Here is a 72089-nt window from a genome sequence, read left to right as displayed (position 1 = left end):
TATGATATTATACTATACTATATTTTTGATTAGCGAGCATAATTTAAGTGTGTTTCGAGCTCGTCAGGCACATGGCCATGAAATTCAGGAAGAGGCTGTGGACGAGCAATGTGACCCTATTAGATTCATGTCCACTGATTTTCATTGCAGGTACCATGATAACCTTTTTACAATGAATGTCCTACTTGAAAAGGGGATTTTCAAGGATATATTGGCCAAGCTACTTCCAGATTTTTTTGACAATCTAGAGACAACATGTTGGACATTCTTCATGCCCACTCCATGCGACGCTAATGAGGAATGGGTTAGAAAGTTTTACGCCAACTTTAAGAGTACAAACTTCGACAACCCAAAACTTACCATAAGGGGCTAGACAGAAAGATTTGGACTGTAGCAGATAAATGATTTCTATGGGCTTCCAAGCTATCCTCTCAAGCCAATGTGGGAAAAATATACATGTCAAATGGAGGTTGTCTAGTGTCTAAGCTTTTCCCCGTAGGCAAGAACATGAGGTGGGCCAAGAAGAGGAAGGGAATAAGATCTGTTGATTTCACAACTGAGGCTAAGATGTAGATGTGCATCATTTGTAGTAGAGTTGCACCTTATGGAATGTGTATGATGTTTCATATATTAGGTCCTGATGATAGTGTGCATACTTGATGGCATTCTTGTGAATGTCGGTCATTACATCATTCAGGAGCTGAAAGCGTACTTGCTACAAGATGGTCCAAGTTTGATGTTCCCTTCTTTGATCACAGAGTTGTGCCAGAGGGCAAATGTTAATGTGCATGACACAGATCATTGGATACCGCCTGACAAGCCCTTGCATTCATTGAGAGCGACAGGAGAGGGTAGTGCAGTGAAGAGCAAGAAAAAGAAAATCACAATAGTTGCCGAACAAGAGTCCTCTCAGGATACACAGCCCGAGGGACCATTTAGGATGCTTAATTTCCATCTTGACTCCATTCATGACTTAGTATCACAGCTTCCTAGTGAACCCTCGCACTCCCACCCCATGCCTGACTACGATACCTAAGAGGGAGTAAAGACATACTTGGAAGCTCTATTAAAAATAGGCAAAGTCGCATGAGATATTAGCAACTTTTGTTAGCATGCTTAAGGCTGTATATGGGAATACAGACAAGGCACATGTTGATCTTCAGGCAGACTTCAAATCAAAGAAAGAGAAAAATAAGAAGAAGGGCAAATTCATGGTATAAATACGGAGAGGCATCAAGGCAATCTCAATGGGGCAACCGAATAAGAAGATATCGGTTGAGGACGAGGATGACTGCGAGGAGTATTCTTTCTTATTGGATGATGATGATGATGATGATAGTGCTGGTGATGATGAGGCCCAGAGTCCGAAGGAGCAGTGATGAGCCTTACTCGATGTCTGCTAATCTGATGCAGACTTCAGGGAGACCCTCAAACTTGTCATATTTCGTTTTGATATTGTACAATGAGGACAGTGCAACATTTTTAGTTGGGGTGGAACTTAGGAGTACACTTTATTTTTACATTTATGCTTGACATATGCCCTTGCCGGGATTTGAGTTTGTATTGATATTGTGTGCCCTTGCAGGGCTTGTCTTATCATTATGGATGATCATATGCCCTTGCCGGGCTTGTTTTATGATTGTTGGTGTAGTTGTGGATTAGTCACTTTTGTATTTTTTTTTAAGCAGTTTTTAGTTTATGTTATTTTTATCTCTTTAATAGTAATACAAAATTGTTTGCTGCAATTGGAGGTGGTCTAAGACTTGATAAACCTTGATTGTAGACCGGTCTAGCATAATCGCCAAGTGGTCTCCCAGGCATGAGAGCTATATTTCCGAACTGGTCTGCACCAAAAGGTTGATTTTGAGCAATTCTATGACCCCTCTCTTCTTCGTAGATAATCTATGCATCTCTAATAGCTGCTTCTTCAGCATCCCGTATAGCTTGTTCTCGTCGTTGGGCTGCTTCTCTCATAGCCAAATCTACATTATCCTCACCGTTTCCAACCATAAGTTCTTTGGTTGAGGATTGCCCAACCTTTTCTGATGTCTCAGTGAGTTTTCTTTCCTTTCTCAGTTGTCGTAGTTGTTTTTCTATCTCTGGCTCGTATGGTAGCACTTCTTTCACAGAGGCTCGAGTCATGCACCAATCTAAACATGTAACCTGTGCACAGTCAACAACACCAAACATAAAAAGACAAAAATAAAATAAATGTCACGCCCCAAACTCGAGGAGCGCGACCGGCGCTCAACCGAGAGAGCACAGCCGAGCAAGACTGTTAGATTTTCTTCTACCCAAACTCATCCATGAATAAATATGAGATGTACTCCACTAATCAAACACTGAAAAAATTTTATTAACAACTTCCATTTCATTCCCATTAGAAGCTTGATTCATAATTTCCAAAATATTACGAGTTTATAGAAGTAATAAAAAAATACATGATTTCCAAATACCAACATTTCTAGTTCAATTACCAACATCAACCACAACCCATAACTTGTCTACGGAGCCTCTAAGTACAATAGAAGAGTAATATGGAAATGCCGGCAATAAGGCCCCAGCTATACCTCAAAACACAGTACATGAGAAATAAAAGATACATGACTCCGAAATGAAATGGGGTTCACCAAATCAGCTGAAAAGAGTGTACTGCTATCACCGATCAATGCCGCTTGCTGTAGAACCACCTGCATCCATTAAAGATGCAACGCCCCTAGCAAAAGGGATGTTAGTACTGTCGAATAGCACTAGTATGTATAGCTAAAAGTCCTCTTTCAAAATAGAATGCCCATATAAGAAAAGGCAACACATAGAAACAGCAAGTCACAGTCAACAATATCCAAATGTCCAGTTAAAACATAATAATTTTTAAAATACGAACTTCATATACAATTTTTGGTTGGGAGATCATTAGCACTGATATACCACCTTTGTTAGCACGAAGTCCGATCACGCCCGATCGGCTAGGCCATCTCCCCACGGACAATGTGGTTTGACAGGTGATGCGAAAGAAAGTTGTTACCAAGAGTAGTACCACCATGTGCGTAACATGGCGTCCGATCTCCACCTGATCAGCTAGGCCATATTCCCACATATGCAGTGTGGGTTGAAGTTTCCAATCCACAATTGTTACCACTTTCATCCCAATTAAGGGGAATAATATCACAATCCACCCCTACACTGGGACGTGTAGTTTCAGGTGTGGGCCTTATGACCCACCCTTCCTCGGCTTTGCTAGTGATGCTCCCAAAAATATTTTTTTTGATTTGATTTGTACACAAAGGTAACATAAATACAACTGTACTCACCTCAATATTTTTCACATTGTATAAGTTCTTATTAGTATTTCCAGACACTCACAACAACAATATTTCCTTGGCTCATTTGGCCATTCATAAGATTCTTTATTTCTGGCACGGTGGCCATATTTCATATTTCACACTTTCAACTCTTTCCATTTCAAAGATCACCATCAAATATCAACATATAGAATATTTAAGCAATCATATAACTCAAATTTATTAGTAATGGTAACTTTAAACACAAAAGGTTTCTTCCCAAATAATGGGGCATACCGACCAGCAATACAAGCACACATCAAAATCATAAGCAATCAATACGCCATTTATTCTTGCAATACTCTTTCCCAAAAATGACAATATACAATTTCAACACCTGAGTATGTAAGAACTCGAATCATACTGGATATATTTGTAAAGCAAAGCATTAGTTAAAGCAGCCACTTATGGACATGAATTGAGTACAAAAGCTTCTAGGCAATTCTATTTTTGAAATCATTTTTAAAAAATTGAATCGAGGCTCATTTCATATTCTTTATCGCATTCTCTCAAATTATTTGCACTACTAGCCACAATCATAACTTAAATTATTGGCATGTTGGCCACACACTATACCCCCCCCAATTCAATTATTTTATTTCCAACCATCTTTATAGATTATCAACAATAAGACATTTCCAATCAAGACTTTAGGTACACATATGAGAAATTAAGAGTCTTAAGAATATTGAGATTTTCTCACACAATTTGGCATACTAGCTTTCATTTGAAACACGATTCAAAGCCATAAAATTTTAATACGCAACCCATACTTTGAAACTCATGGGGACATTATAAAATTCGATTCTAAGAGAGAAAGTTTAGCCAACATACCTCAATTGAGCTTCCTTACACTCTAAAATATTTCGAAAAACTTAGCAACTTCAATCTATTTTGAAAATGTAACAAATTGAATCAAAATTAGGAGGATGATCATGGTTCTAGCTCATTTGAGCATTTTATCAAATACTATGTGTGTATTAAGGTTTCAAGGTCTTGTTATGGAGGATTCCTTCATCCCACAACCCATTCTTTACTATTTTTAGCAAAACAATCTTCCTACACCCTTTGATAACACATGCATGTAAGATGGACAACTCTCATGCCCAAAATTATCTTGCTAATTATCCAATTCTAGACAAAATTCGAAATTGAGGGTTAGGGTGTAGAATCTTACCTCTAGGATGAAGACCTAGTGAGTTTCCCTTCTTAGTTTTCCAAAATTTGAGCAAGAATTGAAGAACAATAATTGAGGAACACCTTCTCACTCTAGGGCACTCTCTCTCACTCTAAAATATCAGATTTTAGATTTAAAAAAATGGCCCAAAGCGTGTATTTAACGAAGTAGGGACGGGTTTTAAAAAAATAAAAAATGAAGCTTCGGAACAGGTTCTGCGGTCGCATAATGATTATGCGGTCCGCAAAATGATCGTGAAATTTGGGTGCCAAAACTAGAAAGGAACCGACTAGGTCTGCGGCCCGCAGACCTGTTCTACGGTCTCATAATGCACCGCAGAACCTCCCTCCGAAAAATACCAAAGTGGGATAGGCGACAAGAGTGCGGCTCGTGAAATGGTTATGCGGTCACATAATGGGCTGCAAAAATGGCCCAAAAGAATGCTCCACTTTGCGGTCATTCTACGGTCCGCAGAGTGCTTCTGTGGTTGTAGAACGGACCGCAGAAATGCCTACTTCTGCCCAACATTTTCCTTCAACTCTCCAGCGCACTGTTCAATCCAAAGAATTTCTACTATTATTAACCTCTACGCCTACTTCGGCATCATGGAATCGGAGATTTTAGGAAAAGGTTTACGGGGCCTTACAATAAAATAAAAGAAAAATTCCTAAATTAGCACTATAAACTATTTAAAACACTATTGATTGCCAATCCTTGGCAACGATGCCAAAATTTGACGAGCTCGAAACGCACTTAAATTATGCTCGCTAATCAAATATAGTATAGTATAATATCATATCCACAAGGATTGGATTTAAACAGTATTCTCATAGTTTCTAGCTTGATTGCTATCCAAGATGATCAACAATTTAGATTTAGATGATTTTTAACTAAAATTAACTAAGAGTCTAAAGCTATTGACTAAAGACAATCAAAAAAAGGAATAAGCAAAGAAAGTTATCAGTGGGAGAATATAGGGTTTTGATATGATAGGTACAAGATAATTATTTGGGATCTAACTCTAGATAATTCACTTCTAATGTTCAAGTGAGTCTCTCTAATTCACTCAATTGTTAGTTCAAACGTTCAGCAAAAACTCCTCTCTCGATTAAGTTTTAACCTTACAAGATGAACCAATTTAAGCACGTGAAGATATGCAAGAATGCGTAGTGGATTGGTCTTTAGGAGAACCTCTCTCGATTATCCTCCTAACTAGGTTTAATCAATGATTCAACTAGCCTCTTTCGATTACTAAGAAGAATTAATGAACTCAACCAACAATATAATGCAAAGATATCACAAGTTATGCCTCTCTCGATTAAATGAACTAGTGAATATAGATGCAACAATTAAATCATCCAAAAATGATTCAATACATAAAACTAGAGTTATAATCCACTAACAATCATCAATATACCAAATCCATCAAACCCTAAAGAGAACTACTCCATACATATGGAGCAATTCATCACAAATAAAATTAAAGTATAGGAAAATATAAATTCAATCCAAACTCGGGTCTTGAGTGAGGAGGGAATAATGAAATCCTTGTGCTTTTGCTTCTCCAACTCCTCCTTGGCTTCTTTAGGTCTAAAGTATGTCAAAAGTCCAGAAAATAATATTTTCCATGTATTTATGCCAAGTAGGGTCGGACCTAAATGAAATCACCCTTTCCTAGCCGAAATAGGAAAACCTGCAAACTTATTGCTTTTCATGCGTCACACTGTGCGTAGCATTAGTACTTTTTCTTGTTAGACCACAGAAACCCATCCTCTGAACTTTGTCAATTTCTGACACAAAATTACACTGCTCCGTCGCCCAGTGCGTCACACTAGTTCATTTCTTGAGCTATTGCTTCTTCCTTGATTTTTGACATCCATAATTGATCCTCGACCCCTGAACACGATCCCGACTTAATCCTTTGGGCTTTTACTCAGACTTCAAAGCTCCAAATAGCTCGAATTAGTTCCACAACATCTACATAACTCGAAATCACTCCTACAAGGCATAAAACACACAATAAGTACAAAATACTACCAATTAAAGCTCAAACACAATTAAACTGCAGTGAATTAGGGTGCAATAAGCGATTAAAATACGAGATCATAGCCTACTATTAATGCCGCATTTTCTTTCATGTTAGGATCCATTTTAAAGGCTCAAAGTACCTAAAAAATCAAAACCAAATTAGTCGGGCATTAAATTCATGTTAAGCAATTTAAAATACTACAATTTAGCCAAAGAATAAAGCTAAACGGGTTCCGGAAGCTTCAGTTTCAAAGCTACTTTCTTGGAGAAAATAATACAGTCATCGCTCCTGCGAAAAAACCATCGTAGGTGTGGCACCGCTTCTACAGAAAATGTTTTGCTTCTGTGATGCTTCACTATTCAACAGAACATCGTAACTGCAGGAGTTTCACTGCAGGCGTGGTTCCGCATCTGTGACATAGAAAACTGTTGACTTTTTCTTAACTTAAATCAAGATTTTGGTACAAATTTATACTCAAGACTTCTAAGTTAGTGCAATACATAAACAAGAGAGTTGGTTACACATGATTTTAAGACAACTAGAATCTAAATGTATCTCAAACAATTCATCAAAAACTTAGCAATCAACGATAGAGCTTTGATCCTTTAATCCAATGGAGTAATCAGACTTCTCCAATTTTTTAGTGTTACAACAACACACAGTACACAATTACACTCTCAACCAATTTCCTCATCCCTAAAACTAACACTGATCGAGAGGGGAAGAGGGGTTTACAAGTATAGTTATGGTGAAGATAGAGAAGAAGAAGAGATAATGAAGAAAATAGAAGTAGAAGAGAGAGAGAGAGAGAGAGAAAGAGGAAGAGTGTACCTGAGTTGCCTGTGTATGACCAGTAGGGTATGAGGAGCAGTTGTACGAGAGATGAGAAGGGCTATGGATGGGAGTTGAGAGTGAAAGTGGGATGGTATTACCTGATGGAAGAAGGGACTGGTTCATTACACAAACCCGAAAAGCTGCACATGCGTGCATTTAACCGCTTCTGTAGTTCTATTTCTGCTTCGGCGCAAAATGTGCATCTGCGATAGGCTGAATGCTTCTGCGGTTCCGCATCTGCCCATTGTTTTCGCATGTTCGGTTGCACTAGATGTCAGATAGGTAGAACTGGGCAGCCACTATTTTGGCTTGTCTCCAACACCTCAACCTGCTCAATTCAACTTCAAAAAATGTGAAACTTCGTAGATTAGTCAAAAATAATATAATAAACTATTATAAAAAGGAAAATTTTAAAAATGAATTGAAATGGGCTGCCTCCCGCCAAGCGCCGCATTTAGTGTCGTGGCACGACAACTACCAACTTCACCACTTGGAAGATATGAATTGGTCACCAAACATGGACTCAAGTTTTTGAACACGAGCGGCGGGGAGTAGTATGAAGATGAACAGGCCGAACGGCATTTGCTTCATTTTGCATTTCTTGGGTTTCATTTGAGACATGTCATTTTGTCATCTTGAACTTTCAAATTGCAAGATGTATGTCTCTTATCTTTCTTCTTTGAACTCCCACATGGATTCACATGGCTCAATTTCCATATCACCAAAAAATTCCCAAATTTGAAAAATTCTTGGAATGATACATCAACTTCCCAAATTGCAAAAAAAATCGGATTTTGACATCCTCTTCTTCCCCCGAACTAGAGACGATTGCAACCAATGTTTCAATTACACCGGTTGACCCTAATTCTATTTTATTTTCTGCAACAAGCATAGAGTCGGTTGGCAGATGTTCAATTCATCGTTCAAGCTCCAAACCATTTTGGAGACTATTTTCCAAGATCTCCTCTAATTGATTTCAATTCTCAATTCCACTTCAATTGATTTCAATTCTCTTCATGACTCATTGTACCTGTAATACTAGCAATGCATATTATAGTTATAGGATAAAAAAACTAAAGCAAAGCGACTAAAATGAGTGGTAAAATCACCACTTATCATATCTCAAGAGCCATCTAGCTCAAATAATGCCACAAGGCCTAAACAATACCGCATCATGCATGTGAATAGTCAAATAGTGTCACAACCCATCGTAACCTAAGAGAGTAAGACAGGGAACAAATCAGGGCGTGAATAAGATCAACTCTAGCCGATGACACACCCTAGCAATTGTTGTGCTGAGTAAGCAAATCCAATCTAATGTATACACATTAACAATAGGCCTGCCAATAGGCCTCCGAATCAATTCAGATCATTCCAAAATGGATGGATAGCCATCCAAAAGTCCACAATGACTCTATCCATGATAGATACAACTGGCTCTCAAATCCCGAACACACTTCCAAAGTCTACAATCAATGGGATTGTCTGCCTCTATGAGAATCCAATCTCTAAGCCTCAAGAATACAAAAACGTCATACCTTATCTCTAACTCCCCCACTTAGGTGACTGCCACGTCAAGCATACATAATCACATCACGAGAAATACTTCCATAAATCTCCCACATCAAGTAGCAAACCTGGACATCAATGATTACCGACCATGTGATTTCTGTGGTACTAGTCAAGCATCCGTAAATCAACACACGATGCATCTTTTTCAACACACACTCTTCTCAGGTGATACAAGATAGTTCTAGCACTCTCTTTAACATGTGAAATTTCCCATGCTATCTAGAACTCATGACATTTATTTCAAAACTAAACCGCAACCTTATCCATTCAATCTTAGTTCCACGCGGCTCACCGCAACTATCATGCTATTGTTTGAAAATATGAGAATCTCATTATCAACTCTGTATCATGAATAAGATACATACCCCATCGACCAAAAATTTTCCACTTAACTCAATTCAAGAGAAAATCATAACACGCAACAAACTCTCAATGGCCATAGAAGACATGAACCGCAAGTCGTGGTCAAAACCATAGTAAACTCTTCGAATTTTGTTTACACATAACCAAGCATCAGAACTGAATCTCTCTAAATCAACCAAGTCACGTAGATTTCCAAACCCAAAAGGTGTTGCCATAAAAGCACCTGCAAAGCTCTATCATGCCGAAGGAACCAATTATGCCAGTTACCATGCTGACCCAAACCACTGCTAAACTAACCCAACTTCTTCGAATTCCTCTTGACTTTCCTTCAAGATAACACTTCCCTTTTCTAGTAGACTATGGACCTCAATCAAAACTCATCTCACGTGACCCCAACATGAAACCACATCGTTCTAAGACCCATAAACCACTTCATTCCCTCCTATGCATCCCAATAGTACCTCAAACCGTAATAACTGCTCTGAAGAGACCTTTTATGAACATAAAGTTGTTTCTTCCATCTCTTACACATTGCATGCAGAACCAATAATGATAAATAAATACTCCAAGTCTCTCTCACAATCTAACGCAAACCTCAAATCCTTAGCCGTACAACGAATTCGAAAATTTTTAGGTTCCACATCTTGGATCTTGAACTCACTAGAACCATCCTCGTGAGTCACTCACTCTAACCTAGTCCCGAATGTACAATAAAACATGCCGAACAACCAGTGCTCCATTAGAACATGAATACCCGAAGAGAAGCGACCGAGTAAATGCTTTCCCTTGCAGACCACATCCGCAGAAGAATATAAAACCTGAGTCATTCCACAACCTCAATATATCAATAAGGTGAATACAACACACATCCATCAATTCCTTTATCAAATCATCCTTAAAGTCATCCTTCTCAAGTCATAACTAATCCACTCTTAGTCCATAATCTATAATAACACATGACCATGCGATCTGATTATCGATTGTAGACTTCCCCACTTGGCTCCAAACCATACTCACATAACCCAAGAACCCACAATGACTGCCCCTCCTTAGCTATCATGATCTCACACAGTTACTTAGCTGAATTTCTCATAAGCTCATGCTACATTAACCATAATACGTCCCAAATTATCAGCCCAAATGCACCCTCAACCTCGGGACAAACATGCCATCTTCCTCATGCGATCCAGACTCACATCATAGTATATACATTCCATTGGATATAAGGTAAAACTCTTCATACAAAATCATAAGAAATCATGCACCCTCCAACCTTCTCACATGAGATAACCCACCTGTACAACCTCATATCAACATTTTTCTATGACATTGCCTTGGATATAACCACTATGACATCAATTGATCTTTCCCGACTCTACACTCGACCACATGCGGTAAGAATCTGCTGCATTATATCAATGAACAACAAAAAGATCCATTAACACCTCCAAAACTCGAGACTGTATTGCACACCAAGATGATAATCAAGCAGTCACATTCCCTTAGTAGCTCAAGCAAACCCTTCTCGTCAAGTTCTAACTCTCAAAATGTAAGAAGTCATCATAGAATGAAAAGCATAGACATAGTCAATTGTCCACAATGACCCAAATAACATCAAACTCCCTTAAGGTCCGTGGAAACTCTACCTCCAAAATCTATTATGCTGCTTCAAACCATGATACATCTCCGTAGCACTCAAATAACTAAATTACCATAAACTATGAGCCTCCTTAAGGATAATCTCCCTTAACTATTAACATTGGAAACACAAATATGGCCCTGAAGTCCCAACACACCCTCATCACTAAGGACCGCCTCCTTAGCACCACCTCAAAACACTGTGTCCCTAAGAAACAAATGGAGACCATCATACTGACGAGCCTTAGTGCGCTCAAATAAGGATAACTATACAACGACATAAGCGAGAATTCTACTAATCTCGAAAATACCAAATCTAGCAAATCTATCGGCCAACGCCTGAACATCCATAGTCCAAATGCCTCTCCTCAGCTGGAAACAAATACCAAGCTCCAAGTTATGAACCAAACAATCCTCCTCATGGGGTTGTGACTACCATGGCGCATAAGCAATTGCTATATCATTCTGCACCAACACCATGCCAAGACCAATGCGTGAAGTATTACCATGTACTATGTAAGGTCCTGTACCCATGGGCAACACCAACACTAGGACTACAATTTATTGAAGCCCCTACACAAAGTGACAATAGTAGACTACACTCATAACACGGGGAAAACGATCCTACACCACATATGTAGCATCATCACACTCGCCGGTGCCTAATTAATATTGAGTACTCATCATCAAGTACGAACGAATATGAAGGAATGAAAATATATGATTTAAGCCTAAATAAAGCCGCACGATAGGAAGTGCAGAAAGTGAAAGGTTCTAAAGCCTTATAGCCTCTCGCAGATAGATGTTAACATCTTGTAAGGCCCCGTAAAATTTTACCAAGAACCCAGGGTTTCGTGGTGCCGAGGTATGCTAACGTGTTCAAAGGTTGTAGTTGTGCAATGAGTTGGGGAGTTGGAAGGAAAATTGTTGCAGAACATGGCATTTCTGTGGTCCCTTATGAACCCGCAGAACTACTCCGCGGACTGCAGATCTGACGCGGAGTGGAGTAAAAGAAAAAGGCAATTTTTGGAGGTCATTTTGTAGTCAACTATGGGACCGCATAATCATTTTGCGGGACGCACATCCATCGCAGATTCAACATAAAACATTCCGGAGGGAGATTTTGCGGTGCGTTATGCGACCGCATAACTGGTTTGCAGACCGCAAACCTACCGCAGACCTAACCCGATCAGCCTAGTTTTGAAGGATGAATTTGCTGTCCCTTATGCGGACCGCATACCTGTTCTACAGTCCACTTTGCGACCACATAGTCCAGTTCGGAGGGTCCATTTTCTATTTTTATAACCCGACCCCATTTTGATTAAAAGTCATTGGGGCTCGTTTAGAAGGCAAAAATCTGGTATTTTAGAGAGAGAGGAAGGGAGCTAGAGAGAGAAGGAAGGGAACTAACATCTCCATACTTCAAATTCTTGCTCAAGATTTTGGAATTTAAGGGAGGAACTCACAAGGACTTCATCTAAGAGGTAAGATTCTACTCTCTAGCCCTCAATTTCGGGATTGGACTGAAAGTAGGTAATGAGAAGTATGATTCTTGGGTGTGGGAGTTGTTCCCTATGCATGCATGTACCAACAAGGGTTGTGGGGAGGTTGTTGAACTAAAATGGGTGAACAATGGGTTGTGGGATGAAGGAAATCCGCCATAGGAACCTTGTAGTCGAATTGCACACCTAGTGCTTGGTAAAATACCTAGGTGAGCAGAACTCATGAATCTCTTCCTAATTAGGGTTCGATTTTGTCATGTCTCTAATAGATTGAAGTCGCTAGGATTTTTGGAATGTTGCAGTAGTTTAAGGAAAGCTCAAGCGAGGTATGTTGGCCAAACTTCTCTCTCATAATCGATTTCCATGATGTCCTCGTATGTTTCAAGCGTGGTTGGCCTAATTTTTTATTTTCTCATGATCCAGGCCATTCGTAATATATTCAGTTATTCCAAATAAGCATTGTGTCAGAAATTATGTGCTCAAAATGTGTTTCAATTGCTCTTATCACATTTTGCTCTCCTTCGAGAATGTATTCAAGTATGGTTTATATATCAAAATGTTATGACTTCAATTCATGTTTCAAATGCAAGTTTATTATGCTTAATTTTGGAAAAAAACTCATTGTGCTTAAGACTCCTATTGCTCATATACATATTTAATGTCTTAATCCCGAATGCTCTTATTGTTGATAACCTGTGATGATGCTTGAAAGTGAAAGAAATGAGTATGAGATATAAAATAAGGTCATCATGCCAAGTATGAAAACTACACTTGTGGTCAATAGTGCCAATGAAATGAAAGGATGTGTGAAAGATTATGAAATAAGTTTTAACTCCTTTATATAATAACTTTTTTGGGAGTATCGTTAGTCACCGAGGAAGGGTAGGTCAAAATAACCTAACCTCGAAACTACATGTGCTGGTGTAGGAGTGATTGAGGGGTAAATCCCCGTATTGATGTGTTGAGATTAATCTCCTTAATTGGGATGAGATGATTGCTAGCGGAAGGTGATATTGACCCACACGACATTGTGGTGAGACGTCTTAGCCGATCGGGCCTAGATCAGATGCCATGCCGCGCAGATGGTGGTGTTGTGATTGGATGTCTTTGGGTGAGATGCCTTAGCCGATCGGGTCGAGATCGGACTCCATGTTAAAAGTACGATGGTGTATCGTTATAAAGATCTCTCAACCTAAAAATATTGATATTTACTTGAAAACTTATCTTGATCTTAACTTGACACTTTAATATTGTTTCAGAGCCTAAGGTTTTAAAGTGTCCTAGGATGTCTCAGAGCCGTGTCTAGTAGAGTCTTTATTATCGGTGTGTTGTCGACTACATCTATAATTAGGAGGCTATTTGGGCATTTAGGAATGTCACCCTTCTTTGATGTTCTAGATCGTGCGATAGAACTAATTGTAATATTATTCCTCCTTTAACTCATGCATTGTTCTAATTTTCAGTATATGGCGCCTACAAAGAAGGCAAGAACTGGCCAAAGAGCCAATGCCACCCCAGGAGTGGCAGTTGATCATATACTTGATGATGCGGGTGAGCACCCGAGGGGTGAGGATAATCCCCCAGCCACAACACTGCCTGATTCTACTACTCCTGCTCAGGCTGCACCAATCCATACTCCTATTGAGAGTACAGTAATTCCACCTCCAATTGATATTCTAGTTCCACCTCCAACCTCAACTTCCGGTCCAGTGCTTCTGATGGGGACCTTAAGAGAGCCATACAAATGTTAGCTCAGATAATGGCTTCCTAGGCCCAGAAAACAAATGCTGCGCCTACTTCTTCCAGTTAGCAAGGGGATTCTTCTAGTTCCAGGTTGAACAGATTTCTTCAGTTAAATCCTTCAGTGTTCACTGGAACTAATCTTGAGGAGGACCCCCAGGACTTTATTGATGAGATGCATAAAACTCTCTAGGTTTTGCGTGCTATTGAGATGGAAGCAGTGGAGTTGGCCTCTTACCGCCTGAAAGAGGTGGAATATTCTTGATTTGAGTTGTGGGAGGAGTCCCTTGAGGAGGGGAGCCCTCCGGCAAGGTGGGGTGAGTTTCCCGATGCCTTCATTGATAATTTCCTGCCTGCCGAGACTAAGGCAGCCCATCCCGCCGAGTTTGAGAGCTTGAAACAAGGGTTTCATCAGGACTAGTGTGTCACCTTGGGGTGCACCAATACTATTTGTGAATAATAAAGATGGTTCTATGAGGATGTGCATTGACTATAGGTAGTTAAACAAGGTTACTGTCAAGAACAAGTACCCACTACCGCCTATTGATGATTTATTTGATCAGCTTTAGGGTGCTAGAGTATTCTTAAATATTGATTTGAGATTAGGGTACCATCAGTTGAAGATCCGCACTTCAGATTTTTCAAACACATCATTCAGGACCCGTTATGGTCACTATGAGTTTCTGGTGATGTCTTTTGGGTTGACCAATGCCCTTACAGCTTTTATGCACTTGATGAACAACGTATTTCAGCCCTATCTTGATTCCTTCGTCATAGTTTTTATTGATGATATATTGGTATATTCTCACAGTCGGGAGGATCATGAGCATCACTTGAGGATCGTGCTCCAGACTTTGAGGGAGAAGAAGTTATATGCTAAATTCTCCAAGTGTGAGTTTTGGCTTGATTTGGTGGAATTCTTGGTTCATGTAGTATCCACTGAGGGGATTAATGTGGATCCGAAGAAGATTGAGGTAGTTCAGAGTTGGCCCACACCGTCTTTTGCTACTAAGCCCCATAGTATCTTTGGGTTGGCTGGGTATTATTGCCGTTTTGTTTAGGGATTTTCATCTATAGCATCCTCATTGACTATATTGATGCAGAAAAGTGCCCCATTCAGGTGGTCTGACGAGTGTGAGGAGAGCTTTCAGAAGCTCAAGACTGCCTTGACTACAGCTCCAGTTTTGGTTTTGCCTTCGGGATCAGGTTTTTATACAATCTATTATGATGCATTGGGTGTGTGTTGATGAAGGAGGGTAGAGTTATTGCTTATACTTCACGTCAATTAAAGCCCCATGAGAAGAACTACCATGTACATCATTTGGAGTTGGCAGCCATTGTTCATGCACTAAAGATTTGGAGGCACTATCTTTACGACGTGTCATTTGAGGTGTTAACAGATCAGAGGAGTCTCCTGCACTTATTCAAGTAAAAGGATATGAACTTGAGGTAGCAGAGGTGGTTAGAGCTACTAAAGGACTATGATATCGCCATTCTTTATCATCCGGGGAAGGCCAATGTGGTAGCCGATGCCTTGAATAGGACGGCTGAGGGCATGGGGAGTCTTGCTTATATTCCAGTTAGGGAGAGACCGTTAACTTTGGATGTTCAGGCTTTGGCAAATCAGTTCATGAGGTTGGATATTTCAGAGTCCAGGAGAGTTCTTGCTTGTGTTGTATCACAGTCGTCCTTGTTTAAGTGCATAAAGGTGCGTCAGTATGATTGACGAGCGAAAAACACACACTTAAATTATGCTCGCTAATCAAATATAGTATAGTATAATATCGTATCCACATGGATTAGATTTAAACAATATTCTTGTAGTTTCTAGCTTGATTTCTATCCAGGAGGATCAACAATTAAGATTTATATGATTACTACTTAAAATTAACTCATAATCTAAAGTTATTGACTAGTGACTATTGAGACAAGGAATAAGCAAATAAGGTTATCGGTGGGAGAAGATAGGGTTTTGACTGGATAGGTGAAAGATAATTGTTTGGGATCTAACGGTAGATAATTCACTTCTAATGTTCAAGTGAGTCTCTCGAATTCTCTCAATTATTAGTTCAAACGTTCAATAGAAACTCCTCTCTCGATTAAGTCTCAACCTCACAAGATGAACCAAATTAAGTATGGCGAATATATGCGAGAATGCGCAGTGGATCGGTCCTTAGGAAAACCTCTTTCGCTTATTCTCCTAACTAGGTTTAATCAATGATTCAACTAGCCTCTTTCGATTATTTAGTAGAACCTATGAACTCAACCAACAATATAATGCAAAGATATCACAAGTTATACCTCTCTCGAACATGAACTAGTGAATATAGATGCAACAATTAAATCCTCCAAAGCGATTCAATACATAAAACTAGAGTTACAATCCACAAACAATCAGCAATACACCAAATCCATCAAACCCTAAAGGGAACCACTCTATATACATGGAGAAATTCATCAAAAATATAATTAAAGTATAGGGAAACATAGATTCGATCCAAACTCGGGTCTTGAGTGAGGAAGGAATGATGAAATCCTTGTGCTTGTGTTCTTCCAACTCTTCATTAGCCTCCTTAGGTCGAAATTATGTCAAAAGTCCAGAAAATAACGTTTTTCCATGTATTTATACCAGGTATGGTCGGGCTCGGACGAAACTACCCTTTCCTAGCCGAAATAGAAAATAGCTTTGGGAAATTTGCGGCATCGGGCAACGCGCCACGCGGGGCATTAGTGGGGATATCCAAAGAGCTCAACATTTGTTAGGCAGCAGGAATTGCACTGCTGCAGCGCACCACGTGCTGCCCCACGTGCCACAGTAGTATAAATTCCTTAGAGTATGGCTTCAACTTGATTTTTGATCTCCAGACGTGGTCCTCGACCGCCGAACACAATCCCGGCTTAATCCCTTGGGATTTTACTCAGACTTCAAAGCTCCAAATAGCTCGAATTAGATCCAAAAAATCTATATAGCTCTGAATCACTCCTACACGGCATAAAACATACAATAAGGGCAAAACACTACCAATTAAAGCTCAACACAAGTAAAGTGCAGTGAACTAGAGTGCAATAAGCGACTAAAATACGGATTATGGCCTACCATCAATACCACATACTTAAACCATTGCTCTTCCTCTAGCAATCAAACTACACTTCTTATAGACACGAACTTTCTAAACAACTCTCCTAACTCATCACACCAAGAATAATTAAAACAGATTAAGCACAATACCATAACATCCTCGCCTCAAGATTTGACTCAAAAGCACCACGCATTTTCCACAACCCGCTTACTTACTCTAACACAGAGGTCAATGACATTACCTTTCCTTCATGAATCAAGTGCCCTCACAAAAAATAGAGAGTAGTTCCACACACAATAAAATTTAAGAACAATCAGGAACTCAAGATAGAAAGAATTCACTTACTCTCAGAAGTAATATTCATAAGCCACAAAAGACGTACCATAGGCTTGCCCGTAGTGTACTACTCTACTAATTGAGCTCATTCAGTCAAGGATCAATTAGGACTTTAATTGGTTGTAATATAGGCTACGTGATGGGTAGGATACATTTGGATATAAGAGTGACTACACCTCCCTAAGCACTTTAATACATACACTTAACCGTTCAAAACCCCACACTTATGTAAAACCATAACTCCACCTTCACATCAATATACATTAACTCCCTACTTATTTAAGCACAAATACATCAAGAGTCACCACTATCAAGGAATATTTTGCACAATAATACAACTATTTTTCCTTTTCTTTTTCAATTCAAGTGGCTCTTACTTTTTCAAAACAGTGCACCTTTCTTCTTATTTCAATAGTTCCACTCAAAAGCAAAACCAACACCCCGCACTTCAACTTTTACAAAGTTCATGACAAATTCAAGTGCTCACGAGAGGTAAACGGTTCAAATAAATGGTCAATTCAAACAAATGGGCAAGGCTTGTAATGTGGTTTCCAAAGAAACAGGATTACAGGCTCAAAGGGGTTAACTAAGATACATAACAATTAGGTGGGTAAAAGTCTATAACTAGCTCAACAAAGAAATGCCTATATCACTTTCTAGACTGAATAAAACTACTATTTCGCTTTGCAAATACACGGGGCAAGTTCTAGATATCAAATGCAATGCACAGAATATACAAAACCTCACACGCACATGGCATATAACTCACTCAGTATCGGACTCATCAAGACACTCTAATCAACGCAGTTAAGCAAAGTTAAGATGATACAATTTAAGGTACTTATACAAGAGTCAAAAACTGAGCCAAAGTGTCACAACTAAAGCACTCACTATTCTCAAGGTATAATAAAGTCAAGGGATATTGCCTTCAATTCAAATTATAGCACAAGGTTTCCTATTTTCCTACTCCTAAAAAAAACTAACTACACCCGGTTCAAACAAAACCCTTGCAAAAGAACCGCGGCACAAAGAAAAATCAAGGGGGACTAGTTATACTACCTAACAAAAGAAAATCTTTTTGTCTTTTTCTTTCAACTTTCATCCCTCAAGAAACTTGTCTATGATATCCATTGTCGGGAAAATTTGAAAACATTAAATATTTTTTTTCTAAACTTTTTCTATCTCTAACTCCTATAACTAACAAAAAAAACTAATAAACATACATACATACATACATACATACAAATATCCCCCACCCCATACTTTAAGTTGTGGCATTCCCCATGGCACACAATTAAAAAGCATAAGTTAAAGGAAACTTCCCTGAACATTTAGTCGGGGTCTGAGTCGAAGTCGGGCTCCATTCCTCGCGCCCGAACTAATGCACACATCCATGCAGAAAGCTTCTTATAGGCCTTCTTAGGGTACACCCCACACTTATCTTTCTCGCTCACTGCAACCTCTTTCAAGCCCTTTACTTTTCACTCAACACTCGCAGCTGGTTTGTCTTTTTGCGCCCCCTTTACTACATCTATTTTAAAAGTCACAGTCTCCTCACCCATTCTAAGCATAAGTTTTCTCTCTTGTATATCTAATATAGCTCTGTCCATCGCTAAGAATGATCTTCCTAGGATGAGGGGAACCTCCTTGTTCTCCTCCATATTTACCAATATAAACTCCACAGGAAATACTAACTTATCCACCCGAACTAACACATCTTCCACTATCCCCTCGGGTGTTATAGTCATTTGGTCTGCCAACTGCAAAGATAACACATCTAAAGAATGCGTAGTGGATTGATCCTTAGGAAAACCTCTTTCGATTATTCTCCTAACTAGGTTTAATTAATGATTCAACTAGCCTCTTTTGATTACTTAGTAGAACCTATGAACTCAACCAACAATATAATGCAAAGATATCACAAGTTATACCTCTCTCGGTTACATGAACTAGTGAATATAGATGCAATAATTAAATCCTCCAAAATGATTCAATATATAAAACTAGAGTTACAATCCACAAATAATTAGCAATACACCAAATCCATCAAACTCTAAAGGGAACTACTCCATATACATGGAGAAATTCATCACAAATATAATTAAAGTATATGGAAAGATATATTTGATCCAAACTCGGGTCTTGAGTGAGGAATAAATGATAAAATCCTTGTGCTTGTATTCTTCCAACTCCTTCTTAGCCTCCTTAGGTCGAAAGTATGTCAAACGTCCAGAAAATAACATTTTTCCATGCATTTATATCAAGTATGGTCAGGCCTGGACGAAACCACCATTTCCTAGGCAAAATAGGAAATAGCTCTGGGAAAATTACACAGGCATGCCACATGGGGCGACGTGCCATGTGGGGCATTAGTAGGGATATCCAAAGAGCTCAACATTTGTAAGGAAGCAGGAATTACACTTCTGTGTGCATCACGCACCGCCCAATGTGCCGCAGTAGTGTAAATTTCTCAGAGTACGGCTTCAACTTGATTTTTGATGTCCAGACGTGGTCCTCGACCCCTGAACACGATCCCAGCTTAATTCCTTGGGCTTTTACTTAGTCTTCAAAGCTCCAAATAGCTCAGATTAGCTCCACAACATCTACACATCTTGGAATCACTCCTACAAGGCATAAAACACATAATAAGTGAAAAACACTACCAATTAAAGCTCAACACAAATAAAGTGCAGTGAATTATTGTGCAATAAGCGATTAAAATATGGATTATAGCCTACTATCAATGATGATCCCCATTTGCTTGTCCTAAAGTAAATGGTGCAACACGGTGATGCCAAGGAGGTTACTATTAGTGATGGTGGGGTATTGAGACTATAGAGTCAGATCTGTCTTCCGAATATGGATAGGTTGCATGAGTTGATTCTTGAGGAGGCCCATAGTTCGCGATATTCCATCCATTCGGGTGCCATGAAGATGTATCAGGATTGGACGTAGCACTACTGGTGGCGGAGGATAAAGAAGGATATTTTTGAGTATGTTGCTCGGTGTTTGAACTGTCAGCAGGTGAAGTATGAGCATCCGAGACCCGGTAGTTAGTTTTAGAGGCTTGATATTCTAGAGTGGAAGTGGGAGCATATCACTATAGATTTTGTAGTTGGGCTTCCATGGATGTTGAGGAGATTCGACAAAGTGCGGGTCATTATAGACAGACTAACCAAGTCTTCACACTTCATTCATGTCAACTATGCGACCACATAATCATTTCGCAGGTTGTACATCCGTCGCAAAACCAGCATGAAGATTTCCGGTGGGAGATTCTGCGGCCGCATAATTGATATGCAGGCCGCAGACTGGACTAGACCAGCCCAATTTTTGGGACCGTTTCTGCGGTCCATTTTGTGGGCTACAGACCTGATCTGCGGTGCACTCTGTGACCGCAGAGTTGATTTCGGAGGGTCCATTTTCTAATTTTTAAAACCCGATCCCATTTTTTTATAAAACAACCTTAGGGGTCATTTTAGAAGGTTCAAACTGATATTTTAGAAAGAGGAGAGTGGTCTAGAGTGAGAAGAGGAATTCCTAAACTATTTGTTCATCAATCTTTGCTCAAGTCTGGAAGAATTCACAAGGATAACCCACAAGGTCTTCATCCAAGAGGTAAGATTCTAGCCCTAGCCTTCAATTTCAAAATTTGGGTTGGGAATAAGTAATGGGGAAGAAGTTTTTGAGAATAAGAATTGTTATTTATGCATGCATGTACTAATAAAGGTGGTAGGGAGGTTGTGGAGTATTTGTGGGTGGCCTATTGAAGTGGGGATTGATTGTGGGGTAAAGGAATCCACCATAGGAGGACCTTGAAACCTTAATGCACACCTAGCGCTTGATAAAATGCTCAAATGAGCTGAAACCCCGAATATCTTCCTAATTGTGGTTCAAATTTGTCATGTTTCTAATAGATTAAAGTCGCTAGGATTTCCGAAAAATTGTAGTAATTCTATGAAAAAGCTCAAGTGAGGTATGTTGGCTAAACTCCTCTTGTATAATTGATTTCCATGATGTCCTTGTAAGTTGTGATTATGATTGGCTCAATTTCTTATTTCTCATGTTCCAGGTCCTTCCTAATAGATTCGATTATTCTAAAATAAGTATTGTGATGAAAGAGGTATGTAGTCAAAATGTGTTCCAAATGTTCCTATCATATCATGATTCCCTCCGAGAATATAATCTAGTATGATCAATGTACCAAAGGTATTGTGATTTAAAAATCATTTTTCAATTGCCAGATAGTATGCCTAATTGTGGAAGAGAAACTCAATGTGCTTAAGACTCTTGTTTGCTCATATGTGTACTTAAAGTCTTGATTTGTAATTCTCTTATTGATGATAATCCATGGTAACTCTTGAATGTTATAGGGGTGAATATGAAATATGAAATACGGCCGACGTGCCTAGAATGATATTACAATTGTGGCCACGAGTGCCAATGAAATGAAAAGATGTGTGAAAGATTATGAAATAAGTTGTAAATCCTTTAAATAATAAATGCTTTGGCAGTATCGTTTAGTCACCGAGGAAGGGTAGGTCGAAATAACCTAACCCCGAAACTACACGTGCTGGTGTATGAGTGATTGAGAAGTAAATCCCCGTGTTGATGTGATGAGATTATTCCCCTTATATGGGATGAGATTGATGTGTTGAGATATTTCCCCTTAAATGGGATGAGATTATTGCTAGCGAGATGTGATGTGATGTCAACCCAAACGGCATTGTGGTGAGACAGCTTAGCCGATTGGGCTGAGATCGGACGCCATGCTACGCACATTGTGGTGTTGTGATTGGATGTCTCGTGGTGAGATGGCTTAGCCGATCGGGCTGAGATCGGACTCCGTGCTAAAATCACGGTGGTATATCAGTACTAAAGATCTCCCAACTTAAAAAATATTGAAACTTACTTGAAATTTATCTTTCTCATAACTTGACACCTTGATATTGTTTGAGGCTCTCACTGATTTCATGTTTCCTTCTCATTTTACTATTATTCATTCTATTGAGAGGGTGGTTAGTTTTACATACTAGTACTATTCCATATGTACTAACATCCCCTTTACCGGGGGCGCTGCATCTTTAATAGATGTAGGTGGTTCCACAGCAAGCGGTATAGAGCAGTGATAGCAGTACACCCTCTCCTCGGCTGACTTGGTGAGCACCACTTCATTTCGGGGTCTTGTATCTTCTATCCTCTATGTATATTATTTTGAGGTATAGCCGGAGCCTTATTGCCGGCACTATCATACTACTCTTTTGTATCTATTAGAGGCTCCGTAGACATAGCGTGGGTGGTATCTTTGTTTTGGGAAGTTAAATTAGAAATGTTGTATTTGTATCATATATTTCCACTTCTAAACTATGAATGTGTAATGTAATATTTTCGGAAATCTTGAATGAAGTTCTAATGGTGATGAAATTTGGATTGTTCATGTAACCTACTCATTGTCTAATTAATGAAAAATATCTGATCTTTATTCATGGGTGAGTTTGGATAGAAGGCATTGTACAGACTTTCTTGACCGGGTTATCTTGGTTAAGCGCCGGTCGCACTCCCCGAGGTCGGGGCGTGACATATGCATGTTAACATCACTGCTTATAGGAGACTTAACTTGAGATTGCTTGAGTCTAATAGTGGGAAAGCCTGATGTTCTATGTGTTGCTATAACTAGATATCATGTCATTAGGATTAAATAAAGACTAATTTTTCCATTTAGATTGATGTTTCTAATAACCTAACTAGTTGGCATGCCCCTTTAGGAGTTCTGAATAGAGTAATCAAACTAATTGTTAACGTGATATGATGTATGCTTGCTCTTAACTATGATGAAGCTTTTAGAAGTCTGTTCGTACAATATGAACCTACTTAGAAGAATTCTGAGACATTAAACTTATAGTAGAGTCAATAAAACAAGCACATGTGCTCATCTCTGTATAATGCTTGCCTATTAACACTTCTGAGCTTAATGACATGAGTAATGAAGCATGTCTACTACCTGTGCTCTATGATCTAGTGTAATTATTTTCCATCAGTGACTTCATGCCTACTGTAATGCCCTATTATTATATCTTATGCTTTGATACTGTCACGACCCAAACCGATGGGCCGCGACGGGCACCCGGTACCTTACTCAACCGAGTACCAATATAACGTATCCTTCTTATTACATCATCATATACACATGACATATGGGCCTATAAGGCCAACATGATTATTTATAAACTCAAAACATAGGCCGACAAGGCCGTACAATATTTCACGTACACGACATATATCTACAAGCCTTTAAGAGTACATAAATGTCATAAATGTCGGGATAGAGCCCCGCCATACCAAACAATATACATCTAAATCATACTGACCAAACAAGCAACTCTGAAGCAAATGGAGTGCACCAACATCTTCCGATGAGCTGATCGCCTACTTGGAGGACTCTCGACCTGTCTATCGAGACCTGCGGGCATGAAACACAGCGTCCCCAGGCAAAAGGGACGTCAGTACAAATAATGTACCGAGTATGTAAGGAATGAAAATCAGTAAATAATAGATATGAGAGAAACATGGAGTAAAAGACTCGACATGTACGTCTGCATAGCTCTGTGAATCATTTCATTTTTATAATGTCCTGCATATGCGTATAAATGTCATACCATGCATGGGTATATGTATTCATAACATCATCAAGCCTATGAGGGCATCCCATCATATCATCTCGGCCATTATGGGCCAATCATCAACGTATACCAGCTGATCAGGTGGTGGTGCGTATATAACGCCATAACCTTTTCCCATATCCCATATACATATAATATACGCGTATATAACGCCATCTGGGCATGGGTCAATGTACATGTATAAATGCATGAAATGCATAAGAAATACGTTAATAATGTTTTCTCAGAATGTCATAAAAATAATATGCCTGTCGGATAAATTTTATCAAATACGTATTTTTCTGAGACCCATGAACAAAAGATATAATAATAATTTACATGGGGAATCAAGAATATAGACACCCCTAATATTTCTATGAATAGAGTCATTTATGGAAATTGTGCATTTGCTCGTTTCGTTCGTGTCGTATAGATCATGCCAAAAGGAAAAAAGGGATAGCCTTAACATACCTGGAGTAGGGAAAACTTTGTATGATATTCTTGAGACGGTTTGCACCGTACTCCTTTAGAATTGCAAAATCCCGTTGTTATTACGCAGTGCAATTTCGTATGAATTTCTTACAAATTTAAGAACTGTCGTCGCTATGAAGTCTCATATGAACTTCAAAAATAATTCGTCACCTTCATTCTTTGTCTTTCCTTTCTGTTTAATTCCTTACAACAAATGAATTTGATAACCTTACTTGTTGAAATCTCTGTTTGAATTAGAGTCTTTGTTTTCTTTAAATTGTTGAAAGAGACAAAAATCAGAATCTTTGCTATTCTTTTAAAATGGTTGAAAGATACATATCTATCTTTGAATTAAAAGGTCCTATGTTGAATTGATTTCCACCTAGCCCATAATAACTAAGAGTCATATGGTTTGGTAGTGGCTTGCTGCCACGTGGGGGTGGGGGTGGTTTTTAATCTTATTTTATAACTCATTAATTAATTAGGTAATGTCCCGTTACCCGATAATTAACCAATTACCCACATAATTAAGAATTATCTCAAATTACTTATAATACTACTCACTTTTACATACCCTATACACCTTACTATCATGGTCATGTGGTACCTTGTATGGCACTAGTCCATAAATATCGGGTATTTTAGCTCGGGCCGTATTTTATCCCAAAATGTCAAACTTTGACGAAATTCCTTTTCTTCGATTTGCTTACCCTTTTTCCTTCACAAATTTACTCATCATGTGTTTGAAATAGCATAATGCTTATAATTTCAAAATTACCTTATTCCCGAATTCTACGTAGATTGACTTACGATGAAACTTTAACATACAAAAATGCGGGATGTAACATCTCATTTACGAGCTTCCATCAATTTATTTATGGCGTACTTTCACGTACGAAAATATGGGGTGTAACAGATATAAATTTTCCTTAGTCAACGGTGTGCCTTGTGTTGCTCTCTATGCTCTGATGATGAACTGCAACACCCTATTTGTTCAAAGTTGTTGGGTTTCTGAGTGTTTGAACCTTAAAAAGCTTTACCATGACTCTTGTACCTACTATTTGCATTTGGGTAATATGAAATTGCTATGTTGAGCCCCTTTATTTGTGTTTAAGAGATTAGAAGTAGGTGATTAATGGTATTTGGGTATGAAACCTAGTTTGTGGATAAGGTACTCCTCCCTGACACAAGCAATGCTCGGGGTCCATGAGACCTTCGTGAACTTCGAAGTGCCAGGGGTCCATAAGGGGATTTTATCCATAAACAAGGATTTACTCTAAGACTTTAGTCACTAACTCCTATTAATCCTCACATGATTAACATAAATAAAATCCGTTTCACCACATTCTTTAGCTCTTTATTATTATTTGTCATAATATTTATCTTATTTAGTTCTATATTTGATATACAAAAATTATCCCTTTTAATTTTTGTGTGCATGTTTCGAATTGGGCCTGCTGAGTTTCATTGGAACTCAGGCCTAAATTCAAATCCATACTGCTCCCTTTTCTGCATGATGGAGTCTACCGCTTGATCCAAATCTTGTTGGGCCTGGTTAAGCTTACTAGCACAATTGTCAAGAGTCCAGGTTCTTTCCTTCTTTACTTTGAACCATATTCGTTACTATTTGTTATTTCTTATGTGTATTTCTAATGACTAACTCTGTTATTGGATAATTTTGATAATTTTGATAGATCAACTATTTGATAGATTCATGCCGGGCCATAGATTCCTCCATGCTTTAGGTCTAACAAGCAACAGGGACGAATATTAAGTTGGTGGTTGATTTCATTCTTGTACCTTTTCATTCCCTAAGGGAGAATCTATAAGCCCATGCAATCTTTCGTAAACCTTTGAGAATCATGTTGTAGCCATCAGCAACTGCCCCTATCTTGTATCAGTGATGAAACCTTATTGTAACCCACAAAATTCTATCAATGAAATTAAAGTTTGATCCGGATCAGAATGTGTCAAAATCTAATTGTTTGTCAAACGCTCACGATATAGGCCTACCTTCGGCAAAGAGAGGTCCTTACGTATCTTAGGAAATGCACTTGTCTGAATACGTGAACTAACTGCTCAATGTGCTTATATTTGTACAATACCTGAAACTAACTTTTACTTTTCTTTATTTTCTCACTTTATCGCTTTATTTATCCCCAAAACAGAGGTTGATTTGTGTTGACACCTAAAGATGACTGCAGCAGACGACCTAGCTAGAAATGCTATAGTGGTAGCCGACAACCCAGAGGGATCGGGGGGAAAGGACGATACCCGATATGATGAACATGTTGTTCAAATGGAACAAGAAATGGAGTCATTGAGAGAAGTAGTACAACAGATCTAGGAACTGGAACACCTGGCCGTGACGACACTTCTGCAACCACCCTGCTTCCCCTCCCTAGATTCAATCCCTGACCATTTCCCTTCAGCAACCCGACAAATAACTAATACCCTAATGACTATCATCACAAACCCCACAACTCAAGTCATACCGCCAGTAACCCCCGCAAATCCACCAAACCCTCCCATACACACACCCTATGCTCCAAACTATGTCCAAGCACCACAAAATCCACCAGCCACCACAAATTTAGTTCACACCCCTCCTCATGAAAATATCACTTTTACCAACAACCACACACAATATATACCTATGGCACACACTGCCACACATGAGCGGTATGTTCCACCTATATATGTAGCTTCTAAGCCCACCTTTACCGTGCCCATCACTGTCAGAGTGCCCTATGAGATAGATCAATATGCCAAAATGGAGAGAGAAGCAAAATGCAAGGAAAAGGAGTCAATGTCGGAACAACTAAGAGTATTGAGGAAACAGATGAAGAACATTCAAGTTGCTTGAGGGAGAGAGATTTTGGACTATGAGGACCTATGCATAAACCCCAATGTTGACATGCCAACAGGGTACAAACCGCCAAAGTTTGACATTTTTTATGGAATGGGTGACCCCACGCCCTTTTGAGGGCGTACTATGAAAAATTGGTCAGAGTGGGGAGAAAAGAAAAACTAAGAATGAAATTGTTTATAAGTAGTCTGGCTGGAGAAGCGCTTACATGGTATACCAGACAAGACCCCTGGAATTGGAGGGAGTGGCAGGACATGGATGAAGATTTTATGAATCACTTTAGATTTCACGCTGAGATCATCCCGGATAGATTTGCTTTGGTAAATCTACAAAAGAATCCCTCCGAATCATTTCAAGAATATGCTCGCCGCTGGAGATTAGAAGCTACTAGGGCACAACCCCCGTTGGATGACAACGAGTTAACTAAGTATTTTATTTGTGCTCAAGAAGGGATCTATTTTGAAAAGATGATGGGTATGATGGGTCAAAAATTCCTCGAGCTGGTTAAAATGGGAGACTTCTTGAAAGTAGGTATCAAGTCAGGAATGATACAGTCAATGGCCATGCTACATGCTGCTAACAAGTCTATACAATCCGGTTCCATTGGCAGTGGGAAGAAAAATAAAGAGGAAGTAACGGCGATCGTCCCCTACTATCAGTCGAGTCCTCCTCGTCAAACCAACTCCTACCCCACAAACACTCATCCTCCGCATCAACCCACTTATACCCCAGTATATAATTCCCAACCATACTACAATGCTCAACCCCACTACAACCCGTCCCAAGCCAATATACATCCAAACCCACCACGGCCATATGATCCAGTTCGAACCACCACCCACCAAAGCAGACCTACCTATGTACCCAGGCCACGCCCAAACTTTGAAGAAATGAATCCCAAAAACTTCACTCCAATTAACAAGACTTTAGGCTAATTATTCGAGAGGTTGAGAAGAGACGGACTAATATACCCGGTGGAAGGAAGAATCCCCGACCAACCCTCCAAATATATCTATGCAAGCAAGCGTTGAGTGTTCCTGGGCATGACACCGAGGATTGTTATAGATTAAAGAATGAGATCAAATTATTGCTTAAGAGTGGAGCTATCCAATGCACCCCAGCCCTACCAAATGTAAACTGTAACCCACTACCAAACCACAGAAACCAAGGAACTAACATGATCACATTGCACGAGGACTATGACTTGAAAGGGACTATCATTACTATTGGAAATGCCAAAGATGAAAGAACACCACCTCAGGCAACTCCGTTAATCACTATGTAGCTAAACCCTCTTGTGATGGTTCAGACATACCAACAGCGACCCACCGCCACCATTAGAGATGAGGCGAGTCAAGAATACAAAACAGTTCCATGGACTTATCAGTCAAAGGAAAAGAGCAAAATGACAGACACCACAACTGCTCACGGGATGACTAGGATAGGAAGATGTTACACTCCAAAAGAGGTGAACCGATGGGATCCAAATAGGGAACAGAATCAGAGGAGAAACATAACCGACGCGGAGACAGCTGAGTATTGGAGGAGGATGCCGATTAAAGAATACTCCATAGAAGAATAGTTGAGTAAGACCCCTACCCACATATCAATTATGAATTTGTTGATGAGCTCCAACAGTCATAGGGATGCTCTGGTAAAAGTGCTAAGCAGGGTAAGTGTGCCAAACAATACCACCAGTGAGGTGCTACCAGCAACCATTGGGAAGATGGTCGAGGCACACAAGATTTCCTTTCTGAGGGATGAACTTCCTATGGAGGGGATGGATCACAACAAGGCTCTACACATCACATTCAAGTGTGGAGACAAAGTTGTATATCGCGTACTTATCGACGGTGGATCCAGAGTCAACATTTGCCTATTTTCTACTCTACAAAAATTAGGCATTCATTTGAGGGAAGTGAAAGAGAGCCATATGAGAGTAAAGGATTTCGAGGGGTCGCAGAAGAATATCATCGGAGAAATCTACTTAGCCTTGCAGATTGGACCGGTTGAGTTCCTGATATTGTTCCAAGTGATGGATATTTTGTCTTCATACAATTTGCTACTGGGAAGGCCCTAGATACACATGGTGGAGGCAGTTCCTTCCACTCTCTATCAGTGTATGAAATTTGAGTGGGATTGCCAGGAGATTGTGATACATGGGGAATGGAGCCGATCAGCTTACTTGAAGCTACAATTCCTTTCATAAAAGGATTAGATGGGGGGTCTCCTTCCATTTAGTCGATATCATGAATGCAACAAAAATGGAGAAGAATGATTAGAATCACATTATGTTAGTCATCCTATAGGTCAAAGATGGCAATGCGATAAATGATGAAGTATGGGTACCAACCAGGGACTGGGCTGGGAGCCCGGTCATATGGGATAATAGAGCCAATTCAACCCAAAAGGCAGAAAGGTACCGCCGACTTAGGGTATCAGTCTACAACTGGAAGAACCTATAACGGTAACCCTGGGAAGAAGGTTTTCATACCAAAGCATGTTCCGGGCCTGGGTCAGAGCCCACCACCAGAAGATGATATCATCGACGTGATGGGAAGATTATCCGTGGCAATCATCGAGGAATGTTGCGGCGAAGCTGATATCAAGACACCGACCATTCGGGATGCCGAACCAGGAGAGACCTTGCAAAGCTGGACCGCCAGTCCATCTCTGGTTTGCCGGAAGTCTTGGTAATATGGAATTTTAGTTAATTTGAAAAAAACAAATGCATGGTCAACAGGAGTCTTAGTAGTGTGGAATTTTAGTAAATTTGAAAAACAATGCATGGTCAATTGAGGCGTGAACCATTCATGTACGTTTTTGTTAAATTGCATCTTTGAACGCTGAGACGTTCCTTTTGATGAAATAAAAGAATTATTTTCCTGAAATCACCACGAATTCATCTTTATCTTGTTCGAAGCGAATAAAAACTCGTGTTCCGTGATTATGACATGTAATGACATCCTTGAGCAAAACGATCCAAACGATAAAGAGTATGAAGAGAGTATTATGCCCGAGAACCTCCCGCAAGAGATCGAGCAACTAGAAAGCCAAAAGAAGCCCAATCATGAAGAGACGGAAAAGGTCAATTTAGGAAGTGAAGAAGATGTGAAAGAAACTTGAATTAGCATCCATCTAAAGGCGGAATAGAAGGAAGAATTGGTAGAGCTCCTAGGACAATACATCAATGTATTTGCTTGGTCATATGACGACATCGTCTCGCACCGATTAACCACTGATCCTACCAGACCACCAGTCAAGCAGAAACCTAGAAAATGCAAGCCAGATTTGAGTCTAAGGATAAAAGAAGAAGTCTCCAAGCAGATAAAAGCAAATGTGGTGAGGGTCACCAATTACCCTACATGGTTGGCAAACATCATACCGATACCAAAGATGGGAAGATCAGGATATGTGTGGACTATCGAGATCTCAACAAAGTCAGTCCTAAAGATGACTTTTCTCTGCTGAATATCCACATCCTTATCGGCAACTGCACGAAACATGAGTTACAATCGCTTGTGGATTGTTTTGCTAGATATCACTAGATTATGATGCATGAAGAAGACGCGGAAAAGATAGCATTCACCACACTATGGGGGTTTATTGCTACAGGGTCATGTCGTTCGGTCTCAAGAATGTCGGTGCTACCTATCTGAGGACCATGATGACCCTCTTTCATGACATGATCCATGAGGAGATCGAGGTATAAGTGGATGATGTCATCATCAAGCCTCGGAATAGTACAGATCATTTGAATGACTTGAAAAAGTTCTTCGAACGATTGCAGAGGTACAATTTAAAGTTAAATCCTGCGAAGTGTGCATTTGGGTTCCCGTAGGAAAATTGTTAGGTTTCATCATCAGCAAAAAAAGGATAGAGTTTGACCCCTCAAAGATAAAGGCCATTCAAGACTTGCCTCCACCCAAAATCAAGAAGGACATGATGAGCTTCCTTGGAAGATTGAATTACATCAGCAGGTTCATAGCCCTGTCAACAGTAATCTGTGAGTCGATTTTCAAGTTGTTGAAGACTGATGCCGCTACAAAATGGACAGAGGAATGTTAGAAAACCTTCGACAGAATCAAGGAGTATTTGTCAAGTCCACTAGTGTTGGTTTTTCCTGAACCTAGGAAGTCGCTACTATTATACTTGTCTATCTTGGATAATGCATTTGGATGTGTGTTGGGACAACACAATGAGACTGGAAAGAAGGAGCAAGCTATCTATTACCTGAGCAAGAAGTTCACACCATACGAAGCCAGATACACCTTGTTAGAGCGGACCTAGTGAGCTTTGACCTAGATCGCATAGAAGTTAAGATATTACCTTTCGGCATATACCACATATTTGATATCCTGACTCGATTCGCTCAAGTACATCTTCCAGAAGTTGATGCCTACAGGAAAGTTAGCCAAATGGTAGATTCTTCTCAGTGAGTTTGACATCGTGTATGTGATGCAGAAAGCCATCAAAGGACAAGCATTGGCCGATCATCTTGCAAAAAACCCGGTGGACAAGGATTATGAGCCACTTACATCATATTTCCCAGATGAAGAAGTATTGTTTGTTGGGGAGGACTCACAGTCATACCTAGGGTGGAGAATATTTTTTGATGGAGTGGAAAATTTCAAAGGAGTAGGAATTAGGGCAGTCCTAATTTCTGAGTCAGGACAGCAGTATCCGGCTTTAGCTAAGATAAGGTTCCCTTGTACAAATAATATGGCGGAGCATGAGGCTTGCATCCTCAAGATTAGGATGGCGGTCGACATGAACATCAAGGAACGTTTAGTCATAGGAGATTCTGATTTGGTGATACACCGAGTCCAGGGTGAATGGACCACCAAGATTGTCATGATCCTTCCATGCTTACATTGTGTGAAAGAGTTGTGAAAGCAATTCACCAAGATCGAGTTCAAACATGTTCCCAGAAACCAAAATGAGTTTGCCGATGCTCTTGAAACCTTGTCATCCATGATTCAGCACCCAGACAAGAATTACATCAAACCTACCGATATAGATATTTGAGATCAGCATGCATACTATTTCCAAGTGGACGAAGAGCCGGATGGCAAGCCTTAGTACCACGACATCAAAAGGTTCCTTAAAGTAAGGGAATACCCAAAAAGTGCCACTAATGGTCAGAAGCGAGCATTAAGAAGAGTGGAAAATCACTTTTTCCTTAACGGGGAAGCCCTGTATAGGAGGACCCCGGATTTGGGTCTGTTAAGATGTGTAGATGATGCAGAGGTAACAAGGTTCTTGGAAGAAATACATTTAGGAACGTGCGGGCCTCACATGAATGCCCTCACCTTAGCCAAGAAGATCCAAAGAGCTGGATGTTTTTGGATGAACATGGAAAGCGATAGCATCTGTTACGTGTACAAGCGTCACTAGTGTCAGATTCACAGGGATTTCATCCGGGTTCCGCCAAATGAGTTAAACGTAATAGGTTCTCATTGGTCATTTGCCGCCTGGAGCATGGATGTGATTGAACCTATAGTACCCACCGCATAACACGGGCATCATTTCATCTTGGTATCCATCGATTACTTCACCAAATGGGTCAAATCTTCCACATACAAGGCAATCATAAAGAAGGTGGTGGCAGATTTCGTCCATAACAACATAGTCTCTCGATTTGGGATTCCAGAGTCAATCATAACTGACAATGCATCCAATCTCAACAGTGATCTCATAAGAGAGATTTGCGAGAAGTTCATAATCGTCCACCATAATTCCACAGCCTACATGCCACAGATGAATGGAGCAGTTAAAGCAGCAACAAAAATATCAAGAGGATCTTGCGGAAGATAGTGGACAATCACAGGCAATGGCACGAGAAGCTATCATTTGCCACAATCACAGGCAATGGCACGAGAAGCTATCATTTGCCCTACTCTGTTACCGTACTACTATGAGGACATCCACTGGGGTAACGCCATACATGTTGGTATATGGCATAAAAAGTGTAATACCCATAGAAGTCGAGATACCATCTTTGAAAATTATCCAGGAAGCCAAGCTAGGTGATGCAGAATGGATACGTGTCAGACAAGAACAACTCATGCTCATTGACGAAACGAGAATGGATGCAGTGTGTCACGGTCAACTGTATCAAAATAGTATAGCCAACGCGTTCAACAGAAAAGTGAAACTTCGGTTGTTCACAACGGGGCAACTGGTTTTGAAGAAGATATTTCCCCATCAAGAAGAGGCCAAAGGGAAGTTCGCGCCAAATTGGCAAGGTCATTATGTGGTCCATCGAGTATTGTCGGGAGGAGCACTAGTCCTAGCATAAATGGACGGTAGAGTCAAGACGAAGCCTATCAACTCAGATGCAGTCAAAAGATACTACATTTGAAGACAATAGAGTTAGGGTAATGTTGTAAAAGAACTACGCCTGACCTGACTTCCCAAGGTGGGATACGTAGGCAACTCACGTAGGGTTCGGTCCCCATATTGTAATAGAAATCCAAAGGTCATTTTGCATCTATTCAGAATTACGCCATGACTTGATTTCCCTTGGTAGTAATATGTAGGCAATCCACAACAGATTTAGTCAACTCTTGTAATCGAACTACAGTTTGGCCTGATTCCATTTGGATACGTAGGTAGCCTGAGTCAGACTCAGCCATATTATTTTAGTTTTTACTACTTTGCATCTATTATAATCGAACCACGTTTTGACATGATTACATTTGGATACGTAGGTTGCCTGAGTCAAGCTCGGTCATTTCATTCCATTCCATTTCATCTCCTCATCCTTAAACTACGTTCAGACCTGATTTTGCTCAGATACATATGCAACCAGAAAAGGTTCAGTCATAACCCTAGGAAAGCCTTTGTAATGCATTCATTAGATTAGGACGTGATCACAATAGCAAGAAGCTGCGTCATCATGGTCATGTCCAGGAAATCATCATCAACAGGATAGAGCCACCCAGAAATGATACTCACGTCAGAAGGAACTTCTAAACATGTCATAATTCAGAACAATGACGTTTGCCATAAACATAAACGATTTTTCAAAATAGCTTTTAGAAATGCTACTCTTCCACCTATCAAACTTCATGGTATAACCCATAAGATCCGGGGCAAGGCCAGGTCTACGATCAACACAAATCAAAGCCCCCCGTAAGAATTTTCTTTCAGCAGGATTGACAAGAATCAAAGGAAACTAGAGCGCACCGGGATCAATGACGGACCCGCTACAATTTCATGAGCCCTTATATCACCTTTATTATTCAACACATTTCTCTCATATAGTTAAGGACTAACTTCGAACTCTTTTCAGGTATTCTGGAGCCAAGTCCTCAACGCAATTGAAGCCCCTGTATATATCAAATCGCATGCTCTGCCAATCGGAGCATCTTATACATATCAAGTCGTCTGCTCTACCGGCCCCGCCAATCGAAGCCCTGCATATAGAAAATTGCATGCTCTGCCAATCGGAGAATCTTATACATATCAAGTCATCGGCCCCGTCAATTAGAGCCTTGTATATAGCAAACTGTTCGCTTTGCCAATCAGAGCCCTGTATTACGATATATGGGTATGTGTGTATCTTCTTTTTTGCACGATCAAATAGTACAATGTGGAAATTCTTCTAAGCAGAAAACCAACTTACACCGCTATGATTGACAACAAACTCATAAGCAAATCAATGATCCAAACTCCATCTCAATCCGATCAGTAGAACTCTCGAAACCGTCAAGTATTTCAAATCTCATAATCAAGTTATAATATGTGAAGTCATTCGGGTACAAAAATCCTCCCATCTTGTAGTATCGTCATAACACGATACTGGGGTAATTTCTACAAGCGCCACTCTCTCCAAATAATCATTCCAGAACTAGATGAGGACGGATCCTCGTTAAGCCCGAGGTATGTAAGCGATTCAAATCCAGAAGTCAGCCCTAATCTCATAACTCATGATCTTTCCCAATCCCATATACCATCTCTTCAATACATGCCTAGAGTCGGGACAAAATTAGTCTTTAAGTCAATTTCTTTGCTCGCAAACTCTTTCATCGTCTCCGGTAAAAGAGGGGCAGGTGTTGACGACCAATTTGACCCGCTCTTTTAAAATTAAACTATTTATGCTTATTAATTAGCAATAAATGTGGTAAAGCATTTTTAAATCAATAACACATATTTTCTTAAAATATAAATAATATAATACTTATTGTGAACAACTAATTTTTGACCGCACCCGAAGTTGATAATATTTTGGTGCAAATATTTCTTTTAGGTTTAATCTTGATATATTAAAACTTTTATCTTACTCTAAATAGGTTTTATTTGGAAATAAAAAAGGAAATTAAAAAAACAATATTACAACAAAATAAAAAATATATTCACATACTTATAGAATATATTTCATTTCTATTTGTAAAGAGAAAAAGAAAAATTACCCCAAAAAAATTGTAATTTTTCTTTAATAAGAATTTTAATAAGTTATGGTATTTTTCTAAATATCATTTAAAGTACATGTAAATAATTAGTTTTTCTATATTGTAAGAAATGTTGGTTAATCTTCTTATCTTTATAATTTAATTTATCTTTTAAAAAAAATTAAAAAAGAAAAAGAAGGGCAAAATGAAGTTAACGTGAAAGAGATAAAGTTTGTTATCAAACTTTTAACTCAAAAAAAAAAATCTGATTTTGTTTTTACTTGCTAACAACTATCCCATAATCCTCATATAATTTCCAACCAAAAACCCACGATTGCCTCCTCCCCAGCTCCATTTTCCCAAATTCTCTCAATATTTCCTAATATATCTCTTCCTAGCTCCTTAATCCCCATCCCCTAACTCCCCCCCATCAGCTCACGTCACACACCCCTACTTCCCACTTTTCCATTTTCTCACATCAGTTAGACATCACACACATATCTATATATAATACACACTTCAAAAATAAAAGGGAAAAAAAAACAAAAAAAGGCAGTAACCAAGGCAAGATTCAAAAGACCAATTTGGTTGAGTTTTGAAGTTCCGTTTGTTGTTCGGAGTTCGTATAGTACATTTTCTGCAGATATTCACAAGGAATTTGAAGGTTCGTCTATGTTCTTTAAGTCCTACTTTAATATTTTTAAGTAAAGTTTGAATAGTATGTTAAAGATGGATTAGTTTTATGTTGGTTGTCTAAGTTCTACTTTAATTGTCAATCCCTTGATATCGTGTCTTTGGTCGAGACTTTGGATACTGTATTTTGGATATGTAATTATTTTATCTCAGTAAGTTCACTTAAATTGACGGCACCTTTTATCACCATGTTTTATTATATTTTTATTTGTTTGTGACTTTTTCTTTAAGAGATCATCAATTGACTAAGAATCAAGGATGGCGTTTCAGTTTTCATGAAACTGAGACATTGAATAATTTATTTTTAGTTAATTGTCTTGTCTTAGGAATATATTAATAGTTATGAAGATTTTCACTATTGGAAAGAGGCAAGAAGTAATATGTTCTAGTCTTCGTGTGAGTCAGATTTAGTTTTGTTTTAAAAAAAAAACTTTTCTCTCAAGTGGAAAATGATATTCAATCACGATTAAGTTCAAATCTGATAAGAATTCCGTTACTAACTAAATTTTGTTTTGAAAGTTTAAATCATGTTTCTAGTCTTAGGAATTCATTTACGTTTTAAAAGAAGTTGTCATATTCTTTCTATGTGAATCCAGTAGCACATATATATATATATATATATATATATATATATATATATATATATATATATATATGTCTTGGGTCGTAGTGATCTTCTAAAGAATGGTCACTCATTGAAAGGTAAATCAATTTTACGTTAATAGTTCATATTCATTTAGGGGTGCAAATAAATTTGTTGAGTACAGTTCTTTTCCCATAGGGTGCTGGTTCATTTCAATTTTATTTTATTTATTTATTTATTTTGTGCTTGTATTATGCCTTTTTTTGATAATTTTTATAACTGTTTAGAGTGGGGCTAGATGAGGGTAGTATTAAATAGGCCATAAACTATAATAATATTTTTCTAAGTGTAGTTAGTTTCTTTTATATTAAAAAAAAAAAATCTTCTTTGAGTATACGTTTACAATTGTTAACTACTGGCCATGAAGACTAAAAAAACAAAAATTCAAGTGTTAATATTAGTAGGAATACTTTAAAGAAAATCACGTTTTCGGTATCAAATTCTCCAAGTTTTAACTTTACTGTAAAATATTTCAGTATAACGTTAGCTATCTTAAATTAGTCTAAGAATGTAGATTCTTTCTTTTTGTCTCTTCGTTATATAAATTTCATTTGACTCTCTGTTAGCATAAATATTTTTCTTTGCAAATAAATCGGGTGTTTGAGGCTAAGCTATTAAATAGATTTCTTTCTCATTCCCACCGAGGATGGGGTTGTGGAAGAATATAACTAATTAGGTATAGACATATTTTCAAGGCATCTTAATAGAAAACAATTATAAGTAAGAGAGAGAGAGAAAGAGCGAAATGAGTAAGAACTAATTTAAGACTCCGTGTAGTAAGTAAAAATAAAATATATATAAATAAATATCTCGGATAAAAAAAAAGATAAATAAATGAATAACTTGGAATATGCTAGTATGCTTTAGGCACGTGTTAATCAATTGAATCATCGTGATTATGTATACGTTCGCGTGACATAATTACGATTCCCAAAACTAATACCAAGGTATGCGTTCGCGCAACTTTAGGCGAAACAACCTTAAAAATAATAAAGTGTTATTGATTGTGTACATGTACGTGTGACATGATCTTGATATGCCAAATAAAACGAGTACACGTACGCGTGACTCGTTTCAAGATAATTTCATAATCACACCATAATCAAGCAATTAAAAGCGGTAAAAGTTAAAATACACATAGGTTCTAAAACACGTAATAATCCGTTAATTAAGCCAAGTATATGATTGTAAAGCGACCGTCCTAAAATCACAGAATTCAGGAGTGCCTAATATCTTCTTCCGGGTTAACAGAATTCCTTACTCGGTCTTCTATGTTCGCAGACCAACAAATAGAGTCAATTTTCTCGATTTGGGATTCTAAAATAAGCCAGTGACTTGGGACACCATAAATATTCTAAGTGGCGACTCTGAAATAAATAAATAATTCCATTTCGAATAATGTCACTTAAATCCTAAAAAACTTCCTATCCCATGGGGAAAAGGAGGTGTGACAGCTCTGGCGACTCTGCTGGGGAATAAGAACCCAGAACTTCTGGTTCAGGGTTCAGAATTCGAGCTTGTAATGTGATCTATACTTGGCTTTATTGATTTGATACTATTACTGTATTTTTGGGCCTTGTGCTAATTGCCGCTTATTTACCGCTTTGATATTATTTGAACTGTATTAGATTGTCTTCTTACGCCTCCCTTCTGAGTCTTTTGAATTTATGGTGCACATGTGCGCGTGGCCCACTTTTCTGTTAGAAGTCATACCAATTAGAAGGAGGCTGGGTCAGTAACAAGGCCGGGTAGACTTTCGTGCTCCCGGTACATTGCCCCCACCTCGGCTTGAGCTGTCCACTTGGGTAAGTCAGGTCTAAAATACTCCCCCTAGGATTTAAACCTAGAATAACATAGCCTCATGCAGGATCCCTATTAGGAACGTTTGTTTGCATCATGTGCATTTGACTTTGGGGACTCAACACAGGGGTTGGGTCCGTCTAGGACAGGTGTACCAGAAAATTACATGACCATCCTGATGCATCTTATGTGCTACTTGTGCATTACGTTTGATTTGGTTTGTGCATGTTGACCGGTTTCTAAAAAATAAATATAAAAATATTGAGGGAAAACCAGAAGGAAGAAAATATGAAAGAGAAAATTTACCCAGTTTTCGAAAATCTCAGTATTTACCCCAAAAGATTATTACAAAATAAGCCTGAATTTTTTAAAAGGTGTCATCCTACTCGTGAAATATTTACGAACTACGCGGGTCTGATTCTCACCGGATGTGAGATACGTAGGCAACCTTCATAGGGTTCAACCCCATTTTTACAAAAAATAACTTTAAAAAATAAATGTGTCTAGTGTTTTTTTTATCAAAAAAAATAAATAAGAAGACTCAGCTTCGGTTAATCCCAAGTCGTTCCTGTCGGAATAGCCTTAGAACATCTTCAAAATTGTCGAAGGGTTGTTCTTGCAAGAACGGACGTGTCTGTCAATTGGGCATCACTTTTACCATAATGCCCTTCCCCCGGCCCTAAAGCTATCCTTGAAAGTAAGAAGGGGCCATAGTTGAGAAAATAACCACCCTTTCTTCGGTCACAATTGCAAAAATAGCCCCCCTTCTCGTTGATTTTTCTTTAAATTGAGTTATTTACAAAAGATTATTTTGCAAAAGGAGTGCATTGGTTCTGTCTCTTGAGACTAGTGTCAACCCTAACCTTAACCACCCACAGGTACAAAATGAGCACTGTCCAGAACACACCGTTCACGGTTGTAGACGAGGCTCCACTTCAGCTTCAGATGTGGTGGTATGATTTAGGAGAAGATGGTTAGAAATGGGTCACCAAGCACATGGGAACCCTCACAAATATTATGAAAATTAAATCACGGGACGATTTGATTGAGGCACTAGTGACTTTTTGGGACCCTGTTCACAATGTCTTTTGCTTCTCCAATTTTAAGCTAACTCCCACTTTAGAAGAGATAGCTGGATATTCCGGGTTTGGTAGGGATTTGAGAAACCAGGAGCTCATATTCCCGAGGGCTCTTTCTGTACACCGATTCTTCGATCTTCTGAACATCAGTAAGTAAATTAGAAAGACCAACGTAGTCAAAGGGTGTTGTTCTTTCTACTTCTTGTACTCTAGGTTCGGTTAGCCAAATGGGTTTGAAATGCATGAAAAAGGCCTTAACAACAAGCAGAACAAAGACACATGGCAGATTCATCGTCGCTTCGCCTTCATAGTGGCGTTTCTGGGAATTATGGTCTTCCCAAACGAGGAGCGGACAATTGATACCCGCATAGCCAGGGTTGTACAGGTCCTCACTACCAAAGAACATCACACTCTTGTCCCGATCATTCTATCAGATATTTATCGACTTTGTGCAAGTCCGGGGCAAAATTCTTCGAAGGGTGCAATATTTTGTTACAAATGTGGTTGATTGAGCATCTCTGACATCATCCCAAGTTCATGAGCTATGGTCCGAGCAAGGACAATTTCATTGAGAGTTACGAAAAAAGAGTAAAAGACTACAACTCTCTAGAAGGGGTGAAAGCCTGGATATCCCACCTAAGATCTTTAAATGCAAGTCAAATTGAGTGGACTTTGGGATGGCTCCCGGTAAGAGAGGTGATACACATGTCGGCCCTAAAAGGTTATTTGCTACTGTTGGGTTTGAGAAGTGTCCAGCCGTATGCACCACACAGAGTTCTAAGACAGCTAGGAAGGTACCAAGTAGTACCCGAGGATGAGGATTTAAGTGTGCAAGTGATTGAGCTACACCCCGAAGCCCCACTCCCTGAAGCTTTAATCCAGCAAATTTGGAATGGTTGTCGCTGCTTGAAAGATGATACTCAGGTGCCAGATCCTACGAGAGGTGAGGTAGATCCGGGTTATGCTATATGGTTTGGGACGAGGTCTCGCGTGGATGATGAGCCAGAGCCCAAAAGGCCCACAAAAAGGCCGCATGTTCAAGCCTTTGATGATAAAATCCAAGAACGGTTGGCCTGGGGTGAACGGGAAAAGGGATACAAAGCAACTATTCATGCCTTAGAAGAAAGGCTGAGAAACCTCAATTTTGAGAAAGACTTGCAAGAACAAGAAGCCGAAGGGGAAAAGAAGAGTCTGATCCGCAAAAATGAAGCCCTTCGTACCCAACTTCAACAGATGAAGAAAGCCTCTGAAGTGCCAGCGAGAAGTTGGAAAGACCAGAGAACCATTGCCAGTCTGATGGAAAAGGTGCAAGATTATGATTCCCTCTTAGCAAAGACTGAAAAGGCGTTGGACAAAGCCAAGGAAAAGATCGTACAGTTAAATGAGAAGGCCGAATCAAGTAAGGATCGCCAAGTAACAAAATTTGAAGAAGAGAGGGCTCAATTCGAGAGAGAGAAGGCCTATTGGGTACGTTCAGAAGCTCAGCTCCATGCACAGTTGGAAGAAATGAGAAGGTACAATAGAGAATACCAGCATGCAGGATTTGATAGGGAGATGGCTCAGGCAAGACTCTAGCATGCTAGACTTCAGGCTCAGTTGGAGTCAGCCTTAGATCGCGAGGGCCACATAAGGGAGATAGCCACCGCTTGCCAGCAGCAGTTACAAGATCGAGACCAGAATTTCCAGTACTTCAAAGAGCAAGTCCATAATTTGGCTGTTTATACCGCTCAAAGTTATGTGAACTGCCAAGGGATGGATTATGAGAAGTTTTTGGAGCATGCACCTACTTTTTCCCGTCATCTTGCAGCAGAGTTAGAAAGGATGTACCGTACATTAGGGGGTCAACCAGGGCAAGCCCCACCATGAACAGATGTTCCAGTGTTTGAAAGCAAGAAGATTGTGGAGTTGAAATATAGTCGTAGTTGTTAGAACTTTTCATGTAGTAGTTATGTTTTAGTTTGAGTCATTGTTGAATCTTTAAAATCGTTGTCTTTTAGTCTTGTCAGAGTATAGTAAGTCATTTTCAATGTAATGTCCTTTCTGTTATTGTATCATTTCGTTTTGTTAAAAAAAAGACTATTATTATTTTCCCCTGAACTACGTAATGGTCTGATTCATGCGGCATCATGATACGTAGGAAATCCTCATCGGATGCGACCATAACCATAATTAATCTGGAAAAAAAATGAAAAAAAAAATGGAAAAAAAAAGCGTTAAATTCAAGATGAAAATAAACCAATAAATCAATAAGCCGGGATGAAGCATGAAGCCTTCCAAGACCATTTTAGAAATGAAAATGGCATTAGGTGCATGACATATAATGTGTGATTAATATCTGCAAAATGCCTAACTCTAACACGTTTGTTGTTTGTCATTTTAAAAGATAAAGTAAAACAGAGGTGGCTGGTTTGTGGTTTAAACTGGCGACTCACCCTTACAACACGAGATCAAAAGGAAAAAGTAGAATGGCAAACAACAGTGAGAATGAGTCAGATAATGATCATGTCCATGGATAATTGGTTTAACAAGGTTCAGGACTGGTTGAAGAAGTAAGAGTGTCGAAGCAACAATTGGCAGAGATGTACCAAGCCTGGGTGAATGGACAAGCACCGCCCTCACTACCCATAGGGCCTTCGGATAATCTTCATAATGTGTCAGTTGCCACTCAAGTGTCCATCTCCATAACAAGTAACCCATTGTACCAACCTAGATTCAGTCCGAGCATTAACCTTCCCATTATCCCCAGTACCTCCATTCCACGTCCTCCAATTGCACCCCTCAGAAATGACCCACCTACTATACCCATTGTCCATACTTTCACTGTCCCTCAACCGGCTCTTGCTCAAAATTCCAATAATGATCCACAACTGGATGCTCATGATGCCCAACATTACTCTCTAGAACTGACTTTCAAGTTTCCAGATTCATACAAGCATACTCCTCATAACGTATTCCCAATTGAGATCGAAAAGCCCGAAAAGAATATGGAATAAGAGGAAATGACCAAAAAAATGAAGAGCTTGGAACAAACCATGAGAAACATACAGGTTTTGGGAGGCCACAAGAGTGTTTTGTTTAACGATCTATACAGGTTTCCCCATGTTCATTTGCCACCCGGCTTCAAGACCCCCAAGTTTGACAAGTATGATGGGCATGGTGATCCCGTTGCCCATTTAAAGAGGTATTGTAACCAATTAAGGGGAGCGGGAGGCAAAGAAGAATTGCTCATGGCTTATTTTGGGGAAATTTTTACAGGAATTGCTTCAGAGTGGTTCATAGATCAAGACATCTCTCACTGGCACGTTTGGAACGACATGGCTCAAGATTTTGCCCAACAGTTTCAGTACAATATTGATATAGTGCCAGACCGCTCCTCTCTCATCAACATAAAGAAGAAACCAACAGAAAGCTTCAGAGGATATGCAATCAAGTGGAGAGAGCAGGCTGCTAGGGTCAAACCACCAATGAAAGAGGTAGAAATGATTGACTATTTTCTCCAAGCTCAGGATCCTGATTACCTCCATTACATGTTGGCCGCCATTGGTAAACCTTTTGCTGAGGCGATTAAGATTGGTGAAATAGTTGAGAATGGCATGAAGTCGAGCAAAATTGTGAGTCAGGCAGCCCTTAAGGCGACCACACAAGCAATTCAAAGCAGGTCAGGAAGTTTCGAAAATCGAAAAAAGAAGGAGGAAGGATCCATGATGGCATCTGGGTTTGGGGGAGTTCAAAAAGGAATAGTTCCTTCTTACGTGCAATTCCAACAAGGACAATCCAATTCTCCTCAACATTATTATCCGCCTCAAGGTCCCCGATACTCAGTTCCCCTGCAACAATACACAGTGTTTAATGCTCAGGCTTATGCTAGGCCTCTCGATCACCAACAATGGCGGGCATCGATTCCACAAGGCTCCCGTCAACTCCGACCAAATTTTTAGGCACCATATAATCCTCGTCCCTGACAAGAATATGTGAGAGAACAGGAGCCAAAGAAAGAGTTCACCCCAATTGGAGAATCGTATACAAGCCTATTTCAAAAGTTGATGCAGTAGAAGTTAATTGAACCTATTATGCTACGTTATGTGAATCCAAATTCAAAAGGTTTTAACTCAAATGCAAGATGTGAGTATCACTCTAACACCCAAGGTTATAGTACCAAAAATTGTTGGACATTAAATAAAGCCATTGAAAATTTGATTGAAGTAAAGGCAATTGTGGTAACCAATAATGAGGATACTCCTAATATCACAAATAATCCGCTCCCAGCTCATGATAATACACATTTTATTGGGATGATTTGTGATGATCGGGATTATAAGCAGTCTGGCAAGACAGAGATGGATGTTGGAACCATAGAACAAGAACCAAAAGTGATAGTGAGCCCGCCGCAATTGGCACCGTTGATTGTGAAAGGTGCAAGTTCTAGTTTGAACTTGGCAGGTTCTGAAAAAATGATTTTCTATGTCCCTGGAAGCACAAAAAAGGTTGAGGTTCAATTGGGTGGGCCAAAATTTTACATCCCCATGGGCATTCAAAAGATCATTCCGAATAATGGTTTGAGAAATATAACAGAGCCAGTTGTGAGCCGACCTGTTGCCCAACTCCCAGTGACAAACACAAAAGCTATTTCTTGGAATTATAACAAGACTATCATGACATACAAAGGAAAAGAGATAGTTGAAGAAACAAATGAAATGAGGGGTTTGACCCGCTCTGGAAGGTACTACTCACCAGAGGAATTGAGAAAAGCTAAGCAAGCCAGGGAAAGTCACTTGCCAGTGAAAGAACTCGTTGCAGAAAAAGAAGTGGAGGAATTCCTTAAGAAGATGAAAATGCAAGACTACTCAATCATTGACCAACTAAGGAAAACCCCTGCTCGGATATCTTTGTTATCTCTGCTTTTGCACTCGGAAGAGCATCGCCGTGTGTTGATCAAAACTCTGAACGAGGCATATGTCTCAGAAAAGACAACAGTGAATCAACTAGAAAAAATGGTTGAAAGATTCTTTGAAGTAAATAGAATTACTATTAGCGATGATGATTTTCCTGAGGAAGGGCCTGGGCACAATAGAGCTTTGCATCTTATGGTGAAATATGAAGGGCACTACGTAAAACGAGTCATGATTGACGGAAGCTCAAGTGTAGATGTATGCCCTTTTTGTACTCTATAACAGCTGAACATTGACACTAACAGAATTTGAACTAGTAATGTCAGCATCAGAGCTTTTGATGGTTTAAGAAGAGACACTATTGGGGAAATCGAACTCACCATGACAATCGGCCTGGTTGATTTTAACATTGTCTTTCAAGTGTTAGATATGGAAACTTCCTATAATTTTCTTTTGGAAAGGTTGTGGATCCATATGGCCAGAGCTCTACCATCCACTCTACATCAAATAGTCAAATTCGAGTATGACAGGCAAGAAATTATTGTTCATGGGGAGGACGACTCATCCGTCTATAAAGACACGTCCATTCGATGTATCGAGGCCAAGGAAGGATGTGAATCCATCATATATCAAGCATTTGAGGTGACTGAGGTGGACCAAGTGGAAGAAGGAAAACCAATTCTGCATCCCCGTCTTTCAGCCATATCTATGATGGTAGCTTCGCTGATGTTGAGGAACGGCTATGAACCAAGAAAAGGATTGGGATCCTCTCTGCAAGGAATTGTGAACCCCATTGCTCCTTTTTCGAAGAAAGATACCTTTGGCTTGGGTTTTAAACCAACACCAGCTGACATACACAGAGCCAAGGCCCGCAAAAAGAATGGTTGGAATCTGTCCAAAACCAATCCCTCACATTGCCTACTCTTTTGTCAAGCCACAATTTGAAGAAGTCCAAAATCCTTCTACTTAGGATGACATTGATAGAGTTTGCCAGGGTCTCAAGGAGATGTTCTATGAGATTAATATGGTTCAAGTTGGGGAGGGCCCTAGTCGTGCAAGTGTTCAGCTGATTGGTCTAGATACCTCGCTCAGCAACTCCTCTTCCTATCAGGAAGGAGTCTTGGTAGCCTGTTTTGTTGTTTTTTCTGTATTTGGATTATTCTAAGGGTTGTAATCTAGATATTTTAGTTTAGATGCTTTGCTGTGATGTTAACCCTTCTATCCTTTCAAATTCAATGAAATGAAGTTCCATTTTCGTAGTAAAATTCTATCTTTTTATTTCCCTAATTTTTGTTAATTTCTTATCATTTTCAGTTTCGATAATGCTAGCTTTAAAAACATGACATGCACGTGAAATTCATGCCCAGATCTTAAAAAGCTGTCTAATCTCGAAATAATGAATCAAGAAGTTGAGTATGACGAAGATGAGGCTTTTAGGGAAATAAAAAGGGAATTGGATCAATTTGAGAATAAGCCTAAGCCTAACTTAAATGAAACTGAGGCAATTAACCTGGGAAGTCCTGAAGAAACCAGAGAAACAAAAATAAGCATTCATACTGAATAAAAGACGAGAGATGCCATAATTCAAGTTTTGTTTGAGTACAAAGATGTATTTGCTTGGTCGTATGATGACATGCCGGGTTTGAGTGCCGATTTAGTGGTCCATAAGCTTCCCACATATCCTAATATTCCACCAATCCAGCAAAAATAAACGAAGTTTAAGACAGACATGAGTGATAAGATTAAAGAAGAAATCACGAAGCAACTAAGTGCAAATATGATCAGTGTCGTCCGATACACTACATGGTTAGCAAATGTTGTGCCAGTGCCAAAGAAGGATGGAAAAATCAGAGTTTGTGTTGACTATAGGGATTTAAACAAAGCAAGTCCAAAGGACAACTTTCCCTTACCCAACATTCATATCCTTGTTGACAATTGTGCTAAACATGAGATCCAATCTTTTGTGGATTGTTATGCCGGATATCACCAAATTCTGATGGATGAAGAAGATGCAAAAAGACCGCCTTCACAACTCCATGGGGAACTTATTGTTATAGGGTCATGCCATTCGGTTTGAAGAATACAGGGTCAACTTACATGAGAGCCATGGCTACCATATTCCATGACATGATGCACAAAGAGATTGAAGTTTATGTTGATGATGTGATCATTAAGTCGAGAACACAAGCTGACCATGTGCAAGACTTGAAAAAGTTCTTTGAAAGGCTACGAAGGTACAATCTCAAACTCAATCCAGCCAAATGTGCATTTGGAGTTCCTTCTAGGAAGCTTTTGGGTTTTATAGTTAGTCGAAGAGGCATTGAGTTAGATCTCTCCAAGATAAAGACCATTCGAGAGCTGCCTCCCCCGAAGAACAAAACAGAAGTCATGAGTTTACTCGGGAGGTTGAATTACATCAGTAGGTTCATCGCGCAGCTTACAACCACATGTGAGCCTATTTTTAAGTTGGTGAAAAAGAACGCCGCTATCAAGTGGACAAATGAGTGCCAAGAAGCTTTTGATAAGATCAAGGAATATTTGTCAAATCCCCCTATTTTGGTCCCGTCGGAACCTGGTAGGCCTCTGTTTTTATATCTGTCAGTAATGGATAGTTCCTTTGGTTGTGTTCTGGGTCAACATGTTATCACAGGCAAAAGAGAACAAGCAATATATTATTTGAGCAAAAAGTTCACCACTTATGAGGCCAAATACACTCTTTTGGAAAGGACATGTTGCGCCTTAACCTGGGTCACCCAGAAGCTTAGGCATTATCTTTTGGCCTATACAACTTACCTCATATCCCGAATGGATCCCCTGAAGTACATCTTTCAGAAGCCGATGCCAACTGGCAAATTGGCAAAATGGCAAATCTTGCTCACAGAGTTTGATATTGTTTATGTCACTCGCACTGCCATGAAGGCACAAGCTTTGGCTGATCATCTGGCAGAAAACCCGGTTGATGATGAGTATGAGTCTTTAAACACATATTTCCCAGATGAAGAGGTTAATTTAGTTGAAGAAGTAGTCCAAGATGACAGTCAAATTTGGAAACTATACTTTGATGGAGCTGTCAACATCAAAGGCGTAGGGATTGGGACAATTCTGGTATCACCTACTGGGCAACATTACCCTGCCACGGCGTGACTTTGTTTTTTCTGTACAAACAACACAGCAAAATATAAAGCTTGCATCATGGGTCTGAACATGGCAATAAACCTAAATGTGCATGAATTGTTGGTGATGGGAGATGAAGATTTGCTTATTCGGCAGGATCAAGGTGATTGGGAGACTCGAGACATCAAGCTCATTCCATATAGACAATGTGTGGAGGATCTTAGCAAAAGGTTCAAGTCCATCGAATTCAGGTACATTCCTAGGTTTCACAATGAATTAGTTGATGCCTTGGCCACCCTGGCCTCAATGCTTCCATATCCGGGTAATACTCACATTGACCCATTAGAAATTCAAATTCAGGATCAACACAATTATTGCAATACAATTGAAGTAGAACCAGATGGTGAACCATGGTATCGTGATATTAAACAGTTTCTGAAAATAAGAGAATATCCGGAACATGCTAATAGGGATCAAAAGAGAACTATTAGGCGACTCTCTAATGGTTTCTTTTTGAGTGGGGAAATTCTATACAAAAGAACTCCGGATTTAAATTTGTTGAGATGTGTGGATGCCAAAGAAGCTGAAATGATTATGAATGAAGTGCATTCGAGAGTTTGTGGCCCGCACATGAATGGATATGTTCTAGCAAAGAAAATCCTTCGGGCAGGATATTATTGGCTTACTATGGAACGAGATTGCTTTCGTTTTGTTCGCAAGTGCCACCAGTGTCAGATTCACAGTGATTTGATTCACTCGCCTCCTTCAGAGTTGTATCCTATGTCGGCTCCTTGGCCTTTTATTTCTTGGGGAATGGACGTCATTGGCCCAATCGAGCAAAAAGCTTCAAATGGGAACAGATTCATCTTGGTTGCAATTGATTACTTCACCAAATGGGTGGAAGCTATTACATTGAAAGCAGTTACCAAGAAAGCGGTAGTAGACTCTGTTCACTCCAACATCATCTATTGTTTCGGTATTCCAAAAATCATTATCACGGATAATGCTGCTAATTTGAATAGTCATCTGATGAAGGAGGTATGTGAACAATTTAAAATTGAGCATCGCAATTCTACTCCTTACAGGCCCAAAGCTAATGGAGCTGTTGAAGCTGCGAATAAGAACATCAAGAAGATTCTTAGGAAGATGGTCCAAGGGTCTAGACAATGGCACGAGAAACTGCCTTTTGCTCTTTTGGGATATCGGACAACTGTCTGTACATCAGTTAGCGCAACGCCCTACTTATTGGTTTATGGAACTGAAGCGGTCATACCTGCTAAAATTGAGATTCCCTCTCTCCGAATCATTGTTGAGGCAAGGATTGAGGACACTTAATGGGTGAAGTCCCGATTGGAACATTTGAGTTTGATTGATGAAAAGCGTTTGGCGGCAGTTTATTTTGGTCAGTTATACCAACAAAGAATGGCACGTGCTTACAATAAGAAAGTGCGCCCAAGACAATTCGAGGTAGGACAACTTGTTTTGAAACGTATCTTTCCGCACCAGGAAGAAGCAAAAGGAAAGTTCGCCCCAAATTGGCAAGGTCCTTACCTCGTCAAGAAAGTATTGTCAAAAGGAGCTCTACACTTAGCAGATATAGAAGGAAAGGTGGTTGATATATCGGTCAACGCAGATGCGGTCAAGAGATACTATGTCTGACATGGCTCTGTTGGGGCATTTTTATATTTAGCATTCTCAGGTTGGGATGACGAAAGGCTATCATTCTCGCTACCCAAACACTGGTCAACCCTAGTTAGGCCTTTGAAGCCTTGTTTATATTTCTTTGTTTTACCCTCTTTTGGAACCAATGTACTTTTTAAAAAAAATATCATCAAAACAAGTTCATGTTAATTGAACTACGTCTGACCTGATTCTGAAAGGATACGTAGGCAACCTCACTCTGGGGTTCGGTCACACCAAAACACAAATCCATATTTCCCCAGTATTCAAAGAAACTGGGGCATGATTTTATTTTATTTTCGATGGTTGGTCCATCAAAATGGTTCCAAAAGTTGTAATTCAGTTGAATAGTTCTTTTTACCTTTCCCTGCTAAGACCTTATGATCAACTTTCGAGAATGCTAAGTCGGTATACTACGGGTGATGCCTCAGCCATTGTAAAGAGAGAAAAATAAATGAGAGAGTCTTATTGGTGAAAACCATCACGGGCACTATAAGGCAATGGTGAGTTGAGAGAAAGACAAATGAGAGAGGTCAATTGGTGAAAACCCACAAAGGGCATCATTGATCGATTTAGGTCTTCATATATCTTGGCACAATCATGGTTAAGACAAAGAACTTAGTTTCAAAGTGAAGTTTACAATAGATTTCGAGAATTAGACGGTTCAAACCGATCGGGCATCCAGTCCAAAGTGCATGTCATGTCCATTGAAGTCAGCATATTCCTCCAAATAAGTCCTTTCTTATTTTTTTTCCTTGAAAGGGACACTTCTTGATTAAGTTGTAATACCTGTTAGTTCACTTTCTTGTTTTCTTTCACATTACTTTCTTGAGTCCCTTTCAGTCTAATTTTGTCAAAGCAAAGCAAAGAAAAGGCCGCAAAATTGGTTACAGTTTCCCCGTTATGTAAAGCAAAGATTGCTCGGCATAAACTGTATGGGCAAAGACATAAAGCCATCTGTGATTTTCCCTGGAGAGCAAAAGGCTTGAAGGGCTGAACAATGCTTCAAGGTTCAATAAAAGTTACTCAGTTAAAAGTTGTTTTGGGAGCAAGGTTTTTTGCATCATAAACACAAGTGGTGATAGGCGCAAAATAGTCAGGTTTTGATCTTGAGAAAGAAGATCTTCAGAAAGTAAAGGCAGAATATCCCGGCAATTTGTACGACCATTGCCAGAGTCAGTTTTTCTAACAAGTGTAATGGACGCAAGGTCAAGTCGCCCAAGAAATCAAGGCCACAAACTGACCACCATTTTAAAACTAACGAATTTTTCTTTGTGTAGAACAGGAACAGAATAATTTTAGGAAAACAGTTCGTGAAAAGACGAACACCACCAAATGAAGTTCTCAAATCCTTAGTTTTCTTCCAATATACATGTAATCATGTTGTTCTTAGTTTTATTATAGGGAATCAATACCCTATCTTCAACCCAAGTTACCACATCCCCTGGTCGCATTATTTTCTTCCAACATTGGGTACGACATTCCCTAGTAGCATCCTAGAGTGCCACGAGCCTCGTCTTATTGCCAAACACAGGGTACTACATCCCTTGGTTGCATTTTAGTGCCAACATAGGGTACGACATTCCCTAGTAGCATCTCAGAGAGCCACGAGCCTCATCTTATTTCCAAACACAGGGTACTACATCCCCTAGTTATATTTTAGTGCCAACATAGGGTACGACATTCCCTAGTAGCATCTTAGAGTGCCACGAGCCTCATTTTATTGCTAACATTGGGTACGACATTCCCTAGTAGCATCCTAGAGTGCCACGAGCCTCATCTTATTTCCAACACAGGGTACTACATCCCCTGGTTGCATTTCTTATTGCAAACATAAGGTACGGCATTCCCTAGTAGCATCCTAGAGTGCCACGAGCCTCATCTTATTGCCAAACACACGGTACTACATCCCCTAGTTGTATTTTAGTGCCAACATAGGGTACAACATTCCCTAGTAGCATCTCAGAGAGCCACGAGCCTCATCTTATTGCCAAACATAGGGTACTACATCCCCTGGTTGTATTTCTTATTACAAACATAGGGTACGACATTCCCTGGTTGCATTTCTTATTGCAAACATAGGGTACGACATTCTCTAGTAGCATCTTAGGGTACCACGAGCCTCATCTTATTGTCAACACTGGGTACGACATTCCCCGGTTGCCTTCCTTCTTGTTAACATAGGGTACAACATCCCTATTATTCAAAAAAAAAAAAAGATACTCATTTGTTTTTTCAATTCTTTATTCTGCAATAGCAAAGATAGTTTAATGTGTTTTCAATAACTCACAAAATATTTCCTAGTGCAAACTGGGGCAGAAATATTTTGTTCGTTTTGTCTGTTTCTGATGGCTTGCAGAGTTTTTTGCAAAGTACGGATTGGATGTGCAAAAATAAGATTCCAGCTCTCGCCAGAGAAAGTGGAATGTTTGATCTCAATACCAGCCGAACCATCTTTGACATAATGCACGCAGAGACATAGAGTCTCAAGATCCATCTTCTCATTATCGGATCAAGAAACAAGCTGTGAGAATATTTCATGATTTGTTACATCGAGAGCTTGAAGTTCAGTCAAAAGTTCAATAGGGGAAGCAAGTCAAGAATCAAGACAAGACTCCAGATGGCATTTAGATAGGAATTTTGTAACTCTTAGATTTCAAGATTATGTAATTTTCTTTTCATTTTGATGTAATAGTAGGAACCGCGGATCGGAACCTCGACGGAACTTCACTCGACTCTCCCTCTAAGCGTACTCCATCACTCATTTTTCACTTGAACTACACGTGACCTGATTCTCTTATAACCTGGGATATGTAGGCTGCCTAAAACCAAGGCTCGGTCGCAATGCCTTTTTTCACTTCTTTTCCCTTTTAAATAATAGGGTGGTCAAAAATCAGTCACCATGTTCATTTTTTCTTTGCCTGAAAACTCTTCATGTTTCCAAGAAAAGAGGGGCATGCTGTGAACAACTAATTTTTGACCGCACCCGAAGTTGATAATATTTTGGTTCAAATAATTCTTTTAGGTTTAATCTTGATATTTTAAAACTTTTATCTTACTCTAAATAGGTTTTATTTGAAAAAAAAGGAAATTAAAAAATAATATTACAACAAAATAAAAAATATATTCACACACTTATAGAATATATTTCATTTCTATTTGTAAAGAGAAAAAGAAAAATTACAAAAAAAAATATGTAATTTTTCTTTAATTAGAATTTTAATAAGTTATGGTATTTTTCTAAGTATCATTTAAAGTACATGTAAATATTTAGTTTTCCTATATTGTAAGAAATGTTGGTTAATCTTCTTATCTTTATAATTTAATTTATCTTTTAAAAAACAAAATTAAAAAAGAAAAAGAAGGGTAAAATGAAGTTAACGTGAAAGAGATAAAGTTTGTTATCAAACTTTTAACTCAAAAAAAAAAAAAAAAAAAACTGATTTTGTTTTTACTTGCTAACAACTATCCCATAATCCTCATATAATTTCCAACCAAAAACCCACGATTGGCTCCTCCCTAGCTCCATTTTTCCAAATTCTCTCAATATTTCCTAATATATCTCTTTCTAACTCCTTAATCTCCATCCCCTAACTTCCCCCCATCAGCTCACGTCTCACACCCCTACTTCCCACTTTCCTATTTTCTCACATCAGTTAGACATCACACACATATCTATATATAATACACACTTCAAAAATAAAAAGGGGAAAAAAAACAAAAAAAGGCAGTAACCAAGGCAAGATTCAAAAGACCAATTTGGTTGAGTTTTGAAGTTTCGTTTGTTGTTCGGAGTTCGTATAGTACGTTTTCTGCAGATATTCACAAGTAATTTAAAGGTTCTTCTATGTTCTTTAAGTCCTACTTTGATATTTTTAAGTAAAGTTTGAATAGTATGTTAAAGATGGATTAGTTTTATGTTGGTTGTCTAAGTTCTACTTGAATTGTCAATCCCTTGATATCATGTCTTTGGTCGAGACTTTGGATACTGTATTTTGGATATGTAATTATTTTATCTCAGTAAGTTCACTTAAATTGACGGCACCTTTTATCACTATATTTTATTATATTTTTATTTGTTTGTGACTTTTTCTTTAAGAGATCATCAATTGACTAAGAATCAAGGATGGCGTTTCAGTTTTCATGAAACTGAGACATTGAATAATTTATTTTTAGTTAATTGTCTAGTCTTAGGAATATATTAATAGTTATGAAGATTTTCACTATTGGAAAGAAGCAAGAAGTAATATGTTCTAGTCTTCGTGTGAGTCAGATTTAGTTTTGTTTTTAAAAAAAAAACTTTTCTCTCAAGTGAAAAATGATATTCAATCACGATTAAGTTCAAATCTGATAAGAATTCCGTTACTAACTAAATTTTATTTTAAAAGTTTAAATCATGTTTCTAGTCTTAGGAATTCAATTACGTTTTAAAAGAAGTTGTCATATTCTTTCTATGTGAATCCAGTAGCACATATATATATATATATATATATATATATATATATATATATATATATATATATTTGTCTTGGGTCGTAGTGATCTTCTAAAGAATGGTCACTCATTGAAAGGTAAATTAATTTTACATTAATAGTTCATATTCATTTAGGGGTGCAAATAAATTTGTTGAGTACAGTTCTTTTCCCATAGGGTGTGGGTTCATTTCAGTTTTATTTTATTTATTTATTTATTTTGTGCTTGTATTATGCTTCTTTTTTTTTTGATAATTTTTATAACTGTTTAGAGTGGAGCTAGATGAGGGTAGTATTAAATAGGCCATAAACTATAATAATATTTTTCTAAGTGTAGTAAATAAAATTTATATTAAAAAAAAAATCTTCTTTGAGTATACGTTTACTATTGTTAAGTACTTAGCATTGAAGACTAAAAAAAAATTCAAGTGTTAATATTAATAGGAATACTTTTAAAAAATCACGTTTTCGGTATCAAATTCAATAGATTTCTTTCTCATTCTCACAGAGGATGGGGTCGTGGAAGAATATAACTAATTAGGTATAGACATATTTTCAAGGCCTCTTAATAATAAATAATTATAAGTAAGAGAGAGAGAGCGCGTGAAATGAGTAAGAACTAATTTAAGACTCCTTGTAGTAAGTAAAAATAAAATATATATAAATAAATGTCTCGGATAAAAAAAATGATAAATAAATGAATTACTTTGAATATGCTAGTATGCTTTAGGCACGTGCTAATCAATTGAATCATCGTGATTATGTATACGTTCGCGTGACATAATTACGATTCCCAAAACTAATACCAAGGTATGCGTTCGCGCAACTTTGGGCGAAACAACCTTAAAAATAATAAAGTGTTATTGATTGTGTACATGTACGCGTGACATGATCTTGATACGCCAAACAAAATGAGTACACGTACGCGTGACTCGTTTCAAGATAATTTCATAATCACACCATAATCAAGCAATTAAAAGCGGTAAAAGTTAAAATACACATAGGTTCTAAAACACGTAATAATATGTTAATTAAGCCAAGTATATGATTGTAAAGCGACCGTGCTAAAACCACATAATTCGGGAGTGCCTAATACCTTCTCCCAGATTAACAGAATTCCTTACCCGGTCTTCTGTGTTCGCAGACCAACAAATAGAGTCAATTTTCTCGATTTGGGATTCTAAAATAAGCCGGTGACTTGGGACACCATAAATATTCCAAGTGGCGACTCTGAAATAAATAAATAATTCCATTTCGAATAATGTCACTTAAATCCCAAAAAACTCCCTATCCCATGGGAAAAAGGAGGTGTGAAACTTATAAATACTTAAATTAATAGCAACTCGGTATTAAATATTTTTAAATTATATTAATCTTACTATTTTGAACTATTCAAATAACCTTTATATTTTAATAAACAAGTTTTACAATTAATTTAATGAATTAGTCTTTAATTTATAATTATATTTCCCTATTTACTTTAATTAGCCAACATTAGTTTCACAATTCAATAAATGAAGTATTAATAATTAATTGATTACAGTGATAAATGATATATTTGGTGATTATATTTTATTTCATTTAATTAAGATTAATTAAGCTAATTTTAAAAGTAGTTAAAAGCGCGAAAGTCTACAATTGCAATTAATTAACTAAACTCAATATGGCCATGTGTTAAATTCTATTCCAGCTATTTTGGCCCAAATGCACAAGCCCAAACACCAGTGACCCGGTCCAGACCCGCCCTCTCTATCCCATATTGGAAATCCATGCCATTTTGGCTGAGCCAATGGCATCTCACCACGTCAGCTCTCATCCACACTCACAAAAGAAACACAAAGGATCTGGACTGTTGGTCCATCTTATCAACGGTTCGAAATTAATTTTCGTTTTTCCCTTTCTTTTAATTCTCGCTGAAACTTCATCTCAACCGTTGGATTACAGGGATCCAACAGCCATCCATTTTTCATAATAAAAGCTTTTATTAATTCTTATCCCCAAAAATATCGGGGTCGTTGATACAAAGATCCAATGGCCCAGATTCCATGTCTCATCTTAAACCAACCAAACACCCCTAAACCCTAATCATTTCACTCACACCACCAGCCACCCTTTTTCCCCATTCCCTCTCCTTTCTCTCATCCATCAGCCTCGTCAATCACCAGATCCTTGCACAAATTTGTGCATGGTCACAAGATTCGATCATAAACCATCCACTTTATCCCCTGTATCTGCGAATCCTGTCGATTTATTTCCACTTCCATCATTGTGATTCAAAATCCCCAAATCAAACCCTAAGACCTAAAGTGTGAAACTGAAGTTCATCTGGTCTTCCTTCATCCTTCAAATCAGAGCATACATGTCTGATTTCCATTATTTTTATTCGTGTCCAGAGGTCAAACGCAGTGACCTCTAAACATTAGGGTTTGACCACTAGTCCAAGGGCTTCAAAGGTCGGCCCTTCATCTCCTCGTGCCCTGGAAAATCCCATACTAATTTTTCCTCTATTGTTCTCTGATTTCACCTGCCTTGCTATCATCATCCACCATTCGTCACTTCCCACTATCAAATTTGAATATATTGGAACCCTAGGGCATTGAAGGCCACTATAAATATGGCATTAAATGCTCTCACCTAACAGACGCTAAGAGACATGAGTAGATATCAATACACACCCAAAAAAAGAATTAAAGTTTGAGTCTTTGTTTGCTATTGAACTACTTCTACTTGGTTTGCTGCCCTGTAGAAGCTTAGTGCATGCTGACCCTCTCTGTACTCTGAATTAATGGTATAATTCCGTGTTCGTATGGTTTCCTTTGTTGATTCTCTGACTGTTCATGTTATATATTAATAATGTAAAGTTGTATTTGTTATGTCCTGTCTTTACATGCTATTTTCACTGTTAAATTAGGGATCTTCTGAATAAGTTATGTTGTATTGAAGTTGTTATCAAATTTGTACTATCGAATCATACTTTTATGATCTGATTAGTAAAAGTGCCTCTATGCTAAATGATATTCTTATGGCTAAGTCTCCATGATCAGTTGAGATAACCTCTGTGTTGATTTGTATGTGACCCATTCTTGTTAGTTAAATGATAGTCTCATGAGCACTACCATGTCAGCCAAGCTAGCTAAATCATATTTCTTGGATTCTTCTTGGTATTTTGTATCTCCGATGATGAGATTAACCTGACCACCTTGCTTGTTACATTATGTTTCCATGTCTTGGTCTAGTAAAGGGCTCTCCTTGTATCTCATATCTTACACTTAACATGTCTACTTTAATGAACTTGGTTGATAAATTTGAGTTGATAACATGCATGTTCTGCATATTCATTGATCCATGAATAGCTATTACTCTTAGACCATGTTAAAGCTTCATGATTAATTGAATTAAATCCTATTCTAACAATATTGTATGTGATCTGTTAGTCAAGTAATTGGTTTTGTGCATGTTATCATGGAATAAAATAAGACCTTTGAACTCTTCTTGAGAACAATGTTAACTTGCCAACACTAAGCCATTTTGACATTTGTGATGCTATGATGTTTTGCCTTAGTCCTAGGAACATGCGTGTGTCATTGCTCATGTCCTCATGTTGATTTGTTTAGGCTCTACTTAGAACCATGTTCATACTACTATGACAGGATGATTTATGCGTGCTTCTTATGATAGTTAGAAACAAAAGAGACCATATAATGAACCATGCTAGTATGTTAGAAGGCCTTCTCTCATGTCTGAATGTGATTTGTTAAGATTGACCCCTGTAATGAATGCCATCTCATGATTGTTTGAGTCCTGCTACATGAAACTCCCTGTTGTTATGGTAATCAAATGACTATTCTTAACTTCTATACATGAGTTCATGCTTGTCATGTCAGTATTGTTGTGCCCATAGAGTATCTCATGACATTAGCTTGAAGAGGTTTATACTTGTACTTGTGTGTTAACCTATAGTGGTCTAGATCTTTCTTTGATGCTGTATTAGTTTAAGTTTAGTGAGTAATCCTCCATAAGAGATTGTTCCTAATGATCCACCCTTGCCCAAATGACTCTAAATGTTAGGCTGAGCTATGATATTACAATGACATGTACATAGAATCATGCACTAAGTATTGTCAGTGAATCTGTTTGTATGTCCAAGTGCTAGTATATTGTGACATGTTTGCCTTTCAATGTTAAAGTGATTATCATTCACCTACTATGCATGTTAACATCACTGTCTATAGGAGACTTAACCTGAGATTGCTTGAGTCTGATAGTGGGAAAGCGTGATAATCTATGTGTTGCTATAACTAGATATCATGTCACTAGGATTAAACAAAGACTAATTCTTCCATTTAGATTGTTGTTTTTGATAACCTAACTAGTTGGCATGCCACTTTAGGAGTTCTGAATAGAGTAATCAGTCTAGGTATTAAAGTGATAAGATGTATGCTCTTAACTATGCTGAAGCTTTTAGAAGTATTTGTGAATTGTTCTTACAATCTGAACCTACTTAGAAGAATTCTGAGATATTAAACTTACAGTAGAGTCAATAAAACAAGCACAAGTGCTCATCTCTGTATAATGATTGCCTATGAACACTTTTGATCTTAAAGACATGAGTAATGAAGCATGTCTACTACCTGTGCTCTATAATCTGGTGTGATTATGTTCCAACAGTGACTCCATGCCTACTGTAGTGCCCTATCCTTATACTCTATGCTTTGATATAAATTTTCCTTAGTCAATGTTGTGCCTTGTGTTGCTCTTTGTGCTCTAATGATGAACTACAGTATCCTATTTGTTCAAAGTTGCTGAGCTTTTGTGTGTTTGAACCTTAAAAAGGTTTACCGTGACTCTTGTACCTACTGTTTGTATTTGGGTAATATGAAATTTCTTTGTTGAGACCATTTGTTTATGTTTAAGCCTTGAGGAAGATTAGAAGTAGGTGATTAATGGTATTTGGGTGTGAAACCTAGTTTGTGGATAAGGTACTCCTCTCTGACACAAGTATTGCTCGGGGTCCATGATACCCTCGTGAACTCTGAAGTGCCAGGGGTCCACAAGGGAATTTTATCCATAAACAAGGATTTACTCCAAGCCCTTAGTCACTAACTCCTATTAATCCTCATAGGATTAATATTAATGAAATCAGTCTCACCACATTCTTTAGCTCTATATTATTATTTGTCCTAATGTTTATCATATTTAGTTCTATATTTGATGTACACTAATTCCCTTTTAATTTTCGTGTGCATGTTTCGAATTGAGCCTATTGAGTTCCATTGGGAACTCAAGCCCAAATTCAAATCCAGACTTCTACCTTTTCCGAATGGAGACTGCCACATGATCCAAATCCTACTAGGCCTGGTTAAGCTTACCAGCCCAATTGTCAAGAGTCCAGCTTCTTTCCTTCTTTACTTTGAACCATATTCATTACTATTTGTTATTTCATATGTGTATTTCTAAATGACTAACTCTGTTATTGGATAATTTTTATACTTTGATTGTTTAGGAGCAAACCATGGCTTGTAGGTAAAATCAAATTAGAAATCCTGCTCTCTTTTTATCTTTTAATGTTTGATCATTAATTAATTTCAACTTATCTTTGCAACAAATGAAAGACATTATCTTGTTATCACAAACTGTTTTCAATATGTTTAGACTTTGGCAGATTCAAAAGTGAAAACGAGCTCTATTTGGAAAAACATATCACGAAAATAATTTAAGAAGTTGTCTTCAAAGCCAAAACTCAACCATGCTTGCAAAATGGTGAACCTCAATGAGTTTTAAAATACAAGGTTACCATTGAAAATTGATTTACAAATAAGGTATACTCATTTCAACTTGAGGTATACTTTCAAAATGGTCTCTTACTCTACTAAGTTACAAATAAGTAACACCCTTTTCTTCAAAAGCACATACTCTAAAACATATTTACAAGATCTTTCTCAAAAATAAAAGCATATCTATCCTTCAACTCAATAAGTATACATATATTTCAAAAAGTGATCTATTGTTTTCAAAATCACAAAACAGATAACATCTTTTCTTTTCAAAGTATTTTTCTATCTCAAAATAGTGAAACTCATATAAGATTTAGAATATTTTCATAGACTTTAAACATTGACTAAGCAGAATATAGACATTTCTTTCCCCGAACCTATCCTAAGCCTAAGGAGCTACCTCAGGTAGATTTTGAGGGATGCCTAACACCTTCCCCCTAGAATAACAAGAACCCTAATTTCACTCAAATCCAACTCCGAATCGATATTGAAAGCTCAAATATTCACTTTAGAAATATTTTGACAAAACCCCCCAATTTTTCTTTTAGATTCATCAATCAAATGCCAAAAGCAAAGATACAATCATGAATAACGATCAAAACCGAGTCAAAAATAGTTACGCCAATCCAAATCGTGAAATTCTCCTCAAAAATCGCCTAAATTCGAGCTCTAGCTCTCAAAATGTGATAAAATAAATCAACCCTCGAAATATAAAGCTTCTGCCTAGCATTTTCGCATATGCGGTCCAATAGCCACTTCTACAGCTTCGCTTCTGCGACAAAAATCCTGCTACTATGGATACTACTGAAGCTCGACCTCTCGCACCTGCGGACTACCTTCCGCTTCTGTGGCATCGCAGGTGCGAGGAACCTCAGTTTCTGTGCCACTATGACCGCTTTTGCGGTCCCGTAGATGCGCCCAGGACTCCGTATCTAAGATCTTCTCAAGCTCCAGTCCAGTTTCGCTTTTGCGGCCATGAGCCTGCATCTGCTGACTCGCACCTGCGTCCAACCCTCCGCAGATGCGGAAGCACCAGAACCAGAAAATTCATCAACAATGCAACATAGACCAACAAGTCCCAAAACATAACACAGACCTACTTGAGGCCATAAATCACACGAGATAATATCAAAACCACGAATCGCACCTCAAATTAAACTTAATGAACTATTCAAATTTCCAAATTCAAACTTACGCCGAACACATCTAAACAACTCGGAATCTCCCCAAATTTTGCACACAACTTCCAAATAACATAACAAACCTATTCCAATTCCCAGAACAACAATCTAAACCTGATAATATCGAAGTCAACTCTCGGTCAAACCTGTTAACTTTCTAAACCTTCAAATTGTCAACTTTCGTCAAATAGAGCCGAAACCTTATAGAAACATCCAAATGCAAGTTCGGCTATATGCCCATGTCCAACATCACTATCCGGACCTAACGAAACCATAAAAACTCTGATCCAAGGTCAAATATACAAAAGTCAAACTTGGTCAACTTTTCTCACTTAAAGCTTCCTAGTAGTGAATCATTACTTGGTCAACTCTTCCCACTTAAAGCTTCCTAGTAGAGAATCATTCTTCCAAATCAATCCTGAACCACTCGAAAACCAAAACCAATGATACACTCAATTCTTAATACACCATATGGAGCTACTCATGACCTCAATCCACCGAACTGAATGCAAATGCTCAAAACAACCGGTCGGATCGTTACATTCTCCCCCACTTAAATATATGTTCATCCTTGAACGTGCCAAGAGTCATTCCAAAGCTATAAAATCACTACATAAACTCACCATGCACATACCCATGGGTGATCCCACGTCACCCCAATCCATATAAGCCTGACAACACAACCTAACTAAAGATCCTTACTTCAACCTTAGCCCATAACCTTAGAACCCAAGATCCAACAACCGGAATTCATCATAAGACCCAAATCTCGCATTTACACCAAGTATAAGTCTGAACCACCCGTATCAAGCCATAACAATAACCTAAGATATAATCACATGTTATATTGCATAACTCAAATAATCATAGCAATAACTTCCGACCACAATAGTTACTTAATAACAAACCTGGTATCGGTAACAAACCTCATGTCAAATAAAACCTCGTTCTACACCTTCGAATACCGCCAATAAAGAGAGAAGCACGCAGAAACTCATAACCACCCATCAGATCAACAAGTCATGAAGCTCTCTCGCCCGACAAGAACCATATCAAAATTCTGAGCTGACTAATGATGTTATTCCTCTAACATACCTTAATCAAATCCGATAGGACTCATTCAAGGTCCAATAACTTCATCTCATCTAATACAACATGCTCGATCCATATGCCACACCAGCACCACCTCGAGCCACCTAGCATGTAATCTATGCACCAAACAAGCAACAACTCAAGTGTACCCAATGATGGAAAGAGAATCCAAATGATAAAATCGTCCCGCAAGCTCAATAGATACCACCACAAAGCACAACACTATGAACCCATCACATAGAGGAGAAACAAAACACACAGAATAAGTATAAAGGATCATATCCCAACATAACTCTGTTGTAATGCATGACCCAATTCATACATCGGCCTACATGAAATACCTCGAGCCATGATGCTCATAATCAACAACCATATGCATATCAAAAACAACCACGCAAAGTGCATGACCATAACTATGGATAAATGGATAGCACAATATACCACAAATAGGAAGACCATAACCAGGTGCAATCAACCATTCAACACCCCAAGAGCCATCTCGCTCGAATTTCGTCATGAGGCCCAAACAGAACTACATCACGTGTGTAAATAGTCAGCAGTCTCACAACCCATTGTAGCAGAGATGAGTAACACCCGGAACATATCAGAACACAAATAAGATCAACTCTAACAGATGACATACCCCTCAATAATAGATGTGTTGAGTAAACAAATTCGACCCGATGTAGAATATATATTCTCATTTGGCCTTCCAGTGGCCTCTAAATCAATTTTGATCCTCCTGAAATAGGTAGGTAACCTCCGAAAAGTCCACAATAACCTATCCATAACATATATAATCAGTCGCCAACCTCTTAACATACTTTCACCATCCGCAAGTCAAAACACAATGCGCCTTCTAAAATGCGCACCTTCACAGGTGATACCAGATACTGCCAGAAATCTTTTAAACATCTAAAATTGTCCATGCAGACTAGAACTCATGACCTTCCCTTTGAATCTAAACAGCAACCTTGTACATACAAACCTTAATCCTACACGTTGCACCGCATATATCATGCCATCATATGAAAACACGAGAATCCCCATTATCAACCCTGAATCACAAGCAGGATACACATTCTGTCAACCAGAAAACTTCCACTCGACCCCCATCCAAGAGAAAATCACAACACGTAACAAACTCCCCATGTCTGATAAAAACATCCATCCCAAGTCGTGGTCGAAATCATCGAGAACCCTTCAAAACACATTAGCACAAAATCAAGCCATCAGAACTGAATCCCTCTAACTCCAGCAAATTATGTAGATCGCTAAGCCCAAGAGAATTGCCACCACACACCTACAAAGCCTCACCAAACCAAAGGAACCAAAAGAACCAACCATTTCTATTACCATGCTGATCCAAACCACTACCAAGCTGACCTATTCCTTCGAGTCCCTCTCGACTTGCCTTCAAGTTAACATTTCTCCTTGCTAGTACACTACGATCCTTAATCAAAGCTCACCCAAGAGATCCTAGCATGAAACCACGTCGGCTTAAGGCCCATAAGCCACTGTATTCCCTCTTAAGCACTCAATAATACTTTAACCGATATGCCTACTCTGAAGAGACCTTTTGCGAATCTGAAGTTATTTCCTTAACCTCTTTGATATTGAAATGTAGGATCCATAATAATACGGAAATACTGTAAGTCCCAACACCATCCAATGCAAATCTCAGATCTTAGCCATACAAAAATTTAGGAAAATTCTCAAATACCACATATCAATCATGAACTCATTAGAACCTTCTTGAGAGTCATCCACCATGCTCTAATATCCAATGCACCGCCAAAACGAACCAAACGACTTGTGCTCTATTAGTACACAAACACCTAAGAAGTAACCATATTTTTTAGCAACTGGGTGAATCCTTTCTCCTAGAACACTACATCCACCACGAATAAAAACCTGAATCATTCCTAGATTTCTATATATTCATAAAGTATAGCACATCATGCATCCAGCAATTCCCTTGCTCAAGTCATCCTCAAAACCAACCTCTTCAAGTCACAACTGATCCACAAATATGCCTCAAACCGAAACTGATATATCACATAACAATACAATCTGATCCTCGACAGCAGACTCCCCTACTTGGCTCGAAGCCATAGAACATAACATCTAATAACCCACAATACCTTTACTCTATAACTGCCATAATTCCACACTGTAACTCAGCTAAATCCTTCATATGCTCATGTAGCACCAGCCATGGAATACCTCAAATCATCTGCTAAGCGCATATCCATCCTTGTGACAGTCGTGCGAACTTCCTTAAGTGATCCGAACTCAAATTGTAGAACATATGCATCCCGCTGGGTAGGAAGAAAACTCTTTACAGAAACATCACAAGTATCACACAATCTTAGAACATCCCGCAGGAGATAACCCACCTACTTAGCCTAAAACTGGCATCTTGCTACGCCCTATCATAGTCACAACCATAATGCAATCACTTAATATTCCCGAGTCTAAACTCGTCAACAAGACATAAGAGTTTACTTCATTCCACAAATGAACAACATAAAAGATCCCTCAACACGCTCATAACTTGAGACTGTACAACATATCAAGAAGGAAATAAACATCCATAGTCCTTTTGTATCCAAAGCAAAATTCTTATCGTCACATCCAAACTACCTAAGCATAGTCCTCTATCATATAACACTCATCACATAGCTATCCAACCACTCACTGAGCCATCAATCCCACTCCTAGAGACACTACCAAAAATATAAGTCAAAAAAACATACTCACACAACTGAAATCACCGAGCCCAAGTTGCGGTCTAAACCTGGCCTCAAGTCATCTAGACTGGTCTATCTCCACAACACATAGAACATATCTCGCACCTCATCCCTGACATCACAACTCATCGATGCACAACTGGTACCGAGTGCTCAATATAACATATGAGTGGATGGAAGGAATTCAAAGATATATGTTTCACATTGAATCAATGCCGCATGATAAGGAAAGAAAGATGGGAAGTTTCCTAGATGCCTTGTAGCCTCTCGAAGATAGGTATGGATGTCATCATACTGATCCGCAAGACCCTACTAGGCACTTGCTCATGACTCATAGAACCTATGAACCTAAAGCTCTAATACCAACTTGTCACGACCCAAAATCTAGTTAGTCGTGATGGCACCTAACCTAACCTGCTAGGTAAGCCAAATAACAGTTAACACAACTCTAGTGAAAATAATAAGAAAACAATAAGTGAAATAACTGAATTCCTTTCCAATATTCCAAGGATTGGTAGTACAAGTCATGAGTCACTAAGACTTAGATTTACAAAGCTAGTATAAAAATAAATACGACATATGTTTGGAATGTACATAAAAAGAATTCAAATCTAAAACTACCAAGGGCAAGTGGTAGTTATATTCGGAAGGTAGGTACATCTTCAATGCCTGCTCCCGTCATCCACAGCATCTTAGCTCCAAAATCTGCACATGAGGTGCAGAATTATAGTATGAGTACAACCGACTCCATGTACTCAGCAAGTATCATAACTAATCTCGACGAGGTAATAAAAGAAAGAATTATAAATGATACTCGCCAATCACCTGTACAATTCATAAATTCCAACAAGTACAGAACAAAAATATGAACAAATCATGAAATTATAGATAAGACCACCTTAGTGCACATAATATTTCTTAACGTACTATGCTCAGTCAGCAGTCCAGCATATAAGGAAGATATGTGAATATATCAGGTAAACAACGAAGGAAATTACAAGTAAAGAAGAAGTGAAATAACCAAATATCAATCCATTGCGGCTCACAACCCGATCCAGATAGAAATCTTAATACTACTCTAAGGCCCATATTAGAATCTCAATAATCGAACCAAACCACTGATCAGCCTTCCCAAGACCCACATAACCAGAAATCCATCAGTTTCTCACAATCAGCGTGTACACCATCAAGAAAGAACATAAGAGGGGGACCCTGGGGAGATGGATTCATATCCACGCGCTGCACAGACAACTCACGTGTTGCACGGATAACTTACGTGATAATTATATCAACTGCACGGACAACTTACATGCTGCATGGACAACTCATGTGCCAATAATAACAATATCTCGAATCTGCACGGACAACTCATGTGCTGCACGGACAACTCACGTGCTAATAATATCAACCGCATAGATAACTCACGTGCCAATATCACAATCTGTCTGGCGTAGTCACAGGCTTAATATCAATATCTGCCCGGCATGGTCACAGGCTCAATATCATTATCCGCCCGGCGTGGTCACAGGATACCAGTCTAATCCACATCACACAGAAAGCAGATATACAAGAATACATGTACATGATCAAAGAATGTCATTTCACACTCTTGGACTGGTATAAGTGACATGCTAAGGTGCATACATGTGCAAAATGTGCTTTCATGGCTCAAATTAGGCCAATACACCACAAAAGTAGCAATTATCAGGTTCAATCAGGAGATTAACCTCTACGGAACCTCAAACATAGATCAAATAGCTCATAACATGGATACAAATATAAGAATCATCACAGCATGAATCTTAGCAATCAATCCAAGGTATATCATAGCCTAAATACTACCTCGGGCATGAAAAATAACCCGTGCACACAAATGGGCTCAATCCCACTCATATGCGCCACCCATAGCACGTAGCTATCACAAATAACTCAGGAAACTAGTGCCTCAACCAAGTTTAGGTATGATACTTACCTCAACCAATACAAATTAATACTCTAGAAATGTCGTCCCGCGCAAATCGACCTCCGAACGGCTCGAAACTAGCCAAACTTAACTCAAAATCATCAAATAATACCATAGGACACAAACCCAAACAATAAAGATTGAATCGCTAATCAAATACTCAAAGTCAACCTTCGCTCTCACCCCAGAATCGGACAAAACTCAAAAATTCCTACAATCCATTAGAATACGAATCCAACCATTCTAATTTCACTCAAATCGGACTTCAAGTCGATGTTCAAATGTCAAATATTCACTTTAGATATTTTTTGACAAAAACCCCCCAATTTCTCTTTTAGATTCATCAACTAAATGCAAAAATCGAAGATAAAATCATGAATAATAATCAAAACCGAGTCAAAAATACTGAACCGCAATCCAAATCATGAATATTGCCTCAAACATTGCCCAAATCTGAGCTCTAGATCTCAAAATATGATAAAACAACTCAACCCTCGAAATTTAAAGCTTCTACCCAACATTTTCACATATGCGATCCAATATCCGCTTCTGTGGCGTTGCTTCTGCGGAAAAAAAAAACCCCATTTTTGCGAATACCAATGAAGCCCCAGCCTCTAGCACCTGCAGACTACCTTCCTCTTCTACGACATCACCGGTGCGAGGAACCTCCGCTTCTACGAAACTCCTAGCCAGCCTGCCTTCCCTCTTCTGAGCCACTATGACCGCTTCTGCGATCCCGCAGATGCACTCAGGACTATGCATCTGCGGTCTTCTCATCCTCCAGTCCAGTATCGCTTATGCGACCACGAACCGGCATCTACGGACTTGCATCTGTGTCCAACCCTCCGCATATGCGAAAGCACCAAAACTAGAAAATTTATCAACAATGCAACAAACACCAAAATAAATCGGAAATCAATCTGAAACACACACGAGCCCCTTGGGACCCCGTCCGAACGTACCAACAAGTCCCAAAATACAACACAAATCTACTTGAGGCCTTAAATCACACAAGAAATATCAAAAGCACGAATCGCACCTCGAATCAAGCTTAATGAACTATTTCAAATTCCAAACTTACACCGAACACATCTAAACAACTCAGAATCACCCCAAATTTTACATACAAGTTCCAAATAACATAACGAACCTATTCCAACTCCCGTAACAACAATCCAAACCAGATAACATTGAAGTCAACTCCCGGTCAAACCTATGAACTTTTCAAACCTTCTAATTTTTAACTTTCGCCAAATAGAGCCGAAACTTTGTAGAAACATCCAATTGCAAGTTTGGGAATACGCCCAAGTCCAAAATAACCATCCGGACCTAATGGAACTATAAAAACTCCAAGGTCAAATACACAAAAGTCAAACTTAGTCAACTCTTATTACTTAAAGCTTCCTAGTAAAGTATCATAAATTCAAATTAATCTCAAACCACTCGAAAACTAAAACCAACGATACACACAAGTCATAATATACCATATAGAGCTACTCATGCCCTCAAGCCACCGAACTGAATGCAAATGCTTAAAACGATAGGTTGGATCGTTACATCAACCAATGTTTTGCCAAGTGTACACTTGTTGAGCTTGACAAATAGAGTATGATGCCTTAACACCTTGAAAGAATTTTCTAAATGCAGTAAATGAGTTCTCCAAGAAGGTTTGTACACCAATACATCATCAAAGAAAAACTAATATAAACTTTCTTAAGTAGGGCTAGAAAATTCTGTTCATCAAACTTTGAAATGTGGAGGGTGCATTAGTGAGTCCACATGGCGTAACAACAAATTTATAATGGACATTATGGACCTGAATCCTATCTTCTCAATGTCCCTCTACATCATTCTAATATGATGATATCTAGATCTAAGGTAAAATTGCAAAAAAAAATTGGAACCTCCTAACTCATCTATATGTTCTTTAACAGTATAGATATTAAGTTGTCAATACATACCAAGAAACATCTTTATTCTTAACCATGACTATGGGAGAAGAGTAAGAGGACTTACACTTGGTCTAATGACTTGTGTCCAGAATTTCTTGAATCATCTTCTCAATCTCATTTTTTTGACTGGTAGGAAACCTGTAGGGTCTAGCATTTATAGGTGGAACTCCTTCCTTCACAATGATCTTGTGTTCTTGATCCCTCTTTGGAGGCAATTCAGTATGCACCTAAAATAAAGAGGAATACTTATCAAGTAGTTTTTAAAATCCTTATTGTTGACCATCTTGAGTGACACCTTCTTTCCATTAATTTGGAATTCCATCTTCCGTTGCCTAAAGTTCTATTTAATATCTCCTAATGTAATCAGCCACTAGATTCTCAATATTACATCTGCATCTTCCACTTCACCTTCGTTCTCATACACTTGCTATGAAATCTACTACCATTAGCAACAATCACAGAAAAAGCAGGAATAGTCTCTAGCTGAATTCCCAATTTCTCAGCAATATCAACATCCATAAAGTTATGAGTTGATCCTAAATACACCAACATATGTACCACATTGACCTTTACAAACCCTTTCATTCTCATGTTTTGTAGTCCACAGTTCCATCCAAGGCATGGAGAGACATTTGGGAACTGTGGCTAGACTCCTCTATGTTTTCATCTTCCACCATCTATTCTTCTTCCTCCAACTCTTCATCAAGATATTCTTCCAACTCAAGAATATATAATTACTTCTCTTCTTACAATTGTGATTAGGGGTGTAATTTTCATCACACCATAAAATATAACCCCTTGTCCCTCTTTTCATCCATTTCTGTGATGAAAAGTTTTCTTGATCCCCTTGGTGTAGGATAAACACTGAAATTGAAATACCTTCCCTTATTGGACCCCTGCTTCTCTCAAGTCCCATAAGTGATAATGATTCCTGAAATTTGAACTCCAAGAAGAACTTGGACTAGGTAAAAAGTTCTAGAATTTCTGGAAATTAACTGGTTTTGTTTCCTCTATAACTCCAATGATTGCTCAGCTAATATGCAAGGATGTAAGCTCCCATTAAATTTCTTGGTGCTAGCATCCTAACTTAGACTATGATCTCGGGTTTTAATTCATTCATGAAACAACTAATGGAGTATCCTTCTATCAGCTCCATATAGTTCAACAACTCATCGAAATTATCCGAAAATTACTAAGCATCCCCATTTTTCTTTAACCCCACCGATTTTTTCATAGGATTATCATTCAAAGTATGCCTAAATCTGAGGGTCAAGCCCCTCACATAATCATCTCAATTAGGAAGCCCCCAACTAAATCTTAACTTCAATAAGGCTTGATGCCACTGAAGAGCCTTGCGCATAATACTAATTGCAACCAATTTCACTAGGGTCTCTTCTACTTTAAAAATTGTTCACACCGACAAATCCAACCCATTAGGTATTCCCCACAAAACATGGAAAATTTTACTTATAAATATCTTGTATTCATTAAATTATGGTTTCCAACTCTATTTGCCTATTTTCCTCCATTCTGATCAGGAACACCCATCGTCGGATCCTGATTCTTAGCATGGTTATAAGAGTCATCGAGTGATGAGAAGTCACCTTGGCAGAAGTGGCCAAGATTTGAAGCCGTCAAGTAATGGATTTACCTCACCCTTGCTATTGTTCTCTTTCCTTCCCGTGTATACAAATATAAAACCTCCATTATTAGAGTTCAAGTTTCTCAGATCTAAAATGTGATTGGTTAAAAAAGCTCCGTTGAAGAGCTAAAGCTTTAAGTTTGAACCATATATTTGAAAGCCAAACTCGGATTTGAGGTTTGAGATTAATTTCAAAATAGATGTTTTTGGATTTTTTTGTAGTCATCATCGGGTGTTGTTCCAATCGATTGGAAACATCAAAAGGAGTTCAAACTTAAATTTGAAGTGATTTCGAGTAGATTTGAGTTAAATTTCAGAAGAGGCTTAAGGAAGAAGAAGAATCTCGTGAAGCTGGATTCATTTGTTTAACAGTATATAATTTTGTTTAATAGTATATATGGATGTATAAACATCTCTTATACACTACTATACACTTTTATGCAAGATTGATACATTGTTTACATGTATTTAGTGAATTTCTAATTTCTTCTTCCTCTTCTTCTTCTATGGTGATTTTGGTATTGAAATGAAGGCATAATGATGGCTAAAATGCCTCCCTTATGTCAACGCATGTGGATCTACAATCAATTCACACATCATGTCCCCATGTTTCACAACAATACAATAATGCAAAATAACAAATTATCATCAAGAGCCACATTCTCATAACTTATAAATAAAGTGCACAAGGACATGATAACAACAAAAGTGCGGATAAAGCATAATCATGGTTATATCAAGTATAGCAACCAAGTCCAAATAGTCGCTCAAAGGATCACATATGTATCACAGAGTGTACACGTCCCAATCAAGACTCATTACAAGATCAAGTCTGAAGGTGTATTTATAGCCTACGTTCATATATCTCTAATGCAAATATAGCATAAGTCTCAATATTTGTTCATCATGTTCAACATAAGGTACCAACAGCCTCAACATTCCTCTAGCAGGGTTTATAGTGCTCACAAAGTCGATCAATTTAATAACACAATGAATCAAATAACACACACAACCAAATAAGGCATAGAGCAAGCTAGAATCTCCCCCAAGCATGAATACCCATGGTACATGTATATACGTTCGTCACCTCATACATACATCACCTCCGCATGTATCAAACGATATCAATTAGTAGGAAAGAATATCTCAACCAAGTCTAGGCAAGACATTTACCTCAAACAAGCCAAATCAATACTCAAAAATAGCCTTTCCCTTAGAAATCACCTCCGGCCGGCTCAAATCTAGCTAAAAACAACTCGATAACATCAAACATTGAAAGAGGAATTAATTTTAATTAGTAAAGTTTCAATCTTTATACAACAACAATAACAACCCAGTATAATCTCACTAGTGGG

General features: G+C 38.6%; 1 protein-coding gene across 1 annotated transcript; it reads left to right on the top strand.

Annotated features, from left to right (window-relative positions):
• The first annotated feature begins 33375 nt into the window (after positions 1-33375).
• On the top strand, positions 33376-33912 carry LOC104100465 (uncharacterized). Its single transcript, XM_009607695.1, has one exon. The coding sequence runs from the start codon at positions 33376-33378 to the stop codon at positions 33910-33912; it is 537 nt and encodes a 178-aa protein (XP_009605990.1).
• Positions 33913-72089: the final 38177 nt, after the last annotated feature.

The sequence above is a fragment of the Nicotiana tomentosiformis genome, chromosome 8 (assembly GCF_000390325.3).
Source record: "Nicotiana tomentosiformis chromosome 8, ASM39032v3, whole genome shotgun sequence".
NCBI lineage: Eukaryota > Viridiplantae > Streptophyta > Magnoliopsida > Solanales > Solanaceae > Nicotiana > Nicotiana tomentosiformis.
Note: the sequence above shows the minus strand (reverse complement) of the source record. Positions and strands in the feature narration are given on the sequence as shown.

Coding starts and splice junctions, on each gene's coding strand:
- LOC104100465 (XM_009607695.1), top strand. CDS start 33,376: ATGGAGCAGTTAAAGCAGCAACAAAAATATCAAGAGGATCTTGCGGAA.